The sequence below is a fragment of the Zonotrichia leucophrys genome, chromosome 4, assembly GCF_028769735.1.
Source record: "Zonotrichia leucophrys gambelii isolate GWCS_2022_RI chromosome 4, RI_Zleu_2.0, whole genome shotgun sequence".
Lineage (NCBI taxonomy): Eukaryota > Metazoa > Chordata > Aves > Passeriformes > Passerellidae > Zonotrichia > Zonotrichia leucophrys.
Genome location: NC_088173.1, coordinates 9091145 through 9163233, shown reverse-complemented (window position 1 = coordinate 9163233; position 72089 = coordinate 9091145). Strand labels below are relative to the sequence as shown.

Here is a 72089-nt window from a genome sequence, read left to right as displayed (position 1 = left end):
AACCAATTTGTATTCATCACGATTTAGTAATTCAGGACCACTGAGCACAGCTGTCCTGCTTCCAAGTCATAGCTCATTCCATATTTTTGCAGCACTGAACCTAAGCTAATAAACTCTTCAATGTGCCACTGTACATCATGCACAATCAGTACACAAAGCACCTCACTCATGTGAGAAAAACCTGAGAATTGATGGTACAGATCCAGAGATGGGCTTAATGTGATTTGTACTCCAGCCCAGCTTTAAATTCTCATTCAGAGACCACTACTGAATGCATGCTAATACACACAGTAAACACAAACACCAGCTTATCCCTTCCTCACAAATTTGTGTTGGAGTGAAAGTGGGGACCATTTGAAATCCATGAGCACTCTCTCATGAAAACATCTACAGTGCTACCCCTTATCATAATTACATATACCACTGTTATTTTCTAAAGCATAAATAGCATGTATGCAATAACTTTCTAACTAAATAAAAGGATTTTCAAATTTGCTGAAAACGGTGTGTCATACAAAAATTTGCTGAATACTTTCAGATTAATATACTATGTGCAGATGTGAGTTCACTGAATTCTTTAACAAAACCTTTCTGACAGACTTTTAAAACAGGAAATGAAATTTCTTTAGTCAAGAAACACTGCCATGAAAAACAGAAAGGCAAGTTCCATTGATTGATTTTATATCTATAAGGATTTTTTGAAGAGCTAGAAGTTTTGTGGGTTTTTTTAGATGGCTACATTTTTAGGTTTAACTAAACAACTGTAATAAGTGAATTACCTGTATATTCAAGTGGGAAATAAGCTTCTCATTACTTTTAGTTCTTGATTCCAGAGAGAGAACCTCATGAGAACGCCCTCCATCCAATGCCAGCATCAAGCGCTCGATTTCTTTGTCTCTTATCTCAACCTTTGAGAGACAAAAAAAATGCTCCAGTATCCTCATACACCATTAATAAACTCCTCATTCAAATAAACCCACACATAACATTCAGTAAAGAGGTACACAACTAAAAATACAATTTCTATCTTGTATTTTTTGTTGTTTTTCAAATTTTTGGTTCTTCTGAAAAAAAAGTTGTATCATTGAAAGAGAAACAAATTAATCAAACACAATTTGTAAGGAAAAACTGAAACAGTTCCTACTAGATTACATTCTTGAAGAAAACCAAACAATTTTGATTTAAAGTGACTGACTAATTCAGTCACTGGAAAAAAGGAAACATTGGAAGAGGAAAACCAAGATGTGAATAAAACAGAAAGACAACAGTGTCCACCAATCCCTAGATTTTGAAAGATGTAACATATGAACATTTGATGTAACTCCATTACTTAAAGACTGTACATATGTTATCAATCCACTCTCATTAAAACATTGTAAAAATTTTTCATAAAAATTTAAAAAATATAACCAGCCCAAGCAGTGAAAAAATTATCCTAAGATATATGCAGATCAAATTGCTATTTTGGACAAGTTAACACTTACGCACTAAAAAATGCAAACAAATTCTACTTATATATTTCAGAAGCCCTACAATGCATTCCCAAGAAGGTTTTTAAGACACCAAGGCCATTGCCATGGGTATGACACCCAAATAATAACAAGAATATTAACATTAATAATAAAACAACAATGCCACTACTACTGATGATATAAACATACCTGCTTGCTATAATTTTTCATTCCACTTTCAGATATCTCCAGTTTTTCCTGTAGCTCTGTTACTTCTGACTGCAGTTCTTGAATTCTGAAATGTAGTACTATACTTTTTATGTGATTTCATGAAAGAACTGTATGTACACAATTCAATACTAGCATTTTCTCATTGCTCCTGAACCCAAATATTTCACAGAGAAATAGTTTTACTCATGCAAACTATTAATGCAGAAGTTTGAGATATTGTAGCAGGTTGACTGTATCTGGCTGCCAGTCCCTCACACAGATGCTCTCTTACTTCCTTTCCTCAACAGGATGGGGGAGAAAAGAAGAAAAAGCTCACAGGCCAAGATAAAGACAGGGACACCGTCTACCAACTCCTGCCACCAGTGACAGACTCAAGTGGGGGAAGATTAATTTAACTAATCAATGGAAAGGAGTAGGACAGTGAGACTCAAAGACACTCCTACACTTCAAAGCTAAAAAGCTCTCTGGCTCACCGATTATCAGCCACCTGGAGCAGGTCTGCAACGTAAGGGTCCTCTGGCTGAGGCACTGGGTAGGCACTGACACCTGATGGGGGCACAAGCTGGTCTATCTGCATGCGCTGCCGCCTGAAGGGAATGCTCTTCCTCCTGCCACCTGAAAGCCCAAACCAGAGACACTTTACTTGGAGTTAAACCAAGTTAAAGTTGCCTTCTTTAATACAATTTTTTTTAAATATAGTATTCTTTAATACAAATAGTATTTAAAATAGTATTCTTTAATACAAAATTAATTTTCGTATTTATTCCGCTGCTTCTGAATTAGCATGTTTCACCATTTTAATCCTTCTGCAATAAGCTGATAAAATTCACATATTCTAGACAACACCACTCTTGCAAGTTAGTAACAGTTTTGCTAAAGTTCACTATTATAATAAGGAAACACACAAAGCTTTTATAAATAATTTTCCCCAGTGTTTAAGATCCCAAATACTCTACAGTTCAGACTTGTTGAAGCTGTTAGTGATTCAGCTTACTAAAACAGCTAAATCAAAACATCACAAAAGGCATTTGGTTTTCACATTTAAGAACTATTTTATGACCAAACCAACCTTTGAATTGTTTAGCAATATTTTTATTCATTCTATTCTGTGTTCATTTCAGTGAATATCATATCCTACTGCTTATCAAGCAGTGTAGGCTATTAGCTTGAATGATAACATATTTAGAAAAAAGCAAAACACAGTATTTTTTCTAGATAGAACATTTTCTCTTCATCATATGCTTAAATAAGAACATGCAATATTGGATGACGTAGTATAGAAAAATCCTAGAAGACTGGTGACCAAGGGGCAAGCATGCAGAAGGACAGAAAAAAGCCTAACATGTCATCTTTGAAGCAAAGGACATGAAGCGCAAAAAGATATGCAAAAATAAAGAGGAAATTTAATTTTTCCTAGCAATCTAGGAAAAATAGCTATTGATAAAAATCCATATATAATTCAATGACTTGGAAAGAAAAAGACAATCTCAAAATTTCACAAAATAATCTATATTACTTAGCTTCAAAAAATTAAGAAAAAGGAAATCCTGGAGAAAGGCATTAACCTGAAACTAACATCTAGAATATTTTAAGTTATCAAAAAACCCTTTAAATATTGTAAGTTTACAGAAGACTGGAATACTTGTAGACATATTTTACATCTTGCTATGTTTAGATCTTGCTTCCAAAAATCTGAATTTGTCACTTACACATCAATTACCTGTCAAAAATATGCAAGTGACAAACAATATGCCTCTTAATTAGGTGCAGCAATAAAAGAAATAGCTGTTGATTAACAGTACTATCTAGTCACATTTAACTTAGAAGTCTCCAGTTGAATCTAAGTTTGCATTCAAATTTCTCCCTTACATAAGTGATGACCTAATGAAATTTCAGACAGAGAAATGACAGAATTCAGAGCCCAAAGTTTCAATGGGTGATGTTATCCTACTGGATATTTCACTACAGTAACTTCTCTTATGAGAGGAAAAGAAATTATGTTCTGAAGATCCAAAAAAGCCCAGAAAAAAGTTGAAATATCTGTGATTATTCACACGCACCAGGTGTTTGCACCACTGCTTGCAGATTCTTCTCCTGAAGCTGCTGAATTTTTTCAGTCTTGGCTTTGGTCTCTTTTTCCAGCACTTTAATTTTATGCATATACTGGTTATTCAAAAATTTCAAGTCAGTTGTTTCGTGTTCAACCTTCCTTAAGCAAGCTTTCAAATCTTCAAGGTAGAGAAAAGCAGTATTATTTCTCTTATTCACTATTATTTTTCCTAGCAGCACCAAAATAAGCATAAAGAAAATCCAATATTCTTTTTCCATAGCACAAAATTATCAAATACACATACATACGTGCATACTTTTACAAACACACACAAAAATATATTTTTATACATGTTTTACAAATAAACACCCTGTGGAAATAAACAAATAAACTGTGGAACAAAGGCCCATTTAACAGCAGTATTTAATTTTCAATTAAAAAACACCATTTCAAGGTACAAAAGTATACATTAGACTTCTAACAGTCTCATATTTTATGGAAAAAAAAAATCTGCAGAACTTCCAAAGCTTTTTGACTGCAAAAGAAATGTCTGAAAATGAACCTTAATTCATTAAAGGCACCAAACTCCATGACCACTCACACTCACTTAAAAGCATAGATAGAAGAATCTGCAGATGAAGGACTTAGCCACAATTTTATTTTGGCATGGAAGGATTAAAGTAATAAAATCTTAATTTGTATATTACCTTTAACATGGCGATCAGACTTCTCTTTCAGTTTTAATATTTCTAAGTGTAGATCATTATTTTCCCTGGTAAGTCTAGCATTCTCTGTTTTATAAGGTTCCAAAACAGTATCATAATTGCTGCACTCTTTCTCCGTTTTCCCAGAAGAAAACTTTGCCTTGCGCAAGCTCTCAGTTGTATGAACTAAGTCACTAGGATAGAGGAGCACCACATGTGTTAGCAACGTTATCAGCCTTCACACTGCAGATGCAGATATTTATTATGACCTGAGAAACAAAACCCTTTCCCCAAGAGGGGAACAAATGAGTTCAAACAAAAGCAACAAAAATTCATGTCATGAAAGATAGGAACCATCTGTTTTAAAAAAACAGTAAATAGAAAAGAACAGGACAAAATAAAAATGAAAACAAAATAGTTACAAATCATATCAGGAGTTTAAATCTGGTAAGTATCAAAGCTAGTGATGGAGAGAGTAAATGTACCTGGTGGACACATGAATGAGACTCAGTGTTGAAGACAGATGACTCCTTATTTGCCTACCTGTGTTCTTCCATCTGTATTACATACTAGGGAGCAACAGAACCAGAATAGCTACATTTCTGTGCTTGGTCAAATGTAACTGGACTACTATGGAAATTACTGTGTTCTTAATAATGTCAAAGGCAAAAATTAGCAGATCTAATGAGAAGGAAATCTGAAAATTTTTGCCTTTTTTCCCATTATGTCTTGTTAAAAGGGCAGAGATAACAAATTTAAAATTCTCTAAATGAGGTCATAAAAAATGGAGATGTGAACGGTTTATTTTAAGTCACAGGACAGGCAATAGGGATTATTTTTCATACAACCATTATGAAAATGTGTCCTTTTAAGCAAATATCAATAGCAACTATTCTTGGCTCTCTTATTAGGTTAGAAAAGTTGAATTTTCCTATGCCATAGATCCTTAGAAGCAATTCTACTGAATTAAAGTAAATCTTAAGATGTTCCCATAATTTAAACAAACCCATTTGACTACATCAGACACTGGAACTTAATGTTAGCTCTAAAATAACACTGCTAGAAAATAATCATCATATTAAACCTTCTTTTTAACCAGTCAAAAATCAAACAATACCTACTGTATGATTACTGTTTTTTAAATGAATCCCCTCTGAATACCTGAAAAGCTTTTCCACCAAAGGTAAGCTGTCCACTCCCAGGGGGTGCCGATAGCCCAGCTGATTCAGACGTTTCCTGAGATTAACAAACCTTCTCTCTGCATTCGCACTCATTGTAAACGCACCTCCAAAGCTGCTCAGGTCACAGGCAACAAAAACAGGACACCTGCAAAAGATTGCTGGTTACAGCATCTGTCCTTTAGAGAAGGAAAAATACAGGATAAAATAATGGAAAAAACTTTTTTATTCTGTAGAAAATACAGTGCAGAAGCATGTCCTTAAATTTTAAGTAAATTAAAATAAGATAACTGCAACTAAAAATAAACATATTTAGATATTCCTTTAAAAATAAGTATTTGCCTTGGCAGTTAGTTTTCTCATTATATTCTGATTTTTTTGAGTCATGGTCATCCCTGTATCTTACACAATACAAATTGACAGATTACTCTGAAAAACTCATACTTTTTTCTTTCATATATAAATCTTACTTTCAAAGTTTACAAGCCAGTACTTAATATATGTTATGCCAACCATTTCTAAAATTGCATAAAATATGTAAAATGTTAGACAGATTAACTTTCAACATCTACATTCTATGACAGAAAATAAGAATGACAAAAAATAATGGTGTACTGTAGTCATACTTGCATCATTTTCTGGAAAATACAGTTTAAGGATCAGAGAGCTGGGATTTTCTCAATTGACTGATTAGTTATCTTTTTATTACTAAGCAAATCTAAAGGGGTCTGGATCAGCATTACTGTTTCTGAATCCAAATGATAATTTTGATTTTCCCTAGTACATCTGAAGGAAGAAGAATTTTTACATCATTATGTCCTTCTGAATTTAGACATAGGATGAGAAGACAAATCAAGTACTAAAGCTTATGTTTCTTAATCTGTAAAAACATCTGTTCAATAGTTAGAAATATTTTTGAAAAGTAGTTATTTGTCTACAACACCTTCCCTCACATTTCTTCAGAAGTGTCAGTATTAACCTATTGGCTGCAAAGACCTGAGCAGCCAAACTACCAATTCAAGGTGGTAGTGTTTAAATCTCATATAAAAGGAACAGAATTCAGGGATGACCCAAATTATCATCACAATCCTCCATATTTAATAAATACATGAAGATATTTGAAAACAAAATTAATCACTATTAATAACATGAGGAAAATGTGCATGTCTCTCATATCTAATGCTGGAAAGTTAAGATTTCATCTCATTTTATTAAAATGCTACAAAGAAGTCTAGCAACAGACCTGTGGCTGCTGGGCACTGCTCTGTAGATGAGAATCACCAGTCTAACAAGCACGGCATCTGCTCTGGGTACTACCAAAAATGCTTGCTTGAAGAGGTTTGGGTTGTTGGGACATTAACTAAGCAATGGCATTGCCAACAATCCCTCACATACTGTGCTGGTGTGGCTGAAGGAGGCAGTGGTGCACTCTGGTTCCACCAGTGCACTCAGTGGCACAAAGTCAATGTCCTGATGTGTGGGAAATGCTCTTCATACTCCTCTGGCAGCCAAAGACTAAAGTAACGAGTTCTTGGTACTTCTACATTAAAGTTGAAGATTCTGTGTTGAATTCAGGAAAAGTGTGATTGTGTTACAGTCTCTAGATTGAGACTCAGGAATATATTTTATATTACTACAGAAGAAAACTGGTAACTCCTGAGCTCATCTTCTCCTTAAGAAGACTTGTATCAGTTAAAAAGATTAAATTACTTCAAAATAGATAATCAGATTTGTTTAAAAGCTTGTGTTTTAGAAAGAGCAAAGATTTTTTACTAATTGAATTGAGAAAGTTTTACAGAAGAAGTATCATGAACCAATCCGTGTCACAGCTTGTTCAGGAAGTAACTGCAAAGAAAAATAAATGGACATATGTTAGCACTTCAGTTACTGTGGCCATGAAGTACATATATAATCACACTAAATCCCTGCAATGGGCATTTAAGATATTGTAACCTAAACATAATCCAATAATTGGGGAAGAACAGACAAATTGCTGGTTGAATCACTCTCCTTCCTAAAAACTGAAATTTTAAATTTAATTCATTATTACCACTGGAATCAATGCAAAAAGGGTATTATATTTCCTAGAGCCACATTGGATCCACAATAAGACCAGGAAATGAATAGCTGTAGTATAGGTCCAAAAGGCATCCTGGAATGAATACAAGAATTGGGGTTGTTATTTCAGAGAGCTTAATATAGACATAAAAGTCTTCAAAGATAATAATTGTCATACATCCTTTGCTAGAAAGAAATTATTTGTCAGTAATTCCAGACCTCTGCCATTACAGATTACCATAATTTAGATCTTATATCCTAAACTTAGTCTATCAGTAGTCTTACCATGACATGAAAAAGTATCTAGTAACTTCTACATGAGGAAAGTTTGTTTTTCTGGAAATATAAAATCAATACATGAAATGCACTGATTCAGTTGAATCCAAGACCTGTCTGACACAATGCCCTGTGGCTTTTGACAGTTGCCACAGGAAGAGTACAAAAACCTAAAAAACATGAGTCAAATCTCACTCCTACATACATTTTTTCATAGAAGCCTATAATGCAGGGCCTTGAAGGGCTTCAAGTTGGACCAAAATAATTATAATAGCATCTGATAGACCTTTCTCTGAGCAGCCAGAGATACTTGGCTATAGCCTTCACTATTCATATTGACTCCTAACTTACCATCTGCCTTTTTCATCGATTAGATGCATTCACTGTGACATCTCACTGAGTGGTTGCTACCACTTTAGAGACCACAGCATGTATCACTTTGCCTTTACTAACACTGTTCCTTAACTCTGGCATCATTACTCAGTCCAGTGAAATCCTTCTGACACCCTTGGACTGCACTTAGCGTGTCAACATAATGAGCAAATTCCATCCCCTGCTGTTTAGCCCACTCTTTCACATTACTGATCAGTGTTTGCCATGGCTTAACCCCAGCTCGCAACCAAGCACCACACAGCTGGCGTGCTTACTCCCCACCACCACAGGGGTGGAGAGGAGAATCAGGGGGAAAATGGGCAAAACTTGTGGATTGCCATAGGAACAGTTTAATACTTGAAACAAGTAATAATAATAACAATAACAATAACAGTAATAATAAGAGAGATTGGTAAAACCAAGAGACGCACAATGCAATTGCTCACCACTTGCTGACAGATGCCCAGCGTCTTCCCCAACCACAATCAGCCCTGCTCTGGGTAACTCCCCAGTTTATATTTTTAAGGAGTGGAATACCCCTTTGGCCAGCTCAGATCATCTGTCCTGGCTTTTCCATGCAGCTCCTCACTGGCACTGAGAAGTCCTCTGCTGGGAGCAAGCACTACTTAGCAACAAGCACAACACCAGTGTGTTATCAACATTATTCTCATGCTGAATCCAAAACACAACACTGCACCAGCTACTAGGAAGGAAACTAACTTTATTCCAGCTGAAACCAGGGAACTTGGTCTTTGTTTGCTCTAAAGCATAGATTAAATGCACTCACAGTGACACATCTTTCTGAGAAGTTACTGCCATTCTAAAGACCACAGTATGTATTGTATCACTTTGCCTTTATTAACACTATTCTTCAATTCCCACTTTATTACTCAGTCCAGTGAAACTCTTCTGCAATCTTTGAGATTGCACTGAACGTGTCTATAAAAGGAACAAATTTTGTCCCTTGCTGTTTAACCCATTATTTCAGATCAGTCTTAAGCAGCAGACAATCTTTTGCACATTCACTGCAATAATGTACTTTCTACTCTCTCTTTTAACTACCAGCTCCTTTTCTCCATTTCTGACAGACACCTGCTTTCTTAAAAGCATTTGGTAAACAACCTTCTCAAAAAGCTTTTTCGTAAACCCAAGTTTTCTACATTATTTGCACTCAGTCAATTCAATCCAGAATATACTTTTCTTTAAAGAAGCTTAATAGCCTTGTGAATCACAACCCAGTCCTGATGAAAGGTATGTCACACCTACTAGATGTCAGTAAATTTGCAGAGTACTGGAAAACACTCTTAACAGCTTTGGTATTTCCCATGAGACAGGCTACATTAGCTCCATAAATAGTTCACATAATTTATCATCTAAATATTTCTTGCAATTTAGTGCTGCTGTGAAGAAAATCAAATTTCCATTTTCGATGAAAAATAGAAAAGAGAAAATTGAACAGCACTTTAATTAAGCCATTTCTTAAACAGGAAATGTTTAAGAAATTACATCTCTAGTACTTTAAATCAGCCATTTGCTAAACAGGATTTATTAATATGCTTAAATGATTACATCTCAGTTGCTTGCTGAAGAGTATTCAGAGCCAATTAGCCTAATTTTTTGTTCCCCCTTTGCTCATGGAGACGGCTGAAAGTGACAACATTCACGTGCTTCATTTTATGACATGCCTGGATGGCTGTGAGCAGTCTTTTGAACATATAAATGTTTATGTAATAGATATATGTAGCACCTAAAACTGTTCCCCCTAAAACTGTTCCCTACTGTTTTAGACCAATGTCTAAAATTGAACATTCACGTGAAAGATGGGTAATAGTGGAACCCTATGTCCGGCTGCTCCAGGGGCTAAGTAGAGAATCAACTGGCATAAAATTGTGTGGAAGAAGCAATGTTTATAGGTATTAGATCAGCAGATTGGAGTCCTCCTTCTATTCAGAGAACAACGCAGCAGAATTGATGGTGAGCTCACGTTCAGAACTGTTGCAGATGCAGTATTTGTGTTATCAATCAGAAAATGTAACAAAAAAGCAGAGCAAAGGTGGATCCTGGCCGTGGAAGAAATAATGCAGTCATTGAGCCATGTGGACAACAAAACTACAGTTGAACACAAAGAAATTGCTAACAGTTGAACACAAAGAAATTACTATGGACAAATGCATATGCTATGAAACATTTTTTTTTTAATTGAGTCTGTAACATTAACATCAAAGACAATCGTGAAATGCAGTTTCAGTCTCAGTTTTGGGAAATACCAAAATGCATTTTTCATTCAACAGAACTTACACGTTAAAGGGTTTTTTCCTTTTTGTTCCTTTTACATCATTACTGTTTGCCCAGGTCCCAAAGGCACTCAGTGGACCTGCTATTTGACCACTGCGGTGTTTCAGGGCTGTGCCCTAACAAGCAGCTGCTGCAGCATCACGTTACATACACCCAGAGAGCCAGCATTGCTTTAGGAAAGCCTGCTTCCAAGGGGATTTGCTGGGAACTCACTCCTGACTAAGACATTCATACAACACGCTTGCTAGGAAGTCTCAGCACTTTGCCAATGGAAAGACACCACTTGTTCCGAAGAATTTTTTTTTTTCAAAAGTGTAATGGAATGCCCGAATAGTTAGGGTTGGAAGGCAGCTCCGGACCTCATCCAGCCGGGCAGGCTCACCCGGAGCAGGTGACAGGAACGCGTCCAGGTGGGTTCAGAATGTCTCCAGAGAGGAAGACCCCACGTCCTCCCTGGGCAGGCTGTCACCGCACCCTGCTCGTTCCCACTACAGAACAAGAAAACTCTTTCAATTATGAGCCTGCTCATCACCCGTCTCCCTAAACTGCAAGCTTTGCAGACCTTCCAGCAATCCCGATCCGTACCTACAGAGGGGCGGTCGGTGGCTTTGCCAACAGGTTTACGCCACTTTTACCCCACACTTACCGCTAAAAGCAGGCGCCGGCAAGCGGGGCCGCCGCGGAGTCCCAGCGCCTGAAATCCTTTGAAAATGGCGCGCGGAGCAGCGGCCGCTTCCGGCCCGTCACCGCAGCAACGGGGGGACGCGCCCGCCGCCACGGGGCCCGGCCCTTCCGTCCCGCCCCTTCCCGGCCCGACAGCCCCCGCGCCGCGGGCGGAACGCTTCCTGCGGCCTGGGAGATCCGGGACAGGCGGCTTCACCCGTGCCCACAGCCCGGCCCCGAGAGCCTGCTAGCAGGACGGAGCGGCGGGTTCCATGGGCCTGGAGTGACAGGAGAAGGGGCCAAGGGTTCCCAGTGAAAGGGAAGTAGGTTTAGACTGTGTAGGGGGAGGAAGCTGTTTACTGTAAGGGCGGTCAGACGCTGAACAGGTTGCCCAGAGAAGCTGTGGAATCCCCACTCCTGGAAGTGTTCAGGGCCAGGCTGGATGGGCTTTTCAGCAACCTGGTGTACAGGGAGGTGTCCCTGCCCGTGGAAGGGTTGGAACTAGAGGATTTTTAAGATCATCTCCAACACAATTCTGTGGATCTGTGAAATCTGTTTCATCTAGCAGGTTGGTTACAAAACTTAGAAGGAAAAACTTACATTCATACTGTTGGGTGTTTTTTGTTTTTTTTTTTTTTTTTTTTTATTCTTGCATCTGCATCTCAAAAAACATTCTACCTCGGCATGTTTATTGCACTTGTTTCTACCTTGTGTACACCCCACCTCTATCCAACAACCTGGCCATTTCACCAAGCTGTACAGAAAACCTAGGGCCTGAATCCCTGGCAGCTGAAGCTCCAGGAAGAGGAAGGATTTACATGAGGTTTAGAGTACACTGATACTACATCATATTTACTAAAAGGAAGAAGAACAACATGGGTGCAGAAATGCAACAACTTCTCAATAGCCAGCAGCAAAACAATGGTATTTTCACCTTTTTGAAATAACTCTCCACAGAAATAAAGAATATGATGAACATAGTTTAATTAAGAATTACAGCCATAGTCACATTACATTTCAGAGCATGAACTCAGTCTTCCCACTGCATAAAGTTCTACATCCATACTTGGAAGGGAAGGGAAAATACGAAGGGAAAATATCTGATAGTCTTCAATATTTACATAATTTCTAAGATGAAAAATACTAGTGAAAACAGTAGTATTCTTTTGGCATACTATGAAGGTAGTGCTTACTGCTTTTGGCAAGAGAAGGAATTATAAATAAAAATATTTTAATATTAGGGAAAGGGAAAAACTGTATCCAAAGTGATTCACTGAATTAATGCTTTCAAACAGTACTTCAGCCCAATAGAAGCACAAAAAATTCCCCAAAGGTCTTATTTTGCCCTGAAAGGCATTGGAAGCAGGAGTGTTACTCAACATACATGGCAGTTAACTACACACACATGGAAATCCACCTTTTAAAAACCCAATAACATTTATAGTGTTTGATTCCCTTATACACAGGCACACACTTTGCTAGCTTCTGTTTCCCTTTGTAGAACTTAATGAGACTGTGCAATACTGGAGCAGTAGTCCAAAATGTCCTGTATAGTGAATTCCATAGTAATTCCTGATCCAGGGTAGCAGCGAGCTATCAGCCCTTCAAAGTGCTTGTACTGTCGTATGAATTCATCTTGCATGGAATGCCACACAACCTGCCAAAGAAAGCCAACTTTAGGAAAAGTCAACTGGCACAACACACTGCATAGGTTAACTAGAAAACACTGGCTCATTAATCAATCCTCACTTCAGGTGTCATTTTACAGTTAAAGATTACTAATAAAGTTCAACAGCTTGAGTTACTGCATTAAAAAGAAGATTGATAGTTTTTACCCATCAAGATCTGTAATGTTGACATGACTTGTAATAAATGTGCAAAGCAGAAAATAGTAAAGAAGATGGGTAAGTTTACCTAACAGAGGTACTGCTTTTGTCTTTCAGAAAAACACACTGAACCAGGAGAGTGCTATAATTGTGCCACGTTTCAGACTTTAAAAAGCTGTTTAAACAAGCTTAACTCAAGTCTACTTATTATTTAAAGTTTACAGAGTTTAAGAAAAACATTAGATATTAAACTATCAGAAAAGTACTGATAGATGTAACTGAAAGTACTCTGCTATAGTGCACCAATTAAGATTCACACCATGTTACCCACTCATTTAAATCTATTCTCTACTTCCAATGTATTTTGCAGACCAGACATCACCCATTAATGGTCTGCTAGGGAATCATAAAGGAAGTTTCTTTCTGAAATTTTTTCTACCCCTCTGGTCCAAATCAGTGTTAAACAAATAGAAATAGAGTAGGATTATTAAAAAACCCAAAAGCTGTACTCAAAATTTATGTTTTTAGAGTTATGCTGAACATTGCCACAGAATACAAATGCAAAAGCAGTAATAAAAAGCCTCTGTGCAACATTATAAGGTTTTCAAGAAACAGTTTACCTGAAGTAAGTTTTCTTCTTCACAGAGATGCTTATCTACCTTCTTGTAGAGATTATCCAATCCCTTCTTCACTTCTTTACCGGGATATTCCTTTATAACTTTACGAAGCTCTTGTTTATTAAAAGCCAGCTGATAGCTTACTTCCTCTTCCCGTATACCCTGTGCCACACGAGCTTCAACACCTTCAAAAAAATGCTAACAACAAGTAATAGCATTACTCACTAGCACAAATCTGAGCTAATTAATTTAATTTGACAAGGATATGTGTGGTTAAATCTTGATTCTGTTTCATGACTGCTGTGTTTTCCCAGTTTTTGTTTTTCAAGCAGGCATGAAGTACTGCTCAGCCATAAACATTAAAACACAGCCCAACAATGCAGTCCAGTACTAGCATAAAATTGAAAGCAATTATTTCTAGAAGCAATTGAGCTTTTCTTTGCAACCTCGTAACTAATAACCAGTTAGCCTCAAAATCCTCGATTCATGAGCTCATAACCAGGGATCCAAATACTGGATCTTTTGGATGAACTCCCTAAGCACCTGAGCATCTTTTAAACCATAATTACACAACAGCATATTTGACCATATCACTGTCATTGACCAGTTTCCTCAACACAGGAAATACAAAAGTTTCAGTAAATAGAGGAAAGTATTTCCACGAACATGCAGGTTGAGGTCAACAGTACATCAGGTCTGGGTAGGACAGAGGTAACTCCCTAGTTAACTTGCTTCACAGCAGCCTACATGGTGCTGTGTTTTGGATTTGTGGCTAAAACTGGGCTGATAACACAACAATGTTTTGGTTACATCTGAACAGCTCAAACCTGACCAAATCATAGCACATAGCATCATGCTATAAAAATTAGAGTTGGAGGGGGGGGTTTGGTGTTTGGCTTTGAGTTGCCTGTTGGTCAGAAACTGCCTGGGCATCAGTCTGCTTGTGAGAGGTAATAATTGACTGCTTTTGCATCACTTACTTGATTTTTTTCCCCTCTTTCTCTCTCCCCTTCTCTGATTAAACTGTCTTTATCTCCACCCCCAAGTTTTTTCACTTTTGCTCTTCCTATTGTCTCCCCTGGAGAGGGGGGACTGAGCAGGAGTTAGCTACATGGCAGCTTAGATGTTGGTCAGAGTTAATCCACAAGTGGGAAACAGCAATAAAGCATTTTAATTTTCAAAAAGATAATATATCTTAAATGTCTCTGAAAATGGATGCCTGAAATTTTGTTTATAGAAAAAGCCATGAGACATTCAAGTGGTCAGAACTGAGTTTGAACCTAAGTCACCACTCACTTTAACATTTAGCTCCACTTCAGACATTCATAATTTTCCTGTAACTTTTCTTCTTGTTGAACAGCTCAAAAACTACAGCAATTTTCTCTGCACTTGAGGTGATAAAGATGATCCCAAAAATCCTGGTGACTTTTCCCCTCACATTCTTCTTCCTCAAAACCATTTTCTTAAGACACTGATGTTTAGTTAGTACCATTAATTGCCATGAAAAACTTGGTTATTTTCATCCAAGAGTGTTACCCTCATGAGTACTCTTGCCAGACATGCTCCAGTCCAAAATAATAAGAGATAATGATAGATGCAGTGATAAAGAGATCAAATAGTGGAAATAATACATTCAAAAACTATCGTGTACCATTTAAATGAATACTCAAACACACTCACATTTAATTTCTCAAGAGGCTGTCCAAGTGAGTAGATTACATAAGACTGAAGATGATCAGTGTATTTCTGTTTGGCTTCTTTTTTCTCAGCCTCCAGACAAGAAATTTTCAAGCGAGAAAGTGTTGCAAAAATATGATGGAAGTTCTCCATCATGACGACATCCCTGGGTGTCTTCTGGCTTTCATTAGCTACTTTCTCAACTGAAAGAAATGAGAAGCAAAATACTTAGAATACCAAAAGGACACAAATTCAGAAAAACATAACCAATAACCATAGTACTATCAAAAAAGGAATTTTGAATTTCATGTAACTGATTACCATTTGTATGAGTCAGAACTACAAAATTACCACTAAATCAAATGCTTCAAAAGAAGCAACAGATACATGCAGGCTCTAAGATGATGAAACTTGTGTGGCAAAAAGGTCACTTATAAAAAGATACAAAATAATGAGTATGTATGATCTCATTACGGGTGTGAGGAACAAGTCACATTCTGAGGAAGCTCACAAGCATGCTTTCAGTAACCCTAATAAACAACATATGATAGAACAATTTAAGAGAAGTCACAGCAAAATCAATTCCCATTTTCACCAGGACAAAAATCTTCAGTAAGGTAGCAGCGTTTTTTTTAAATCTACTTCTTAATCTCAGTTTTTGCTTATTAGCTTTATGGTCAAAATTACCTTCAGTCCCTAAATGTAATAATAAAAATAGATAATACTGCACATAGATCTTTTACTTCCCTCTTCCTCTGCCAAAAAAAAGTCCTAAACCCCAAAAAACAACAAGCAGGCAAAAAAAAATACTTCTACCCATCCCTCCCTTACTGCACCTAAAAGCAGGCTGAAAGAGGATGGCTTCAACCAAGAGCAGTTAATTTTCCATGTCCGTTCATCCATTAATCATTTTGCTGAGACTATCAGGATGCCCATCGTGAAAGCGATCCAGAGCACCAGAGTATCAGTAATGAGCACAGATTCATTCCAGTCAAAACACTGAACTGCTAACTAGGAAAAATCTGCTACTGCCAATTTTTTTCTTCCTATATGATTTTTTACAGGAGGAAACAGACAAGAAACCACTTCAGACTGAGCATGCCAGGTTGCTGCTATCTCCCTCTTCAGTGTCTTAACCACTTTCCTCTGTCACAACTCAGAGTTACTTTCCTTTGTACATAGCTGTAAAATATCTAAAAGCATATTACAATCAAAAGGATTACACTTGCTCACTTACAATAACAGAGACAACCAAAATTTCACCATAGCTTTTATTAAAAAAAACCCACCTGTTAAATGGGGCAAAATTATATATAAACAGGTGGAACCAATTATTTAAGTAAACTATGACAGCCTTGGAAGACCTACCACTGTCAAAGACAGCTCTAATAAGTTTTATGTAGGCTTTATCTAGATCTCCTCGTCGTTCTGCATTTTTGAAAATTGATTCAGCAAGGGCTGCAAACTCTTCAAATTCAGCAACAAATGGAAGGATCCCAACTTTACTCTTCTTTGAGATTTTTACTTCATCCATCTGCTTCATCTGATTACTCTTTAATTTAAAACAAGAACAAGTGTTAGGCTCTAGATCATGTAAAAGCTATTAAAAGAAAAATGCAGATGTACTGAAAAAACTGACATATATAAAAGACAGAAATAAATTCCTTCAATTAGTACATCTATTTAGTCTTTCACCATTTTTATCATTAAACTTTTTTAAGTAAAATAATTGGAAAGAAAAAGGAAAGATGGTATTTTATTCCCCTTTATTTACTTAGTATTACGAAAATGAACACCCAGTGAAAAAAACCCCAGGTTTATGCACCAGAAGCAGTTAACAATTTTCACTTTGTAATCTAACAAGGAATTTCACTTTTCTGGTTCAGCCAAGCTAACAATTCCTTTTGCTGCACAAAATTTCTTTAGTCTTCTTTTGAAGAAATTTTATTTCTGAGTGTAATAAAAAAATCAGTTTCAAATATTTTAAGTATTAAACTGATCAAGAATGGTCAGTTTTATGATGTTTGCCTAGAGTGAAATTACATTTATGACAATAAAACAAAGTTATAGCAACAATTCTGTTTTCATGTGTCATATTTAATATACTGGTCATAACTGTGTTAGCAACAGAAAGTTTCAGACAGCAGGGGCTGCTTCTGCTACTGCCAAAACACCTCATACCTTGTACATCCACAAGGTTTGGTTTTGGCAAGTAAAAAAGGCAGAGAGCTGTATTTTACTTAATGAATTTCAGTAATCTCAGAAGGAGTACAAATTTAAACAAAGAATGAAGAATGTCAGATGGCTCAGAACCCTGAGCGAGTGGTACAAAAAGCTACTTATTGAGGAAAACTGGAATGGAGAGGAAAAAAGAAACACAACCACCATTTATTTGAAGGCTTGGCCAGTAGAAAAGCAATAAATTACTAATTTTCACTTCAAATTTAAAGAATTTAGGTATACAGAAATGTAAAATCAAACTGGGTAGGAGTGGGCTTCCTATAACATTACAGTTAGCTTAATCAGAATAACTAAAGAACTTACAATGCACTTATCAAAGTTCCTTTTGACAGTCACCAAAACATTTCCAAGTGTTGTGCTGAGAAAGGACGCAGGGTCCACATTTTGTGCTGTCCATACATGATGGCTCATCTTAACTAACATATAAAGGGAATTAAAGCTATCAATCTTGTCTCCCAGTGCTATAAGGTTATTCAGCTCAGGTTCAATACAACGAAATATTTTTGTCATCATTTGTCGGATCATGTCCTTCCTATTAAAAATGCATAAGAGGAAAATATTACTCTGACAGTTTATTAGGCTATTTTACATGCTTTTTGATATATTTATTTGATATAGTAGTCTCATGTGCATTCAACAAGTCTCACGACTTTCAGAAAGTCAGTACCCCACAGTAAAAATCAACAGTCACAGGTATAAAATATTCCAAAAAGTATTTTCTCTGTGGAAGCTGCCACACACTCTCAGAACTTTGCTAAGCATATTTTCTGTATTATACTGCCAGACTTCAATTTGCAAGCTATTAAGAGAATTAAACAACTATATACAGGAGCACCCATTCTATATACAAAAATTATTCTTTTTACTGACACACTCAGTGTCTAGGTAAAAATTTAAAGTTCACTATTCACTTTCACTGAAAGGGAATAATTTCTGACTTTAGAGAAAAGAAGTTCTATATGCCAAATAAACTCAAACATAGGCTTAGGAATCAGTAACAAAAAATAGCAGCACGTACTCAGATGATACTGTTTGTGGAACACCAGAAGTGTGCGAACGAGATAAAGCTCCTCCATCCATTTCCTCCACTTCATTCTGTGAGAACAAGGAATGTATGCAAAGATAAGGTTTGTCTCCAATTCTTTATCAAAGTAGTTACTACATCTTACAAAACCAATATAAGTAGCAGTTCCATACCCCCAGTACCCCCTGCCTCCAGAGCAGAAAACAGAACAGTTTTAAAGTTTCTGGTAATTTTCCAGTCACATTCTACTGAATTCAATATTATCCACAATTACTCCCCACTGTCTTCCTATATAGCATGATGGAGTGTTTGTTGTCATCTTATGAGGAAACAAAGCCATGGATAAGGAAACATGTCAGTCCTTCTTTCATAAATTTTGTTTTGGTTTGCCAAAATAAAGATCCTTCCAGTTCATGAAGAAAAACAAATTACTCATCACCTGGATCACATAATCACCAATAAATTCCCAAGTTCTCTTTTAAACAGGTCTCTTTTGAGGCCTGGTCAATACTTTTTTACTACAGTGACAGAGAATCTAAGTCATACCATTGTTGTTCCAGAGGTGCTCTGATGTTGTTGCAGTTTGAAAAATTTACTGATGAAGTCCTGTTCCGCCAGACACAGAGGTTCTAGTTCACTTAATACTTGCTCAAAAATCTAAAGAAAGATAAAATATTTTCTCAACACACCAAATACTATGAACAGTTAACAATACTAATTTTAATTGTTTGTTACATATACTTTTTATCTTCACTGAGCTTTAGAAGGCTTACTACTACTTAACAGAAATGGAAACAGATTGTAAGTAGACGTCTAAAAGTAACAGCTGCCTCTTCAACACAGTCCTTTCTTATCCATGTAATACTGTGAAGGAAAGAACAATCTGTGTTTTTCCACAACTAGAAGTTTTCTAGTTGCACTGAGGAAGCACTTTTGTGCTATAATGGAAACATTTGCATTTTAATACCAAGTCTTGGGTTCTGCCACCATCTTTTCTGCCTGGGTTGCTGAGCAGAGGAAGACAAAATTAAAAGCTTCAGGGAAGAAAAACAGGTCAACTGTGTATGTTGAAGTTAACTGTTCTGTAGAAAAAGCAGAAGTTTCTACACAGCTGCTAGAGAAACAAATGAGTAGGTTTTGTACTGAAGTATGCAACACAATTTTTAGATTTAAACTAAAACAAAACATTATTTTGGCAATAAGTAATTACAATGATTTAATTTCATTAATAGAAAGCAAGGAAATTCTAAGGCAGATGTTAAACATATTTCTCTTAGGATCTTCTCTGCAAGTATTTAAAAATAAAGCCATGCAATAATTTACATAAATTAAACCAATCTAGCCACACAGGAAATCCACACTGATGAAAATTCCCATAGGAAAAAAACCCAACAACTTAGTAGGTCAGCTCAATAGCTTATAACTCTGTATATTAAATCACATTCACATACCCCCAGTGGCTGTGAGGTACAAGTGAGAAATTGAAAATAATAGCACAATAATTGCATAAACCTGTTTTAAAAAGTTAGCCTTTTAATTCTAGACAAGTTGCTGCTACAAGTTTGTAATAACTTAACAGTTAATATTGTTTCAGGCATCTATTTCCTCCCAGGAAAAGACTAAGCAATGATTTGAAGAGGTCAGAAGAAAAACATTAATCTCCATCAAGTAATTCAATAGAGAACAACAAAATTATTTTTATGTCTGACTGATAACTGCTTGTTTTCCTTCCACAGCAGTGAGGAGTTGATTCTGCAAGAAATGGTGAGCATTGTCACTTTTAATGGTTCAGGAATAAAAGTCAACAGATGCTGAGGACAGCAGGTTTTAAAACAGGATGAGGCCACTCCACTAACAACTTAGTGCTATTGGTTAAAGTTAAAACTGGTGATTACTAATGTGAAACCAGTATAAGTAAAATTTTAGGGTCATGCTCAAGTCCTGGCTAAAATTCATATCTTCCTTATCTTTTGCTTTTGCTTACATACTGGCAAAATGTCGTAGAACATTGAATAAATTGAAAAAAATAAAACCAGTGGACAATCCATCAGTTTCATTCCTATTTGCTTAAATACCCATGTTTGGCTTAAACTTAGAAGATATTTTTTTATGCTTGATATTCTTTAAAGATTCCACGCAGCCTATTAAGGATTTAAATAGAATCTTATATTCTGAGATTAATACTGTGATCTACATATTTCTTAGGAACTGACTTTATTAGATATACAGTACATAAAAACTTCGAAATTGGCATGTTTTAGGATTTAAAAAGTAGATATTTTTGAGCTATGGAAGAAGGATATGTAAGATACCTCTAATACAAAACTAAGCAAAAATCCTATGGGGTATTTTGGCTTTACCTTATCAAATTTTGTTCTGTCAGCCACATCCAGGTCAGAGGCAGACATGTTTCCCATGTCTAACAGTGAGGATGACTGAGATCTGCGGTTTCCTGAACTCTGAACAGAGAGTTTATTTAGACTAGAAGTAGACCCAGTTAATTTTCCAGAACTTCCATGAAGACCTGTGAAATAAAGACACTATGAAGGATTAAAGTGAAGGCAGAAGAAAATACTGAAAAATAGGTTTTGTTAGAGAATATATGACATCAAGAGTTGCTAGTAGTCCTATATTAAAATCAAACAACTTTTGTCTAAGTTATAAATGCTTTTGCTGTAACTGTACTCTTTCCTCATTATAAAGCAACTCAGATTCTTCAGCAATTTTCAAAGTACAATATAACTATTTAAATTCTCATTGTAAAGTAGGGCAAAAAGGTATAAAAGGAACAAAACTCTACAATACAGTAATACAGGGATTAAAGACTTGAAAGCTAAGACCAGTTATCACATTTGTGGATGTATTTTGGGCAAAGGCTGCCACAAGCAGAACTGAACCACAGGAAGGAAAAAAATTAAAATGTTTTATATACACACAGGCACTTTTTAATCTTGCACTTGATCTTTCTGCTGTTAACATCCTTTTAACTACAGTTTGTTCCAGCTATTTTGCTGGATCTACAATCCTACAGTAACTCTGCTGCTAATACTCTCCCCTCCCTTTGATCATAATTAAGATTCAGTAATTTTTCATTATATTGCTGGGCCTTCTCCTAGGAGTATGTTTTTTCTTTTTTATTTCCTTTCCTTTCCCCCTAATTTTTTAAGAAATGTTGGACTAGGACAGAGAAAGCTAATAACAAAAAAGACCAAAACATTATAATTTTTTGGATCTCCAAGTAAACTTTTCACATCTAAGCCACATAGAAACTTAAAAGCAATCCTGCAAGCTTCACTTAACTGCTCTGTTGGTACACAAGACAAACTCTACAGATCTAATCTAAACTCAATGTACTGGAGGAATGGAAAACTATGACAAGGTCTCAGGCACAAATACATTTTTACTATTAACTAGTAGCATGGGAAAACCTAAAGATATTGCCTTTATGTGGAAATCTTCTCAAATTCTATGTTTGGACTTAGAGCTGTGCTTCCTTTTTGGCTTGCCAGCCCAATGGTTCTGCTCACATTTATTTCATTCTGAACAGTGCTTCAGTGTGAGGTAGATTCTTCCTGATGCAGCACTACATTGTAACATTGACACACATGCATTGACAACACCAACTAATGCAACTAGTTATACTCACTCTCAGTTTCCTGTTTGACAGCACTTTCTTTTCGAGGCAGTGTAGCTGGGATGGATTAGGTTGCAAGCATCAAAGACAAAGACAAGTTAAAATGCAGTTTGCACAAACCATGCACAAGATGCAAGTTAAGCTCTAACTGGAAAGAAACATGCAGAGAACTATAAGCAGCAAGTAACTACATTGCAAACACATTTAGTTGGAGAGGTACTATTCCAGAAATTCAGTATCTAAACTACATGGAAAACAGAATAAGTTTCTAGGTATTAAAGCTTGATTTTTCTTATATAGTATGTTCAAAGAACACTTTTGGTAACATGTACTTAAGTTCTCCCAAATTGAGAAGTCCATTAAATTATTTGTCAGACTCAGTTTCCATGATAAATCATATCAACAATAGACATGAAGAAATTAAAATGTACTTATGGAATTTTTTTACTGAGTCAGAGATATTGTCCACCTTTCGAATTTAAAATACACACAATTACTGCAAAATAATTAACATCAACAGTAAGACTGGCTAACCTTTCTTAGTTGTTGCAAATCAGGATATTTACATAGAGATTACATATTTTGCATTCATGCTGCACAAAAACAGATGACTGCAAATTTGGAGAGGATAAAAATAACAAACATATAGTTAAAAAATTTACAAAGAGGTTTTTATATTTTTCCTGGCTCTTTTCAGAATTGAAGTTTCCTCTAGTGGACTTCAATATGAAATTTAAAGTAAATGGGCATTTGTAGAAAATATAGAATCCCTAGAGTAAAGGCATTTGCATACGTACACTAAAAGCAATATGAGGTTTTAAAGAGATCTTGATGAGGATGGATGCTACAAGCCCCCCAAAATGGAGCAGGCAAGCAGAACCTACTGTAATAGAATGAGTATATATTTCTAAACGCCACAAACATGTCTTAAATACCAGATGTTCTCAAGCAGGCAACACTTCTGATAATTGTAACACCAAATTCAAATTTAATTCCAGCCTGTTTTTTAGATCTTGGGGGTTTGGCTGATTTTGAATAAAAAAGTTTAGGCATGATATATTTGGCATTTGCAACTATCATGCATTGGTCCCACTTCTTCATGGTCCTCAATTTCTAAACACATGGGATTTATTACAGAATGTAAAGAACTACACGATCAGGCCCTGGACAATCAGGGGAGCCTTGGTGCCTTTTAACAAGCTACATCATATAAACATATGACAATAGTAGCACTCTTTCCAACACTGACTTTATGGTATTTAAGTATCAAAGTCTTGGCTTCCTCAGAAAAGAAAAAAAAAAGAAAAAAAAGAAAAAGGACTACTTAAGACAAGAGTGAATGCTCATGACCCAGGCTGGTTTTTTGGCCATAAAAATGCAGACAAAGAACCTTGCGCTAGCACAGAATGCCAGAATTCTCCCAGCATCCCCTCTGCATTTGAGGCACTCAAATAGCAGTGCTATTCCCAAAGCACAAAAAAAAAGGCAAGAACACACACCAACACAACTTGGAAACAGGTCATCTTTAGTATTTGAGTACAACTGGAGCATTATGTACCTACACTACTCCTTAAACAAGTTTATTATTAAGAAGTGATATATTTTGAATGAATGTGCAATTAGTAATAGTACAATCACTACAATGAACACAGAAGCCTTTGGAATTACACACCCTTATGAGGCATTGCAACATAAATAAATTTGCACAAATACATGACAGAAGTCTTCTCAAGGTGCAGCTTTTACTCTGGTGACTGGAAGGATCTCTTTCTCCAAAATGCCTGATTGCTCCATAACATTAACACAAGTTAGGGAACTGCTACAAAAGCTGTCTCTTCACAAGTACAAATCACAAAACAAGTGTCAAGACAAAGTGTTTAGAAAGTTTCAGAGATCAATTTGTATTAGACTAATGGTATTTTTTGTCTTGCAGTAAGATTGCTTTTCAAGAATTAAGAATTCAAATGTTCTGACAGTGACATCTTATCGCAGCTCTGCTTTCCATGTCCAACAGCTTGCCAAGACCTATCTTTGCAGTTTTCCATCTCTCAAACAAGCCTTATTACCTTCCTGCTTTCTTCCTTTCATTACATTTTTCTGGTTTCTACCACCAAACTTCAAATCATAAACTCAGGACCCAAAACAGGCTGATAGAACTTACTACTTACAGCTGCACATAATTTTGGAATTCAGAATTTGCAAACGGGTAAACTGTGGCAAATATTTATATTTTCCAACAAGCTTTGAAACACTGCACCTCAAAATACAGAACTGACAATACATAAATACGCCTTTAGCACTGTTGATTTTTAAGTATCCAGGTTTTTTTTTAAGCTTTACTTTCATATTCACACTAGACTAAACCAGGTAGAAATAATCTCAAATATAAATACCTACACATTAACAAATTATGATTTCTAGTCTCAGGCTACATAGGTAAACCCCCCTGAAAAACACATTTAAATAAGTAAGTTTTACTAGGCAGGATTAGCATTATAAAACTAGCTTCTTAAAAATCCACCCAAGATTTATTAAAAGTAGCAATAACAGCAGAAGGAACACAAAACAATGCTGCCCAAACTCCCTTTCATTACAAGAGTTGATTTTTCAAATTTGTTCAGGTAACAAAGTGAAATAATTCAAGTAATAAAAAGTGAGTGTAGATTTGAAAACAGAGAAATATTGTATTTTATACTTCTATTTTCACCAACTTCACAAGATTTCAGTTGTGCTACTTTGGCCTTGTGGAAGTCAGAAGTTTTACCAGTCATATTTTTCATCCAACTTCTTCCATCTTGCCCAAAGTAAAGAATTTTACACCATTAAAAAATTAGCCCTAGGTGTCATAATGAGTCTTTTATATGCAAAGAGTAAGATTCAAAGCAAGATATGTGCCTTCTGGAAGCTTACCAAACTTTTTTCCTTCTCTGGTTGTGCCTGTCATCTTGATCTTGGCAACTTCAAAGAAATCTTTTATTTCCCTTTCATAAAGTCGTGACAAATAATCCATATAATTCTTAAAAGAAAAATGTAAATTCAGTTAATAGGTATTCATACTGATTTTCTTCTTTTATAGGAAAATAACTTAAAACCTGTGCATTTTCAAACCCTACTAAATAACAAACTGGTTTGGATTACATGACAAATATATTAATGCAGCATGCACAAAAATATATTTGTGATATTTAAACATATTTATATTCATTTTCACAGTGAGCATTAATCAGAAAATTCTACTTTTCCTTCATAAGGAAAAATATGCAATGCAGTACATACAGACAGGATTACTGGTGGTAGAGTATCACAGAATTCATTTCAAGAGTAGATGAGAACGAATTCAGCACCATTCTCCCTTTTCTATAAGACTCTTGCTGTTCCCTCAAAAGCACACATAAATATGTAATTCTCCTATTTTTTTATTAGAAGATCACAAAGATGCCAGTCATTCACTATGTGCTTTACACTGAAGGCAAATGAATAACTATTCAAAAGCTATTGTCAAAGTCTAATTTAAATCTTACATTTAAGAATGACAGAATTTTAATTTAAAATACTTGTTTTGTAAGGACTAACTTTTCCTTGACTTCTACCTGAACATTTTCTATACTTCTGTAGTAATCTTTTACTCCATGTTAGTTTTAAACAAGGAAGTTAAAAGTTATATGCATACAAGGGAAAAGCATTTCTATTTAATCTACTGTACAAGAGACCTCTGAAGTTTTTGACACTTCCAAGTGAAATGAAGGTCTGTTGAAACAGAGATGTTACACAGGCAATAAGCACAATTGAACCAATCTGAAAGTAGCTTAATAATTTTTTCTTACTCAGCTGTTTAATGGCAAACTTATTCATCTTAATATTTATGTAAAACATCTTGTGATACCTCAGCACAGACTGTTTGAGGAAAAAAACCAACAAACAGAGCAGGAGATCACAAATACTAAAAAATGAAGTTTCCTATTCTAAAAAGGAATAAAAAAAGAGGAGTAGTGAGTTATACTTAATATATAGCAATATTAAAATGACATGTACATGCACAGAGGCAATTCTTTTGACTCTCAAGCCCAGTCTATTATGTACATTCTCTAGCATCATTTGATCACTTCACATACCTTTGTTAGCCCTTCATATTTTCCATAATCTGTGTTCTTGAGCCACTCCATCAGTTTAGCATATCGAAGCAAATCTCTGTGAAATGGATGATGATTGGGTAATGTCAATTCAGCAGAGTGCTGGGCAAGAGTGGAGCTCTGATCGTGACCCTGGATAAGAAAAATATTAAAGTAAATCTGGAAGCACTACACAGATGCATTAGAAGTTTCCTGGAAAATTTAATATGAAGCATCTCATTCAGACAAACTGAAAGGCCTCAAATTACCTTGCACAGAAGCAAGGTCTACAGATGCAGGCTGAAAAGACACCTGACCTAATACAGACAGCAAGTTATTACAGCCAAGGCAGGCAGTGCATCTTAATAAGCTTGTTCATTTTAAGGCTTTTTGGCTTCTAGGTGAGTCACTTTGGCACTTTTTGTAAAAGAATGCAATGTACACCTGAATGAAAATTTAATGACAAGTGTTCAACTGCTCCTGAAAATTTTTAAGAGATTATCACATTATTCCTCTAAAAAAAAGAAAATAGCTACTTCTGTTTAAAGATGTTTTTCAACATACTTTAGTCCACTTTGGCCAAGCCTTCCTTGATCAAGTCTTTAAAACATCAGTGCACACACATTCCCTCTCCCTCCACACAAACACACACAACACACTGTCAGTGAATGTTTACAGCCAGCAGCATGAACCAATCCGCTCCTCCTTTACACAAAGATCCCATCATATTGCTAGAACAACACATGATTTAGCTTTTCAAGCTTTCACTTGCTTGAACAAGCTTCCAGAGTAATTCAGGAAGAGCAAGCAAGGTAACACCTCTGTGCAGCCACACAGCAGAACACACAGCCACTATCCCTGGGTTAAAAGAATGGAGGATAATTTATTTAATTAATTTCCAAATGGCTTTAATATTTTCTGTAAAGTCTTTTTTTACTGGGCTTGCTGTAAATACAGCAACAGAACTTATAGTCTGTGCCATGGAAGCACACAAATATTGTACCAATTGGTCAAAAATTCCTGCATCACATGCAGGTGCTCTATAGAGGTCAGTCAATGTCCATCCCTGAGAGAGGAAGCACTCCTGACAGTTCTGTCTTGGACATGACAAATCAGCAGTAAGAATAAGCTATACTGTTTAAAAACTGCCTTTGCCTGTTTCTAAGTTGGAACAGAAGCCAGTTTGGAACAAAACTAAAGCAACTTTGTCTTACCATTTTTCTGTTGTACTGGATACTAATCAGTTCAAGACTTTTGTTAGAGAAAGCTCTTCCACTATACATTCACAGATTTGTTTAAAAAAAACAACTAAGATTTAATTTGTAAAATACCAACTTTTACTAAGTTGGCAACATGAAAACTGCCAGCTTCTGGATTAAGCTGAACTACTACATAACAATCATAGAATGGTTTGAGTTGGAAGAGTGTACAAAATAAAGACCATCTAGCTTCAGCTCCCTTGCCATGGGCAGGGACACCTTCATTAGAACAGGCTGCCCAAAGCCCTATTCTTGAACAACTGGACTTGGACACTTCCAGTGATGGGGCATCCTCAAGCTCTTTGTGACCTGTTTCAGTACATTTTTGTATCCAACATGAGCGTGAACTTACTCTGAGCCCTGCTCTTTTAACTATATAAACTGACATACATAGACTCAAAGAAATAAGTCCTGGCCAACTTCATTAATTTATGCTCACAGAAAATGCGGAAGGATAACACTATAATTTTTCTTATAAAAACAATCCTGTAGTCTGACTTCAACAAAAAGCTAGTGTAATTATTGGAACATATAATTTGGAATTGGAATCCAGTCAGCACTAGCAACACAGCTGTTCTTGTGATTACTGAGGTCATACTCAATACTGTGGGCATACAGATAGGAAAACTTCTCAACAAATCTTTGATATGCTTTTGTGAAAAAAAAAAGATTAGAGAAACTCCCTCCAACCCCTCATTTGTCACATTTGCATTTTTAATGTTCAAGTTCATTATAGTTTAACGTAATTTATCTGGTGGCTGTCACAGCTTTTATCAACTACATCAGTCCAAATGCTCATTCGCATTACTGCTAGGAAATACTCAGCTATCCAAATGTTTATGTCTTCTTCCATGGAACAATTTTATTCATGTCTTTTTATTACACAGAACTTCTCTGGTTAGTATTTGCATTCTTCATAAAGCTAGATGACAAATTCCCTGACAAGGTAAATTTCTCTTTCCAGGCCAACTTTTCCACAGGACTAATCATTCTAGTTACAGTAAAGCATGTTCTGTTCAAGACTGCTCTAAAACATTACAGAGCTTCTAGAGCTACCTTTCCCATCTCATTTAGGGGCGTTCTCTTATTGCACATAAATTTATATCGTTACCAAATGACACCGCGAATGTCATTCAACTATTTCATCATTTCAAAGCTTCAACCTGCTTCATATCTCAAAGGCAGAAAGCCTGGAGTTGCCTTTGAGTGCTGAAGCTGGCTGTTAAAAAATCTTTAAAGTAATAGGTTAATTAATTATTAGTATTACACAAAAAAGACAACTACATTAACTGTTAGTAAATAGTTTTTAACACTGCAGCAAATGGCAATCTGAAGTTGCATTTCTGTTTAAAAATTTTAACATTTATTCTCCTTTTGATGTAAAGGAGGTGAAGCACTTTAGTATCTTACAACCATAGTTTGAATCAAGCATTGATTATTTTGCTTTTCAAAAAATAAGAAGCAATTTCACACTTTCAAGGAAATATATTTAGGCTCAAATGCCAATGTAACTATGTTTTTCCATCTAATAACTTCCAAATCAGAATGTCTTGCTTATATTAACAGCTTCCTATACATTATAATGTATAGGAAGCTGTTAATATAGGCAAGACATTTTCATTTGTCTTTTTAATTTAGAATTCTTTACCTTTATCTTAGTTTCTTCTGAAGTGCTTTAAATTACTTTTTAAAGAAACATTCTAAACAAATAATGCAACTCTTCAGATGTTAAGGGTAACAAAGTATTGCAGATTAGGTTTTCAACATCAGACTAAGAAATTGCAATTTTCCTCAAACTACCAAAACAAGTTCATTTTGGTAAGATGACACAAAAATCTGCTATACCTCCAGCACCTGAATCTGTACCTCAAAATGAAGTACAAACCCTCTTTTTTTCTCTTTTCCAACAATGAAAACCTTTGCAGAGTCTCATCTCTTGCAGGTAATGAACTCTTCCTGCTTAAACTTAACAGCAAAATCAAAATTTTTTTATCTGTTGATTAATACCTCACAGCTAACAGCAGGCCAAAACTTTTCAGAGGGCAAATTTGTATGAAAAATAACATGAGGCCACTAGTAGTATACAATTTTAAAAAATGTAAACTGCCAGTTGGTAATAGCATTCTCAACAGCACTGAAAAGTGTCATAAGAATAATAATTTCATCTCATACACATAATATTTCACAGTAATAATAATCTCTTGCCATTTTTAAAAAAATCAAGTCCTCAGAAAGACATTCTATTAAACAGCCACTTCCATACACAAGTCCAATACTCAAAGTCTGTGGATATATTTACACAGGACTTACACAACATAGTTTCTACTTGCTCATTTAAGGGCTGGGACACATAGTCTATAGCCAGGTTTTCAAAATATGGAAAGTGACAGAGGAAAAATACCACCTTAAGAACAGAAGCTAAAGGCAAAAAAATATTATGCTATGGAGCTGGAATTCTTCTGCAAAGTGAAGAAAATGTAGGAAGCACTTATCGTTGCCATAAAAAGCCAGGCTCTAAATACAGTTTTCTATACAATTATCCAGTGTTACTCTATTCTATTTCTGCACACAGTCTAATACATAAAATTTAGAACTGTAAAACTTTTATTGAGCTAATATGTATAAAACCAGAATTATTATTTTTTATTTACAAATACTGCAATTTCACACATTTGCAATACCTGCACTGTTGCACATTTATTACTATTTCCTGGAAATATTTTTTCTCCATGCATGTCAATCTGTCTCTCAGCAACTTTTGGGAATGAGATCAGAGGAATGTTAGCTCATAAACATATAAACAAAGCTTGAGGGCTGACAAAAATAATAGAAGTGAAAAGGGACGTAAGTCTGATGCTCTGTAATCAGTAAGGACAAATTTCTTTTTGCAGAGTCAAAAATGCAGCTGCTGGTTAGATAATTTCAAGCTCAGGAAAAAAATTGGTTATAAGATCTTGTATCAAACTCAATGTACTCACTGGAACTGAATGATAGGAGGACCTGTTATAGAGCTGAAGGAGGGTCTGAGTAAACTGATTGAAGATAAAAAACACATAAATTAAAAAGATGAGGCTAAAAAAACCACCCAGACTTTAGGAAACATGTGTCAGGACAGTGTTTTATGAATAATTCAAGTTAAGAAACAAAACCAATGTTCAGACATTTTATTTTGTATGTTTGGTTTTGGTTTGGGGGTTTTTTCATGGTCTTTGAGGTTCAGACAGCAAGACCTGTATTCTCAGCCACTTATATCCTTAAAACAGGTCACTGCTTTTTCTCCTCAATAATCAAGCTCTACAATTAAAATAAATCCTTATATATCACATAATGCATTTAATTCTGACAGCAAGCTGTAGTGGTTTTGGTTTGTCAATTTGAGATTTTGGGGGTTTTTAAAAAGAGATGTTTGGTTGTAAGAGATTCCTGCAGGCAGTTATTGTTTGGTATGCTTAGCAATATCTGTGCCTGAAGACCTTCTAGCATTTCCTGATTACAGCACAGAATATGTCCAATTTTAGATAGAGTGTTTTCCTTCTCCAGAAAAGTCTGCGACCAAAAATTGCATATTCAATAGTAAGAAATAGTACCTGCTGAACAAATACACTGTTCAAATGACTGGCAAGTCTCCGTGCAAACTGCTCCCGCAGGTCACTGAACCGCTGCTGCTGCTGCTTCACGGCATGAAGCATGTCGTGTCCTACAAACAAAAAGGACTTTAGAGTGTACAAAATACAGAGTAAGATATTGAATAGGGGAACCAAGAGGACCAGAGGTCACAATTCCTTCAAATCAACAGAACAAAATCTGAGACTAGTTGGCAAGGCACTAGTATATTTTGTTAAGACAGCAGTCTGACAAAAATGTTACCTGGACGAAGAGCTACATTCATACACTGCAGAAGGGCATCTGCTGCATTAGTGCAGGCCTCAATGCCTCGAGAAGATGTCAGATCTCCCTCCTGAAGGGCCTTTATATGGCCCTTAGCCAGATCCATGTGATTCTACAAAATAATGGATAGTATTGTCCATAAGCTGAAAGCAAATTAGTTCGCTATGCTAGTGAACCAAGAAGGATAAATACAATTTTGTCATTATAATTTACTGAAAATAGTACAACAATTAAAGAGGGTAACAACCTAAAAGAATTTTATACCTGACATTAGCAACCACAGTAAACATAACAAAAATGCTTACCACTAAGAACTCTATCTCTGACAGTAGTTTAACATTATTTGTGTTGCTGAGATGAATTAGGTGGTTGCTTTCTGAAATTTGATCCATTTGCTCCTTTACACTCTGAAGCATCTCTTCATAACTGCTCAGCTTTAGCTCAATTTGGTCAACTTCCTTTAGAGCTTCATCCAACAACTTCATCAAGATATTCACCTGTTTCTCTGAGGCCATAATGGACTGAATATTTGCCTGTAAAGAAAATAGTCACATTTTAGAAGACATTTTCATATCTCAAAAGCATTCTGATATCTCCTTCTGCCTCTATTACTGTCAAATAGTTTCCAAAATTCTTGATGCAATCGATGAAACAAAATAATATAAACCATAGTGTAACTGAACACACAAATTCATCAATCTATGACACATTCAAAAAGATAAGATATAAAGCCAAAATTTTGCTCAAGTTCTTGGAACTGAAGTATTGGTCTGCAGGAAAACAAAAAGCCAAACAGTAATCTCTACTACACCAGAATATTTTTAGTTCCAAAGAAAAAAAGAAGCATAGGTGATAGGGTCAGATTTTCTGTTACAAGATCAGCCATCGCCATGACAGCAGCCATTTTCAAAATATACAAGAAACACACAGCTTGACAGTTTGTGGAGGTTGTTGATGGTTCCCTCAAGTCTGTATCCTCTGCATATCCTAAGTTTTCCAAGTGACCTCTAGGATGCTGGGCTGTCTAAAAACCATCAACATTTCAGTATGTGACAGGTCACGTTAACTATCTTTTCAGAGAATGCACTTTGGGGAGCATCAAAGAGAACAGTTCAACGTGCTGGCATGCGATACTGTGCATCAGAAGCAATGCTTACCCCATCCAGCATCACCACTGTGCATCAGAAACAATGCTTACCCCATCCAGCATCACCACTGTGCATCAGATGCAATGCTTACCCCATCCAGCATCACCACTGTGCATCAGAAGCAATGCTTACCCCATCCAGCACTTGCAGCTCTCTTGACAACTTCTCTGCAAAGGCTTCAGCATTAGCAATAGCGTATTCACACCCTTCCATCATTATTTCAATATCCTGTTCCTCTCTTGCATTTAACTCCTGGTATTCATCCACAGCTTCTTCATCACCTCCTGCTACACTTTGATTCTCTCCACTTGGAACAGATTCTTAGGCAGAGAATAAGGAAAATAAAACACGTTATCAAGTCCAGAAAGTCACAAGTATTTTAAGAGTACCAAAGTATGTTTAAACTACCTGTAAGTAAATCAATCCATTAAACAACTCTCCTAAAAAGCACCTGCTGCCTATGAACACATTCTGTCAAGTCAGTCTCCCACATGCTTCATTACAATTTCCAGGACTGATTCCTAACAGTGATGTTCTCCAAATTATGCAACATAAGCAAAATACAAATATCCACCTTCCTTTATTCCAAGGAAAAACCTAGTCTCAGTTTATTTACCTCTTACACTGGTAATCAGCATCAGAATATATTACAGTATGACACTCAATTTGTTAGTGGAATATCAGTACAAGTTAGATTCTCTCTTTTGGAAGACAGAGCATAAGGGAAACATACCAAAGTTGATTAATACATATACTACTGATTAAATAAAAGTTATCTTGACACTCGAGATGACTTTCACAGTAAAATCAGTACCGAGATAAGTGAAAATCAAATAAACAATGGTCTCATTAACTACAATTTCTCACAACAGTGTTTAACAAATTTAACAAGCCACTCAAAGGCTGACAAATGAGTATAAACACAGTCCAGCCAGAAAGTGTTTGGGACATTTGAAACATCTCTCTTATCTCTAGCAACTTGATAAGCTAACCAAAACACTAAAAAAACAACCAAACAAACAAAAGTTGTATTATTTAACAAAATTGCTTACAAGGCAAAATAAAGGAAAAAGGTGTTACGCACCTTCTGCAACTTTAGGAAGTTCTGAAGAATTAAAAGGTATGGAAAAGCAGAGGAAAGGAAGCAGAGAATGTTAGCTAGACAAAGCACGAACAGCGTGTATACATTTAAGTGGCAGTAAGTTCGAATGTTTTATTATTGCACAAACTTGAACTGTTAGATGTTTAAAACAAATTCTGGTCAACACCAAAACACAGAAATGCTATCCCTTCCTGTTTCACATTTCCAATTCAAATTTTTCTGCACACACCAGTGTAGTATTTAATACCAGTAGTTTCACCACCTCTGATAGACTCTATGCGATATACTCCTACTTGCTAAGCTTTACTATAAAATGTTAACTATTAAAAGATAATGTGACCATAAAGTATTTACTACAGGATAAGCAAACAAGATACAAAGCCATCCTAGCCACCAATCAGTCACATAAATTGTAATACAGTCCAGCAGAATTTAGCACGTGCCTCACAGTCGATGAACTAGAAATCTCATATAAAACTCCCTTACCTTCTAGAATGCTACAGACTCTTGCTTTTTAAAGTATTTTTCTAATTCAGGGGAAATGCAAATGAGAACAAAAGCAGTTGTGTTACACATTTAGACCTACCAGTTCTTGGAGGTAGATTTTATTTTGTTCAAGAAACAGAATGTCTTAGAAATACAGAAAGCTTATCAGTATTTAGAACTTCATTAATGAAGTATTTTGTCTTGGTTCTCAGTTTTCTAACAAAAAATCTGCTATATAGTCATCTCGCTTATCTGAAGACTTAGAAAATATAAAGTTGAAAAGAAATAAGAATAAGAAAACAAGAAAACACATCAGGATTAAGAGTATTTTTTTAGCGTATCTGTTTTAAATCAGTAATTACTAAACTTTATACTTCAAATACAATTGTAGAAATTTACCTTCCAGCAGCTGTGAACTAACATTAATAAAGTCAATTTTCTTTCTAAGGTATCTCTGATTGAGTTTCCAGATACATGAAATGAAGGTGTTCTTTTCCACTGTGCTGCTTGCAACCCATTTGTACACTTTGTCAAAATGCAAATCAAATTCAGGACTCTCCTGCAAAAGATGAAATATGTTACATACTCCACAGTCGAATAATTCTCTAAGTAGCAGAGACTGTCCACACATTTAATAATGGAGATGACAGGATAAAAAATTGAATTACACACACATGTCAACCTGAAGCTCACACAGCAACTTTAGGGCCCTCATGGACCTTAATAAAGGTGCTAAAATAGTGATAGTGAAGAACCAGAATCCATGCTATGACAGTAGTATTTTGTCAAGGCAAGTAAGACAAAAATAACACAATACACAGATGCGTAAGATTTTTCATGAAGTTTATGACAGCAAATTAATGTAAGAGGGCAAAAATAGGTTGCTCCTGTTCTGTGGAAAAGTCCACCATACCAGGACTGTATGCTTGCAGCTCACCCTCAAGCTTATTAACTGCTCATTAAGAACATTGTAAGTGTCCCAGGAAAAAAACATTACATATAGCAGAACATTTTGGATATTTTAACAACTTATTACTGTAAATAGTAGAACAATCATAAACTCTATTACTGGAAATTAAGCTTGGGTGAAAAAATTTACATAAGACTTAAAAAAGTACTACTGGTCCTTAACAGATGCTCTCTATAGTCACTGAGAGATCACTACAACTAACAGGGCAGATATTGAGACTATTGCTATTCAAGCATATCTAGCCTACTGTTACTCAATTAACCAGGGTCATATTCTTGCAAAGGCTGAAAGAAAATGCAGGCACAGGCAGCACAGGAATGCATCACCTTAATTAGCCTGTTACCAATCTAATTGTTAAAGCAGCCAGCAACAAGGAAGTTAAGTCTGACTTGGAATGAAGAGGATGTTGTGAGCAGAGGACTAAACCTTTAACATACTTTAACAGCATCTTTGGCATCAACAACAGCAAGGTCCCGAAGTGCCCACGCAGTCTGCCTTTTGTAAAAATCTCCCTTGTCAGATTTTTTCACTTTGACCACATTTACTTGCACTGGTCGTTCCGTTGTCACTATTAAATGAAGTAAGAGAGTCATTTCAAAACACATATACTGCTTTCACATTTGTTTCTGCTGCACTTCAACTTCTCAAATAAATAATCTGTGGGGGAGATTTCATACTATTTATCTGATGAAAAGGAACATTTTGAAACATTTTCATCCACAATAACCACAGCTCAATTTAAGCTGATATCTCTATACAGCTCGTGAGGTTATGACCCCAATTTTCAGCTATTTCTTTGATACAGCAGATTTTGGACCATGATCATGTAACTGACAAAGCACAGACAAAACTGGAGAGTACAGTCAGAATAAAAACACTTTCAGACATTTTTCAGTCAAAAAATATTCTAGCAAGCTAATTTCTTGACAGATCAACCCAAAGCATCTAATTTTTTAAGAGATATAATGTAATAACAGGCACTTAAAGGAACATTAGAACTCAATTCAGTTGCTATGCCCTTCCTTGGACTCTAACAAATATTCTTTAAAGCATTTTATTTAGGCTTATCAGTTTAGATGATTACTAAACCCTGTTTTAAGCACTACATAAGGCCTGCTTCAAAAGCCCACCAGTACCAAAAGAATAATTTTTGACTCCTTCCTTTCAAATTACAATGAGATCTGTGAATCAAAGTAGTGGGCTTTGCTTCTTTTTTTAGTAGAAGCAATAATGAAAGTACAAGCTAAAACTAATTTTCTCCATTAGGAATGGAAAGCACCTGCTTTACACAAGTCAAGAATAAGGATTGTACATTAAGCTAAAACAAATGCAACCAAGAAAAAAGAAAGCTGAAGACAACAGTGTGGTATTCCTATGTACCTGTGGCACACAAAAAACAGTTCCTCTTCTTTTTGCCTGCTTTGCACACATTCACAATGCTCAATAAACGTTCATCATTGGGAGTGAAAATATCCCTCTGCAAAGCATGCTTGATTGCAGTCATTTTCTCTCAGCTGAAAGATTTTAGGAGGTAAAAATAAACTCAAGCACATTTAACTGACACACATAAAAAAAGAACCAGCCCTGTACTTACAGTAACTACAGGATTTTAAAATTCAATTTTACAGATAACTTAATGACTTGTAATCTAGACAGGTATGACCTGGGTAGAAGACCAGACCACTTTAGGAAAAAAATACTAAAAAAAAAAGCATACTCACTTATTTCAATTAGAAAACTGTAATTTATTAATACCTGGACGATCCTTCAGCCTAAACTAATGGAATACAAAAAGCTTCTTTGTAGTAGAGGGAAATACTAGGCACTAACATAAAAAAGTGTAAACTGGAACCAAGCAAAAAAGACCATCTAATGCTCAAGCTTGTAGAACTCAATCTCATAAGCACAAAAAATAACACACAAAACATCCCACCAAGCCCCAGAAAATCAAGGAATTAGTAATATTCACTTGATTCAGAACAGTTTTTCACACTACATAGAGATTTCATCTAGACTGAACAGATAAACACATTAGACATTACATTCCAGAGTTCTTATTTAAATACAGGAGTTTCAATATTATCTGTGCCTTAAAATTCTACAGTCCATTAAAAGCATGATTAGTATACACAACATGCTACACTGCTTGATGCTGAGACAATTTATGGAGTTGAATTCCAGGCTGGCTTGTTCTCTTGAAGATGCCCGAGTTGCTTTCTCTGATAAACTCACAGAAAAGACAAAGTCTTGGGCACTACAGTAATTTTGAAGATTATTATCTCAAGAACTTTGTGAGAAGAAGGGAAAGTGGAAACAGTACTGTCAACAGAGCTCAGGGCATGCTGTTTACATGACAATGTACCACTCCATAGCTGCTAATAACTTTCCTTCTGTTCACTAAATGCTGGGCCCACCTTTTGTTTCCCAAATTGTACGAGGTCACCATTCCTGTTACTCTTCAACAGATGCAAAAGATGAACACACAAAATTCTGATAATCTGCTGCATTTCAGATTCAGAAGCCTCTCTCCTTCCTTATTTAGAATTTTATTTTCTGCTCTAAGTCACAATCAAACTGCAACAAATTGCTAACTCTCCCATGCCAGTGCTAACACAAGTTGTCTAGCTTAGACAGAATACCTTTCCCATAAGGTACAGCATGATAAATCCAAGATCCCAGGCTGGCTCTCACATAGAGTTCAACTTCTGAGTTACAAACTCAGTCCCTTTGGTCACAGTCACCAAAACCTTCACACTGTGCCAGGACTAAGCACAAAATTCGGCTTGTCACACTTGAATCCTGCTGTCTCAAAGGAACATAGAATTTAGCCTAAGGAGCTGGAAACAAAGCTCCTTCCTCAGAAAAAAAAAAGCTTCAAGAAAGCAGAGACCACACCAGACTCAGATAAATCCTTTAGACACTGCTGCGTTTGTAATATTCCAGACAAAGGCTACGTGAAATCTGTCAGAGACACGGCACCCCAGCCGGGCCTGCCCTGGAGCACAGGCCAGCCGGGGCTCGGCAGTGCGGGGCGGCTGCCAGCGCTGCCCGGCCCCTGCCAGGCTGCAAACAGCAACAGCCGCCGCTCCCGCACCCCAGCGGCTCACAGCGCACCGCAAGGGCGCAGCGCAACCACAGCACCGCCGGAAACCGATAACACGGTAACAACTGAACAGAAACCCTCAGAACTGCTACCTAGAGCAACGGCGGCCTCCCGAGGGCCCGTCCGACACGGCTGCACCGCCTCCCGCCTGCGAGTCCCGCACAAGCGGCCCCCGACCCGCCCAGAGCCCGGCGGCACCGCCACGGCCGAACCGGCCCGCGCAGCACCGCGCCAGCCCCACGCCTGGGCGGGGGAAGGGACGGCAGGGCGCCGGGGCTGCCTCGCTCTCACCGCGGCGCCGGGACACGGCCGGGAAGTGCCGGGACAGGGCAGGAAAGCGCCGGGCAGGGCAGCGCCGGGATAGGGCAGGAAAGCGCCGGGCAGGGACACGGCTCCTCCCGCCGCGGCTTCCGCCCACGTGACGGCGGCGCGCCGCTCGGGCCGGGCCGCCCGGCAGCGCCCCCTAGCGGGGAGGAGCGGGCGCGGCGGGCGCGGGGCACAGCGGCCGAACCGAAAGTGACGTCACGACAGAGGCACTGAGGGGTTCAGGACTGCTAAGGGACAAATGAGTCCACAAAAGAAATGCAGGTAAACCTGGTGTTGAAAGAAGCATACAGTGCATTACAGTGTCGCACAATCAATTTCGAATTACAGTGTCCAGCTCTGACTGCGTGCTGTAACTCCATTTGGCCACAGCATCAGGACTAATGTCACTTCACAGAATCAGCAAGGTTGGAAGAGACCCTTAAGATCATCCACCCAGTCCAACCATGTACCAAGCACTATCACTGCAACCTCTAAACCAGTATCAACCAGTACCAGATCCAGACACCTTTTGACCACCTCCAGGGACTGGTGACTCCACCACCCCAGGCAACCTAGTCCAGTGCCTGACAACACTGAGAGTGAAAAGAAATTCTAATATTTAATGTGAATCTGCCCTGTCTGAGCTTTAGGCCATCTCCTCTTGTCCTCTCACTGCAGGCACAGCAGGAGAGACGAACCCCTCCCCACTGAGCCTGAGCCGCCCTTCAGGGAGCTGTGGAGGGCACTGAGGCCCCTCCTGAGCCCTCTCCAGGCTAAACACACCCAGCTCCCTCAGCTGTTCCTCACAGGACGTGTTTTCTGGAGCCTTCATGAGCCTTGTTGCCCTTCACGGGACTCACTCCAGCACCTCAATTTTCCTCTGAAAGTGAGGGGCCCAAAACTGAGCACAGTGCTGGAGGTGAGGCTTCACCAGTGCTGAGCACAGGGGAAAATCCCTGCCCTGCTCCTGCTGGCCACACTACTGGTGGTACAGGCCAGGGTGCCATTGGCCTTTTTGGCTACCTGGGCACATCTGGCTCATGTTCAGCTCATATTCATAATCTGTGAACTGCATTCAGATTTTTGCTTTGCTCCTAGGTAGAAGAATCTGGACTAATTGACAGTCTTTGGTGTCAGTGATAATCCATATGGGAAAATTACGCTGAAACTAGATTTAGGATTTGGCATTTAACCATGAGAACTGGTGTCCAAATTGGCTATAGGTACTTGTAGTCACTGATGAATTCTGTGAAAACTGGAACATTCTCCACATGATCAATACATTTACCTAATTTTAGCATTGTTAATATAATGGAGTGCAGAGTTAAGGATAGACTGAAATCATTCCAGATTAAATTGTATATGATTTATTCATTCTAGTGTGTAGCTGATAAAATGTATTTGTGAGGCCATGACCAATAAAGAACAGAAAACATCCTTTCCAAGGAATTGTTCTAAATTGCCAGTATGTGGATTTCTAATGTGTAGAACTGTGTTTCTATAATTCCTGTGTCATATTTCCACTTAATCAAAAGCATTAATTGAGACGATCTCAGCTGATTACAGCATGGTGCTAACATCACCAATGTTGTAGGTTTGAGCCCCATATGGGCAATTCACTTAAGAGCTGGATTTGATAATCCTTGCGTGTCCCTTCCCCAAATATTCTGTGATTAAATATGACTGACCAATTAAATCTTGCTGAATGTACTTTTGTTTTCTGACTTACAAAAACCATGCTGTATAATTCTATAATATATCATTCATGAGGGCCATGGTTAAAATAGAAGTTATAGTTTGGTAATTTCTCAATTCAGCCACAAAATGTAACTGTCTCTGTCTAGCTCTATAAAGACCGGACAAGGCAGCCATAAAATACTGGACAAAGTTTCATAAAGCTGTTGTTATTAGGCAGAACACTCTAATTTCCTATCTTTTAGCTTTAATTATGTTAAAGAAAAAGGAAACCACACTAAAATGCACTTTTTACTGCTAAAATGGGTTTACACATTAAAACTGACAAGAGATCATCTACCAAGATGCACAGTGCCGTCCTGTCCCCTCCTACTTCAGCTTTCCACAGATGCTCTTTAGAAAGGGTGTTTGATCTCCCAATAGTGACTTTAAGTCATGAAAAAATATCCTTAAATTATATATTAAAAACTAAAAAATACAATCACTCACTTTACTAGAGAAAAGATTTACATGCTGAAAGTGACTGAAAGCATTGGGAAATGGATAGATGGCAGGGAAAGCAATATAGGCTTGTGTTGGAAAGAGGTATGTTAGCATATCTATGACCTCAAAACAAAAAGAAGTATGAGAAATAACCTAGAAGGCACAGTCCAGAACATGCTCCCTGTTTCACTACCAAAATGTTTTTTTTAAAATTCTGCACTGATCTGTATTTGCTTAATTTAGGATGCAAGAAAATACTAGTTATCCATGAAAAATAAACTCACAAGAGAGGAGTATTTCTGCAATAAATAAATAAAATTTAAATAAATTCTATTGTCAGAGGTTTCCCTGTATTCTTAATTCTGAAGTTGGTTTAAGTGTTTAAAAATATACATAAAGAAATCACCTGTCTTCCATGACAGCCTCTGTTCTCTTTCTGCCTGTTATGTGAGCATGAATTTCTGTTTGGTTATGATCACTCTTCTTCATTTTCAGGCTACCATGTATTTTCTTCTCTCTGGAGCAGATTTGGCTAAGAGCTACTCCTGTCTTCTGAAGAAAATCTGCATTATATCCCCAATCTCATGCAATCATTCAATCACATAGTGAAACATTTTATAGGAATGCTACAGATGCATTTGTGTTAATCCTTTCCTCCTGTAAGTTTCTTCCTAGTCAATTTTGGAGAATTCTTCCAGGAGAACTAGATGAACCCACAGATACTTTATTTCAAACTACATTCCATTTATCTAAGGTCAGGAAATGTGATGTAGGAAATAATTCCACATTAACTGAAAGATGGGCTATTTAGCCTGTTGGGTCTTTCCTATTCATAATTCAGCATATTCTCTGTGTCCTGTGGTGCAGCTGTGCTATGCTCACCACAAAGTGACAGTGTCCCTCAGACTTCCCACAGCACAGACAGGTAATTACAGAGTCTTGGTAGCTGATAGCTCATAGAGAGCTGTGTGAAAGTAAGGAGTGCCTAGATTAGATCCACATAGATCTTTTAAAGTACTCTTCTTTTTGATAGTAACTGAAATATTTGACATGGACAATGTCCCTGGTTTTTGCATTCTTTTTGTTCAGTCAGACTGCTCAGTTAAGAATCTCTGAAATACTACATTATCAGACAGAAGACATGCCAGAGAGATTCTAAGTGCATATTCTTCCATGTAAAATGCAGGTTTGTGTCTTCCAATATAGCCCATTACATGTTTATATAATACAAGAACAAAAATGTATAAACTACCAATGAAAGTCCATTAAATATGGTTGAGCATTATAGCAACTGTTTATCTATTATCAGTTTCTAAAATGATGCAGACAATTACTGGGCAAGAATTAAGTACACATGTACTTTATTTCAAAAGAATGCTCTGAAGTGCTCATTTTTAGAGTTCTATGTTTTTTATTACAATTACAAGATGAATGATGAAAGCTTTTCCACCCAGAAAACACTTCCTTGTGCCTATTAAGCAAAGAATTTGTAAATATTGTGGAAAACATTGTGATCTCAACAGTCAATACACAATACTAACAAGACAACGTATCATAGGTAGCAGTAGCATGAATTATACTTTCTATATAAGGTGGTTTTGTGGAACCTGGATGTTGGGCAAATACTTCTTGTAGCTAATAATCAAATGTCACAATACATTTACTTGCACTGGATTATCCCAAAGACATTATCAAAAGACCAACTGTATTGTGCAAACAAACACTAAAATTACATTCCTTCTCTCTAACAGTATTTAGGTGGCAAATTTAAGACCTAAGTCCTTACAAATGCCAGAGGATTTATGTTACCCATGTAAACTGCCCTCACAGCTGTCTTCCTGTACAGTAATAATTACTAAGATCTGTGTTAGAACCAATGTAATTTGCAATATATGCCTAGAATAAATATCTAACATCCAAATATTAACTAATCAAAGGTATGGGCTTTCCTATGTACACACAATTGGACAACATGGCAAAAATAGAAAGCTGTACCTTTTACAGGTTTTCAAATATATTCTCACTTACTTGATGCTATTTCAATTTTGAATCCAAAGTACATTTACATAGATGTTTTCAAAGATGGGAGTTCCCATGAAAGACAAAGTCCAAGCCCCAGTACAGCAGAGTAGCCTTGCACAGCTCTCCCAGGTTAGAGGCGGCAGGTGCTGAGAGAGGACATGAGCCAGCCTCTGATCTGCTGGGAGCCAACATCACCCAGCTCCAGCTCCATACCCAGCTTAGTCCACAGCCTGCCTTCCTGGCCTTCCTTGGCTGCCAAAGGAAAAAGCTAATTCTCTTCTGCAGGACATTCTGACCAGAAGCTTCTCTGAATGGAGCTTACTTTGGGTTGGCGTTTTTTTATTTACTATGGGATGGACAGCCAGCTAACTCAGCTGACAGACAATGGGCAGGAACACCATGCTTGTTATCATTAACATTGCTCCTCTTCAGCTTCTGCTCAACACTGCTGCCACTTATCCTCTGTTTCTACCATAGTAAACTGCTATCACAAGCTGTTTAATTTTGAGAGATGCTCCAAACCCCTCAAATGGACTCCATCCCATGGTAACTGTAGCTCTAAGTACTAACGTGCCTTTAAGTAGTGCACTGAATATGCTTACACTCAGCTAGAAACTGGTGAAAATAATTCTCATAATTCTATTTTGAAAACTCTATCACTTGCCTACAAAGTAACTCTAGTAGCCAACAACTACTGTTTACACAGCATTTTCTATCCTTTGGTTTAGAGATAGAGACGATTTCTGTTCCCTAACCACAGCTGCTCATAAGTAATGAAGGGCAAGAAATGATACATTAATGTTACAGAAGTTCTCAAAGATCTGACAAATAAAGCAATTATGCTTAACAACATTTATTTTCTAAGTCAGTATCACAAATAACCAGAGGGAATACTAAATGTTCTGTGGGAAAAGCAATATAGCTGCATAGGTGAAAAGTTGGTCCCATGGTACCCGAATGCAGTACTCCTGTTCATCAGGATGAGAACTGGATTCTTGTAGGGATGTAGGTATGATCACTTTAAGGGAGTTCTGTGTTTCAGCACAGTTGGAAATGGAAATGTGCATCATTCTCATACAGAACTCAACTGATTACTTATTTTTTCCTGCTTCCAAGATATTAACTAACTGTCAATGCTCTTAATGCTGTGAAAGTATTTCAAGCTATTAATGAAAGATAATTTATACCTCCATCAGCATATAAGCAAATGCTGAGCTCTGCTTACGTAAGCAATCCCCACTGACCATGATAATTAGTGGTTCTATATTTCCAGTCTCTTGTATGTATATTTGCTAGAATGAGGACCTCTTAATATGTATAAATGAATTGTCAACTATTCATGTAAAAAGTATGCTCCACTTTTTACTTACACGTAAAATTAAAAGGAGACACTACATATCACCTACTAACTTTTTGATCAGGTGGTTTATGAAATGCTGGTCAGTGAAAGTCAACCAGTCACCTTTATGCTAGAAAATACATCTTTAGGAGAAACGACAGAGGGAGAGACATAAAAGGTTGAAAGCATAGAAGCAAACCCTCATAACTACTATGAAATCTCTATTGCTGGATGACCAGATTGAATCATCATTTAGGTAGGTGTCATCAAAGTTCACAATCTTGAAGTCCTTCTTAAGGTACGTGGCATTCAGTTTGTTCAGTGTTCGAGCAAAGGTATATTTAGATGCACAACTATATGCTTCCATATTGTAGACTTTGTGGAAATGCATATCAAAATATGGATTATCCTAAAAAAAAAATAATTTGAGAGAGAATGAAATTACTACACACGTTACTGAGTTAGAATTGCAATCTGTTGTTCTCTGCCTAGCTACCTACAGGGCTTTTTCTCAGTATGATGGGCTCTAAAGGACTTCACATACTTCTGCTATTCATCTTAAATGGTATTTTAAAACTTTAAAAAGTAGCAGCTGTATTTCTTTGTCATTGGGAATTTTTTTTGAGTAAAACTTTTTAAGTTTTTGCAAGCAGTACATTCTACTTTATTGGTCCAGTGTTGTTTTGAACTGAATCAGTTTGTTATGTTCCCTAAAACACAGTATATGAAAAGCACTTGCCTGGGGCTGTAACCGTCTGCGTCTGTGGGAGAAGAAGAATATTGATTGCTCTTCCTGCCTGACTTGTACTTCCTTGTGCTTTCTGGCTCTTTGACACAATTAATTCTAGCAGCAGACAAATTCTTTTAAATTCTATGGATATGAATACCTATTATGAATATTTATAGCAGTGTTAATTACCCCATGAGTTTGAGGTTCAATTAGGCTTTTCTTTAATCAAAAATGAGACAGATTTTGATCATCCCAGCTGTAAAAGGCTGAATCATTTCTGAAGAATACTTTAGCACAACACTTCAGAAGAAAGTCTCCATTAAAATTTTTAATGAAATTTTGTTTTCAAATATACCCTATAATCTATTACATTAACTGCAATTTACACTGGAAGCTGCAGATGGAGAACTTTTATTACCAGTTATGATGACCAAATTAGAAAACACCCAGCTTCTGCCTGAGGTTTGAACCAGAGATGAAGGCTATTATAATAAACTAACAAACAAAAAAATTTCACCTTCCTCTTCCTCTCCAACAGTGCAAATGTGATGTGGAGCCTCTCACATGCAATAAAGCCAAAATTCCTTGGTAACTTAATTTTATTTTTTAGATAATGCATTTTAATTGCATTTTAATACTTGTATTCTAAATTGCAAAACAAGAAAATTATTTTCTATGTATATAATACAAAATGTGACACTTACTGTATCTGCTTCTTTTCCATCAATCATCTCCAGATCTTTCAGAAACCACTTTTCAACTATTTCATATTTCTCCTCTCGGTCCACTCGCCAGTGTTTAACCATACATATTTCTACTTCTTTACTTTTAGTTACTAGAAGAAAAAAAGAGTTTAGATATGCAAGCAAGTCTTTCCCAAAGTTAAACCCTGACAGCAGGGCTGTATGGGGTTATACTGGACTTGACAGCTTTATTTTGCCCAGGTAGTAGGAACAGTGCCATGTTGTTAGTCTAAGAAACCTGTCGGATTTTAGCAGATTTAGGATTTACCTTACCCATCCTTTGTTCAAAAGCCTTTCATGTGAATTCACTGCAATGAAATCCTCATTCTGGCACTGGGTCTGCATTATCCTTCTTACTTCAATAGGGAGACTTTTTTGGGGTGCTGCAGTTAGGAAATTGCAAAACCTGTTTTACCAAGGTTCTGCATTTACATGACTTCTGCCACACTTTCCATTCTGTGAAGGATGTGCTCTTATGACGCCATTACTTTTTTAAAAAACTCTTATTTCCCTATCTAGTATGTAAATGAAATCAACATTGAATTTTTTTTCTTAAAGCTTCCACTTGTCCAGTGCCAAATTAATAGAAATTACTGTTTTCCAACTTAGGCAGGAAATGAGATTAAAAAGAGCACGAAGATGCTCTTTGCAATAACTACCATTATTAATTGATTGCCTTGAGTGCTGACTAGGAGACTGGATTTCTGTAACAGACCATTACGAGTGTGAAAAGTACCAGAGCCTGAACAATCTCCTGCACATCCAGCTGCTGATGCCTGCAGGCCAGGCCACACTCCCAAGCTATCTGGTAGCCCAAGTTATGGTCAAGAAGTCACCTACATCTGGCAGGAACATTTCAACTTCACAGCACAAGGCTAGGAACACAGGAGCAAAATGCTTTTATTTCCAAATACTGCCTGAATTTTTGAAACCCCATTTTGAAACTTCATTAGTTTTACCTTTCTCCTGTTAAAACATCTCTCATTCTCACCTGCTTATAAGAAAATGATTATTAAATAACAGCAAAGTACATATGTTAGAGATATTCCTTCTTTCCATTGTAAAGAAAAACAGTGGAAAATACATATATTTATCATAATTTCTCTCAACCTATAGCTTCCCTGCCTGGGAAATACAAATAATTTTTTTCCTTGGTCCTATCAATCACAGTTACTCAATCATTTTTACCAAAAGACCACCACTGTGTTATCTTCCATGGAGAAATGACAATGGTTTTCATTTGCAAGCAAATCTAGCACATTATTCCTAGGAAGTTCTCTTCATGCTTTCAGTTTCACCCATTTTGTTTGCTGGTTTGCTAGCTTGTAAGGGAATATGTTGTCTCCCTCAGAGTTAAAACTAAAGGAAGCAAGCCTAGAACCCAAATCCTCTCAAAAATACAAAGGGATGTCCTAGGGCCCCCCCAGATCCCCACATTGCCACTGCTGCACCCCTCTGACAACAGAAATCCTATGACATAAGGACAGAGCACAGATCTTATGCCCAGTGAACACAGTGGTGAAACTTGGGTGTGCTATTTTCACTTAAGAGAAAAAAAAAATTTCCTGCATTTTACATACTGCTTGATCTTGCACTCAATTAAAAGAGTCAAAGAATTTTCTTTTCATGGAGAGCATGAGCTCAGATCTACCATGTCACTCTATTAAGCTCTAAAAGCTTGGCTTGAGGTGGGCACAGCAATACCTTCATAGAGGACAAAGTATTTCTTAAAGCCTTTCATGGACTAAACACCTTTTCCAGTATCTCTGTAGGACAAAAATGTTATCTCCACCATTCCATCTTGGGTACACCAATACTGGGTTGTGAAAACCCCTGAATGGGGCTGCATTTCAGCTCTATGTTTTTCTGGGGTTTATAAATTGTTTTGTGAAAGGACACTGTCACCAGCATGCAAGAACTGGGACTTGCTGTTGGGAAAGGAAAGGAAATAGTGTTGGCCATACGGCACCAAAAAAAGATTGTTCAGTTACCTACACCAGGATTCTGTTGTTACACACATTTCAAAAGGCGTAGACTGAAGTTTTGACTGTAGTTTGACTGATTTTTTTTTTATGGTAATTTGAAATCAACAGAAACACACACAGGTTGCATTGCAGGGATAAGATTTTAGATAATGTGTTTTGCTCCTACAGAATCACAGCAGAACACAGTAGTGGCTGGCAGCTGGATGCAATCCATCTTTCGAATCAGATTTCCACTCTACTCACCACTTACTCAACCGTGCCTGAATATATTAAGAGAGTGTAATATTGGATAGTGGAGAGATCCTACTCTTAATACTCTACATGAGTTTTCCTTTATGTCTTTAGAGACTTCCAATCTGTAAATCTGATTAGAGGCTTTCTTTGATGGTTTGTTCTCCTCTACCTAAAAAAGAAGTTTTTAGGAAAGATTTTAAAGATGCATAATGTTAATTCTCCTTTTTGGAAGTTTCACAACAATGAACTGCTTATAGAACTCAACATGAAACTAATCATACTTCTACTGATAGTTTATGAAACTCATCTTATGAATGAGATTTATATTTGTGTATGTTTAGAAGTCCTATGATATTCAGGAATTAATGCCTTAAAACTGCTTTTATAGTTCTAACATACAAAGCCTGTTCTACCAAAATTAAAGGAATACAGGGAACATAGCTGGCTCAGGTATCCAATAATCAGTAAAAGAGCTCATGTGTTCTAAGGACTTTAGGTTTTTAGAAAGATAATGAACACAGAATACTGGATGCCGACCCCATATATGTCTCAAGCACACATTATTTCTACCTATTACATGTGTTTGGAACCTGAAGAGGAAACAGACAAATAATCACCCACTTCAACCTAACTACTTACAGATAACATATCTCTTCTTATTATTTTTCAGTGGTTTGAAATAATAATTTAAAAAACCCAACCAGCTTTTCTGAAACCTCTATGAAATAGACTATTCACTTGAAAAGAAATTTAGGAAGTAGCTAATTACCACTTAAAACCTTGTTTTACTCAAAGTAAAAATCTTGTTTTACTCGAAGTTTGTGCTAATTACTAACTCCAGTGTGTATTTATTTAAACCAGAAGTCTAATTTGCTCAAAGTGGAAAAGGGACAATATGTGGGACATTAGACCAAGCCGAGGGGTAGTACAGAAAATTTACAAATGTTTCCTGCAATGTTAATGCAGGAAAAAACCTGTAGAATTTGGAAAGAATCTGTAGAATCTAGCAAAGAATCTGTAGAAAAAGTGACTAGAACTATTGCAAGGGTTTGCTCTTTCCAGAGCAGTTCGGGCGCTCACAGCGCTGCCCGGCCAGAGCACGGCTCTCAGCCGCGGGGCAGATGCGGCGTTTCCGCGCTGGTGTCAAGCCTGGAGCCGGCGTGCCTCACACCGGGACAGAACGCCGTGTTTCCGCGCAGGTGTCAAGCCTGGAGCCGGCGTGCCTCACACCGCGACACAACGCCGTGCTCGGGGGCTGCGGGAGCAGCGAGCCGGGCTCCGCGCTGTGCCGGGGAGCGGCTCGGCGGGACGAGGCTCTGCCCGCTCCGGCCCGGGGGCGCTGAGCGCCGGCCCCGCTCCCTCGCCTTCCCCGCTCCCTCCCGCTCCCGCGTCCCCCACACAGCCCCGGAGCCCGGCCCGCCCGGCGGCTGCCCCGTACCTGCGGCGCACAGGTAATAGCGCTGCGCGCCCGCGCCCTCCACTTCGATGAACTCGTGCAGCCTCTGCCGCCGGGGCCCGAACAGCCTCTTGGCCAGGTCCTCCTTCACCAGCGAGGACATGGCACCCGCGGAGCTGCTCAGCGCCGGGCGCCGGCCCCCCGCGCCCCGCGGCCGCCACGGGGCACCACGGCGGGGGCTGCGCTCCGCCCGCGCCGGGCCGCGGGGCGCGGGGCAGCACGCATGGCCGGCACCGGCACCGGACCTGCCCCCCGCCCCCCAGCAGCGCCGATAAAACTTCGGGCCAGCGCCGGGAGAGGCCGGGCCGCGGATTCCCCGCCCCGTGTGCCAGCGGCGCGCTCCGGGCGCAGGGGCCGGTACCGGCTGCGCCGCCCCGCGGCTGAACGAGCCAAGGGCCGGGGGTGCCGCGGGTCCCCCGCCAGAGCTGTCACCCGGCCGGGGGAGGACGCAAAACAATCACACTAGAGGCGATTTACCAAAAAAAAAAAAAAAAGGCTGTTAACGCAATTCTTTTTATCAGTAGTTGAAAGCCCTGAGAATTTATAAAGGAATTAGATGGCATTACGGCTGTCACCAGTGTTCCTCCAGTAATAGCTTTTTGGCTATTAATAGCGTTATGGACAAAATTGTCTTGTGCCACTCCTTGTAAACAGAAAGTGAACTCACGTCCAGAGGAGTCGTCAAAGGCAGCCTGGGCACTACCCCAGAATGTTTGCACGTCTGAGAGGTCTTTCATATCAGACATAAATGTATTTGCAGAAATTTTGGTTGTTTCCGCCATTCTGCAGGTGTGTGGGTGAAGTTCCTGGAGCTGGGTGCTCTTCTAATTCCAGTATCCATGGTAGTCTGTGCTAGAGTTTTGCCCTTTGGACTAGTTTCTAGCTGCTTATAAAAGTTTGGATATTCTCTTCTTATTCTTATCTTCAAGCTTAGCAAATCTGGATACCTTACTGAGTTTTTCATTTTTGTGATCTCAATGCAACATAGAAGGAAATGTTACCTTGGAATGAAACTGAGTGCTAAAGTGAAGGCAAGATTTAGAATCTGAGGATATTTTAAAAATCGGCAATATTAGAAATAATTAGTGACTTAGGTCTACATGGTGCTGATGATGTGAAGCAAAATGGAATCAAGTTAAAATGATGTAAAATTAGGGGAAATCATCCTCTGCTATAGATGCTAAGCATATTGGGTTATGTGGAAAAGGATTGAAAAGAAACTAGGTTTTGATTTATTATGCTCTCTTTTGATTGCAAACTGTGTTTGTAAATGCAGCTATGATTTTTAGATATATAGAGTAATTTCCTTCTTTGATTTGGGAGAGTAAAGTTACTCTAAGCCTTAGGATTCATAAGTACGGTGCTTAGGGATAAATTTAATCTCCTAGCTTTAAAGTGTTATTTTAGGAAAAGAGCAGGACGCTCACTTCCAAACCAAGACATCCGCATATCAGGAAAATGCCTTCTTATGGAGACTTCCCAGAGGATATCTGAGGCACAGGATGCCCAGGTTCCTGCCCACAATTTTGATGACTTGGCCACGCCTTGAATATGAGACTGCTGTACAAATTGGCTTGCAGTTCACTGTCCCTCTCTGTGGGCCAGACATTGGCAGAATTGGCAAGGCTGATACCCCAGGCTTCAGTTCATCATCACCAGTGTTAATCGTGCCATGGCTGGAGGTTTCAATGCTCATACTCAGTGCCAGACTCCTCATTAGGAAGCAGATTTTGGCTCTGCCAGCCTCTAGCTCATGTTGTATCTCAGATACCTCAGTATTTTTTTCAGTTCTGAAGAAACAAAAGTACAGACAAAAATAGCTTTAAAAAAATACTTGCAGCTCTGGAATAATTTTCAATCAGTTTTCCCCTTGTTAAAGATTCAGATGGTATCAGAGTAACTACCTAGAGGGCAAGTGAGGCATCACTGGCATCCTGGACGCGATGGAGCTAAGGCAAAAATGGTGCATAAATCTGATTTCTCTTGAATCAGATTTTCATTTTCACTGTTTGATCATAATGTGAGTTTCCACAAGAGTGTTTTGAGATTTGATATATTAATATTCCTCTGCAATATCCTTTATTGTATTCTGAAACACTGCATTAAAAAACCCTCTGAGAATATGGGTCGAAAGGTGCAGTGATGATTTTAATGGGTAATGTTTTAATAAGAAACATAAAAATTTGTAATTCACTCTTGCTTTTGATTCTTTTGATTCTTTATTCACTCATCCTCTGTTCCAACATCGCAGATTTCAGATGCACCTTAGCTGTGATAGTATAAGCCCAAATCCTCACAGTCTGAAAGGCAACAGCTGAGCTATAACTCACACAGCCAGCAAGGATACACTAAATGTGGACTGGGAACAACTTATCTGACACCCAACATCCCAGCCAGCCATCCCTACCTCAGATAGTACCACTCCTGAATGAGGATCTTATAGACATAAATCAGAAAAAAACTAAACTAATTGTTACAAGGATCACAAAGAAATTTACATCCAAATTTAACTGGGATTTACATGTAACTGTCCAAATAGATGAATTACAGATGATTGCGAAAGCCACACAACCCCGAACCCAGGCTCACAGTGTTATACAAAGGGAGAAGCAGTCACCAGGGAAGTGTCTTAGACCCTTCTGCTAGATATTAATTACTTATGTACATTTTTTCCCCCCTGTTTTTCCCTTGAAATTTTTTCCTATGTCCAAATACAGTTTTCTTTACCCAGGATATTAACTTTAACAGATGTAGCAGCAGATCCAAAAAGGATACATCTCTTTAAACTTCATAGTTTCTCGATCACAGTGTTACGGTAAAAATCTATTCACTACCTTTAGGAAAAATATTTGTGATGGGTCCCTCTACTTCTTTGAGTCTACCATTGGACATTAGGATATGCATGCAATGTGATTACTTGAGGCTTGATCCGAAATGCATTCATTTAATAACAAAATTGTCTTTGATTCTGGTGAGCTTCAGAGCAGTCAGTACAGGCACAGTACAATAGCTACCATATTTAGGGGGGACCTCACCGTGCCTGCATGTTGGAGCCTTCCAGAAGATGTACATTTGATCTTTCTCTCAGTTCCTGGCACACCTTACAAAGCAGTGTTTGCTGGAAGCACCTTCCCCATTGCTCCTTGTTTGACAATGTCATGAACTAATGGGAAGGAAAATGCAACATGAAGAATAATTTCTCAGAGCTGCAAAGAATCCCTATAGACCGAAAAATATAATTTATAATAGGCTTTACTTTCTGATAGCAGCTGATTCTGTTTGAGGTTTCAGCCAGGTACAGTATTCTCTGTTAACAGTTACTTTGTTATCTGTAAATATTTTTCACAACTTTGAGTCCCCAGACCATTTCTTTAATATCCCAGATGACATTTTAGCATGTAAGCTAGAAATTATGAATGACATTCTACAGTGACCAAGCTGTACAGAGCAGTTTCCAAAGCTGACTTTAGAACACTAGTTCTGAACAATCATCATTTTTTCCCTGTGATTTACTAATGATTTTTTCTCAGGTCTCTTGCCCCACTGGCATTTATAGAGGATCTGACTCCTAATTATGGCTAGTAATTCCCATGTTTTTGTAGGTATGCCAATAGATCTCTGTGCAGCGAAGCATAAACCTAGCTGTGTTGTCCTGAAAACTTTTTGAAGCAGCAGCAATAGCAGGGTTTCATGCAGAAATGCTCTTCAGTAAGCAACAGCTTGAGACACTCAGTTTTAAAGTAGGAGCATAGAAATACATGAAGTAGAAGATGTCATTTGGTTAAAATGTTCTTGCAGAGCTGCCTTTCTCCTGATTGTTTTGGGGAGCCCATTAAAGGAGTGTTGTACCAATGCCAGGATATTTGGGTGCTCAAACAGACAATGATTCAAGATTTCATCAGTTCTGGTAAAGAAAATTAAATCCCACATGTGGCTGGTGTCTCTAATGATATGATGTAATTACTTGGTTTTAAAAACCAGTACTTTACTCTTTTCTTGAAGAAAAGAGGTAAAAGAGTTTATTCTGGATTTTATTTAACTGATGCTCAAATTCCTCTAGTTCATATTGACTTTTTACTGGTTAATAATTTTCAAAATGTAATCATGAGTGTCACTGGTATAAATGGTCCCACACAATGCCAACATCCTATCCAAAATTTTCCTTTCAATAGCAAATAGACACATCCTTCATATAATAGTAACCAGATGCTGTTTTATGGATGGAGTTTGAAAGCATATTTTGAAACATAACACAAAAGTATGCAGTATCCAACACTTCTATGAAGAATTTACACATTGAATTTTACACATATATGAACTAAAAATTAGGGCTGTAAGCAAATTAACTTAAATAATAAGACTTTCATTTCCTGTTCAGCAGAGCTCCTAAAAGCACTTTGATAAATTGCAGCCACATTTAATTAATGGTGTGAAATCCTGGCATGATGGATTCATCATTGTGTTATTCAAATCTAACACATTCAATATCATACAGTTCTCTTTGTGGAGGTAAAACCAGAAAGTTAAGAACAAAGAAAAAAAAAGGAAAAAAGTTAAAACAAATCCTATGAGATTTTATGCATACAAATGACCATTAATCTTCTGACAGCTGGAAGCTTTTGAAATTTTAGCTCAGGAGTTTGACATCTGTGGCACATTTTACAAAAAATACAAAGGAGAGCACATAGTAGAGAGTAACATTGATCAAGAAGTGAAGAAGTATCTTGATAATACATTAGAAGTAAATTAGGTTGTTACACAAATCAAAGTGCCCTTTTATGTTCTCATTTTCTTGTAAATTTTTTAATAAATGGATTTTTTCTTCCACAGTTACCCAGAACAACTTTAACAGATATTCTGTCAAAAGCCTCTTTATACTTTTTAATAATGATTTTCATCTCTATCTCTGTAGTTGCAAGTAATAAATTTAATTTGTCTTGGCACAAGAGCCACTCTCTTCTCTCATGAAAATTGAACATTATTATTAATGTAGATAGTCAATTACTTCAGATTAATGTGGATTTATATTTTAAATCAATACATCACCGTGATGCAAAGCACTCTTAAAACACTGTAAACTTCTGATGGATATCTAATACATTTTTTAAAAATTCATAAAGTCGGGAATCTATACAAGTGCGTAATTTGTGTGGATGTTGTATTTAGGCCATGAGCGCATAGTTGACAGTTGTGTGGCTTAAAGTATATCTTACTCTATATAGATCTTTGTAAGTTCTTATCCGGTCAGTCACTCAGAAATGTTAACGTCAAACACATCAAGAGAAGAAATAAAACACATAATTTTGAGAGTAACTTTAATTCATTGTGGGAAAATACTGATAAGAGCGTGGTGGACACATCTCCAAATGCTTTCAGAGGTGGCTGCTGTCACCAAAGAGATCAATTAGTCAATTACAAAGTACAGAGATCAGTACAAGGATCATTAATGCAGATATAATGACATTAACACAAATGTACGAGCATTTGCAAATTGCATGATCTGACTTTAAACAAGTTTCTAGCATTCTCTTCCTGGAGTGTTGAAATGAAGACAAATGGCTGTTCTGCATTGTCCACTTAATGGAGTGCTGCACATGCAAGAAACTACTCAAAGATGGGAGTATTCACAGGACTAGCAGATCAGTAGATATGCTTTTGTCATAGCAGGATCAACTTGATCTAGCTCATTTATCTGGTCTGTTCCTAATCAGAGCCACAACTTCTGTAGTGGTCATAAAGTCTACTTTTGCACATACCAAACTGCAGCACTTAAAGATTTCTAACCCTCTCTTTGCTTTACCCAGTGGATATTCTTGGAACTCTCTGGGTGCATAAACTGAGGAAGATTTGATGCAGGGTATTTGAAAAACAGAGTAGGTGTGCAGGCCACACTTCTGCTTTTTATGACTTGAGAACTGCTTCAAATTTGGTGCTGAAAACTTGGATTCATTATGGTTTTTTTCTTGGTCTTCATTCAATTCTTATATTTCACTCCAGAACCGGAAATCAAAAACTAAAATTGTATATTAGTGTAAGATCAATAAAATAAAACTACAGGATGTTTCATAACTTTTTTTTGTCTGAAATTTGAGCTAGAACTAGAGAATATTGCGTAATGAGAAGATTCATTCAATTGCATCGTTTAGTGAATCCAGGCTAGAGGCTGCTGATTTTGTTTCCATATTTTGGTAATTTTTTTTAATAGCCTGGAAAGAATACTGAATGAAAGTATCAGATATATCTGTCCTTCCACCCCAATGATTCAAGCATATTGCAACAGGTTAATGAATTTTCATTATGCCTGCCAAACATCATGACAGAATCAAGCCCTTTTACTGAACTAATTAAATAATTAATTTATTCTGCGACTAATTAAACCTGGTTTCCAAAGAATTCCTGGCTGCTGGGTGGTTGAGTTTGTAGCAGAGCTGCATTACGGCTATGGGGGACCTACTCCCTGCTTGGACATCAGACAAAGCTGGTGAGGGCTGCTGTGAGTCCCTGACCACAGAAGAAGTTTTGGTCATAATTAATGTCTGACTGGACACCAGAGGATCCACATCAGCCCAGTTTCAGTTTCTTCTGGAGTGAGTGCCCTGGTGGAGCATGGACCCTGCTGAAGCTCGTGCTGCTCTGGTGCGCTCCTCTTGTGTGGCTTTTGGAACGTCTATCAATAACATTAACCAAGAGATGGGGAAATTTGGTGTGTGGCAATCATGACTGCATGCACCTGCATGTGTGCCGTTTGTGCAATTGCCTTTTGTAAAAATGTTTTCTAGGCTAGAATGTTGCAGATAATTATGATGGTTTAAATTATAAATGTACATTTTAAATAATGTACACATAGCAACACGTATGCTACTGTGTTCCTTGATGCATTTTGTTTTTCATTGCTTTGCTTTGCTCCTCTTCTCTCCAGCTGCTTACCCTTGAAGCAAATGAATAATCCCATTGGATTAACTGTTCTCATTTAAAACAAAGTGCATACATAAATATGTTTTGAAGTATTTTTCTTTCATTCAAATAATAACTTTTTGTACTGCTTTTCTTTTTACTAGACACATTGACAGGAGTGCCCTGGGCAATGTTCAGTTCAGGCTGTCTCATGTTGGAAGAGCTCTGTTACTCAAAGCCAGTGATTATTTTACAAATAACCTGGTTAACCTTGTTGTCTAGTTATTCTCCACAGTGAGAGTACAGACAAGAGTAGCTCTGATACAAAGAAGGTAAAGTAGCTCTGATATCAAGAAGATAAAAGGAGTCATAATTAGCCAAAATAGAGAATTTTCCCTGCTTCTCAATATCCTGCCTTGACTCTGGAGTAGTGGCAAAGAAAGTGGAATATCAGTACAGAAAGAATCCATGTTGGGCCCATGCAAGTGGCCTTGCCTAAAATCAGCTGGATCCTGGTAATCAATGCTTTAGAGACATTGTAACCCTGAGATTGTGTTCAGTCTGTTATGTTTAGTAACCACCAGTAGACCTATCTTCTATGAAATTATCTAATTTAATTTTAAAATAATTTATGCTTTTGTCCTCCTTACCATCCTTTGGCAGTGAGTTCCATAATTCTGTTAATCTGTTGGATTAAAAACGTATTCATTTTTTTTTCATTTCAAACCTGCTATCTGAAAATATCTTTAGACATTTCCTCATGTTTTTGTTGTAAGAAGAAATGGAGGGCTTCTTTCTGTTTTCAAATGGTTTGTGATTTTGCAGCTTGTACTATATCCTTGTCCTTGGTTATTTAATGTGCAAAATGAAAGATCGTAACCTTTTTGCAGTCTCCTTATATCTCTGATCAATCTTTCTACATTTGCCTCAAGATTTTTCTTGTTCTATTGTTGGAGAGTACTTCTCAGCTGAATGTAGCAGCCCATCAAATGCCAGCTATTTGTCAGCTCTAGATTTGGCCAACATGGATAAATTGTGTCACCTGATTATTTACTACCTTTTTTTCTGGTTTGCTTGTCAATATATTTTATTTAAATGGTCACTGAAAGACCCTGAAATAATTTTTTTTTTCAGTGACAACTAACCTTTTGTTTCTGCCTTTTGTTTTTCCTCTATTTTTATGGGTTCATGGGAGGACTTTCCATTTATCCCATACCAGCCTTACCTACATCAGTCTCTTCTTTTCTAGTTCTCTTCAGAGAAATGTCTCAGAAGCCTGGATATACTCCTTCAACTGGACAATGTGACCATAGGATTGTCTGCTTTTTTTGACAGTTTAAAACATGCACAGCCATGACTCATCTCTGCAAAACATTTAGTTTCTTCTGTGTTTGGTTGTTTCACAGATTATTTTTTGTCCTGTGTAATAATGTAGTTTCTACCCATTTTTGTCAGACACAAAATATTGTCAAATGTTGTCTACTCAAGGAGATTTATTTCTCATTTTACCCATCCACTCCCCACAACAAATTCTTTCCACTTTTTCCTATATTCTTGAAGCAATAGTAAACAAATAAATCATACCAGAAAGTTCAATATGTTTCAAACACAGTCTCTGTAGTGGATAGAGCAGGTAAAAAATCAGTTACAGTATAAAAGCTGAAACTCAGGAGTAGCTGTTGGTTGAGTTTTTATTTGTGTAGTAGAAAGCATTCAAATATTAAGTATTTCACAACCTGTATATTATTGTATTTTGTAAAGAATCTGTTTTATAGATTAAGATGTACCTCGGGACTTTTTCTGAAGAAACCAAAGATTTGTTTCTCAGATACTTCCCTATCACTACTGCAGAAACTTTTATAATTAAAATATATTTAGTGTCTGTGGGGAAAGTGGGATGCAACCCACATATCTGTAGGGCCCAAGGTTTGCACATTCCCCTTGTTTCAGAACACAGATTTTGAAAAGCTCAAGTATTTACTGAATAGTTGCTCCAAGCAAAGAAGCCAGCAAGACTGCAGGCAGGTAAGGAAAATAGATTTCTGCTTATAAATAATTAATCCAGTAATGCTGCTGCCCCTTATATATACCCATTGTATTTATGCAAATGTAATTTAGAAGGAGAAAGAGCATTTGCTTGGAGTGTGCTTGGAGTGCAACATTATTGATAGCTCTCATGTCTTGGGCTATTTCACCTGGAGCTGTCATTCCTGCCTGGAGCATGGGAGTGCTGATCTCTCTGCTCCCAGCTTCCCAGTCTTGAGGGAGCTGCTCTTGGCAGCCTTTGCTGTGGGACAAAGAAGAGCAGGTGACAGTATTGAGCACTGGCAGTGTGTGTACTCTGGGGAAATCTGGCCCTGCAGGATATATTATTAGACATGAATACTAGAGTACTGAAATATGCCAGTACTTTAAGAGAACTGTGACTATTTCTCATATTGAAGCAGCACTTTGCTTTGAGTCTTTGCTGTTATTTTACATTCTGCAGAGGGTAAAGAGAGAGAACAGGGGTAAAATGAGATAATTAAGAATGCATGAAAACAGTTTTTTTGATACCAGGGCAATGAATATTCAAGATGTGAGATTTATATCTGATTATGAGATTTATTTTTAGACTTTCAGACTAGTTCAAAGACATTCTCTACAGCGTTATCAAGTTTCTTTTTCTCACAATTAAGCAGGACAACAGACACAGAGGACAAGATATTTTTCTGCCCTCTAAGTTTTAATACATTTATGTAAATAGAGTAATCCTCTTTTATTAAAATAAAGAGCAAAGAAATTTTGATTCCAATTTCTTAGTGGATACAAAATAAACAGGCTTTTTAGAGCTAATAAGTTTTTGTTTAGTCATATGAAGAGGATAAACCTTTTCTGTAGGCATGAGACTTGGTCTATAGCATTTGGCAAATATTGAAAAATATTGCCTCTTTTAAAAGGCTGCAGCATCAGCTGTCTCACTTATCATGAAGGTGACTGTTCAACTAGATAGCAGTTCCTAGTGCTTACAGTTCTGTATTTTTGCAAGCTGACTGTTTTTTTTATGTCAGTTCACAGAATTGGCAGTATAATCAGTGTTCTGTTCTACCAAATATTTCTTAATATTTCTTAAGTTTCAAATAGCCTTTTTATAATAAAAACATGGATTTTTTAACAAGTAACTCCAAAGAAGAGCAGAACATTTCTGTATTTACCTAGTAAAACACACCTCCAAGCTATAATTTATTGAAAGTTAAAGGAAAGAACATTGCACCACTCTCCAAACAGGCAGTATTTTCAAATAAAGCCATACCCAAAATCTCATCAAAAAATGTTAATTATACCTCAGGCTCTTGACCTTGTGAAGTAAAATGTTGACAAGTATCTTTCTGATTTTTTGCAAATGAAGCCACAGCCCCATCAAACTGTGTCCAAAGTAGTTAAGAAACAAATATCCACTGTAGAAAAATCAATGCTATGCTGCATGGCAAAACCAGTGTGCCATATAGAACACTCTTTAAAATGTTAAAGATGATTATTTAAATTTAAAATCCTTCAGATCATATGAGAGACTTCTTAGCATCCTATCCTATCCTATCCTATCCTATCCTATCCTATCCTATCCTATCCTATCCTATCCTATCCTATCCTATCCTATCCTCTGTGATTTGGGGGACCCACTACACTGGAAAATTTCCTCCTTTGTAAACATTTCTGAAAGGATGGCCAGTGTGTTTGATATGTCTCAAGACAGCATAAGTGAATTTTTCCAATTACTTTGCTATTTCCTTTTTTTAGGTCTTTGAAAGACCTTGAAGATCAATACCTCAGTAAAAAAAAAAAAAAAAAAACCTTAAAAATCAGTCTTTTAGAATCTGTGTGCTAAGGCTGTGAAGATTGGTAGTTATGTGTTTAATACAAAAATGTGATTGATATGTTGGAGAAACAGCTGAAGTAAATGTGGCTGCAAGTTACTAGTCAAGTGTTTTGGTGTTGTTTTATTTGATAGTAATTGTCCAGGAGAGGTGCATATATCAGTGACTTTGTGGACTGTTCCCACATGGTCTTCCTTTCCATACAGCCCTTAATGCAGTCTCAGTGAGGGAATCTTATGCTTGGTTTTCTTAGAAATGTTCCAATGTCTACATTTTGCTGCCAATATTTTAACTTGTTTACTGATTATATTTCAGCATCTGTTTAGTTTTTTTGGTTTTGTGTATGTGTCCTTTATCTGTGAAGTTAGAACCACTATTATAAGACAAGGACATGCACCAGGTGAATGCTATTTAATGCTGTTCAGAAAACTCTGAAACAGCTAAAATTTCAGCTAAAAACAGCTAAAAACAGCTAAAAGCTCAGGCTTTTGCCTCTGAAAGCTGAAGAGAGGGATTTTTTGTAAGTACTTTCAAACTTTTAAAAATTAATTTAAAAGCCCTTAAAATCTTTAAGGTTTTATTTTCAAAGGCAAAGAAGGTAGGTCAGTGCTTTAACAATTACCTGCTGCACTTTTTATTAATAATAGAATAATATTAATAGTGTCAAAATAGTGACATCTGCACTTTTGCACACATAAATGTATATTGATGAGTGTTATCTGGTAATTTCGGTGAGCACAGCTTCATTTATATTGGTGAATAGGAAAACTCAAGTAAAGGACATTGAAGCCCCTTGCTGTTTGTTGTACATCTACAAAAAGAACATCTGTACAGGAAGAAATGGCAAGGGAAGACTTTACCCTACATTTAATATAGAAGTCATTTTTGATATAAGGCTGAAGATTTCTTTTCCTTTTTAAGATTACAAATAAGCAAAAGTTTTTGTTTCCCACTCCAGGATTCTTTGTTGTATTTTTAATGTATTTACCGAAGGCATTTTCAAGTGTCCTAGTTGTTATTCAAATGATGAGTCCCTGAGGTTAGAATTCTCTCTAAGTAGTTTTCTAATGCTATTTACCCAGTGTATTCCTGCTCTAATGAAAGCAGTAGGTTGTATATCAAGACATGCCAGGTTCTGGAGTTAATTGATTATGTTCTCTGTAGGAAACTTTGAAGTAAGAAACCTGATTTGTCTCCATTGAGAATGGAGAAATGGGGGAACTTACTGACACTGTTGGAACATTGCAGTGTATCTGTAGGATACTTTGTGGTCTTCAGTGATAGCCCAAAAGTGCTTTTGGTTTTTGGTGTGTTTAATGACATACACAGGAAAGCAGGAGAGACTTCGCAGAGTTATTTAATGGAATCAAATAATGGTTCTAAATGGCTATGAAAAGTTAAGTATTTTTAATCAGACTCTTTTGTCAATGCTAAACAAATAAAAGTCAATATTTAATATTCTCAGAGATAACTGAGGTTTTGAATAATGCTCAAACTACTCTACAATAATGTAACTCAATCTGAGAATGCCAATTGCAAGATTGTTTGTTGTAAGTTTTAGCAAAGTGTATTGGTTCATGATGATCATAGTTTTGTGGATTTTTTTTTTAATAATTTAACCAAAATATTGAAAACTAGTTTCTTGCTTTTCAAAAAACTGTGAAACTTGTACATGATTTATAATAATCTCCTGTGCTGCAGAATATGCTATTAAAGAAATTATACTGTTCCATGGGTAAATACTGTAGAGAGGAATGGAGAAAGAATCATAGAATATTCTGAGTTGGAAGGGACCATCAGGATCATCGAGTCCCACTCCTGGCGCTGCACAGGACACCCCAGGAATCCCACCCTGTCCCTGAGAGCATTGTCCAAACACTTCTTGAACTCTGTAAGGCTTGGTGGTGTGACCACGGCCCTGGGGAGCCTGAAGAGTAAGCTGCATCCAGGAATTGGAAGAGCTTGAGGGAAAAGAGATCAGTGGAGCCCTTGAGGCACACAACCAGCAGAATAAATATATTTTTCTTTCCACCTCTTGTTGTTTTTTTCTTTTTTAACCAAAAAAATTGTTAATTTTAAATTTGGAGAGTATCATAATTACTAAACCAGATGAACTTTTTCTGTATTTTGCTCTAAGATTCAAAGTTTTCGGATTAATTTTAGATTTAAGAGTGCTGTTGGGGACAGAGGTGCTCAAAGGAGCAGAGGATGAGAATCATCCCATTTCATCATGAGACAGGAATGAGTCTGGGAGATCATCCTCTGTCCTGAGATGAAAAGATATTACTTTTAATGATTCACCCCATTAATATTAACTGTTTCTAAGACAGACAACTTTCCTGATTCTATGAGCTGAATGCCAAAATCTTCGTGTACAGAAAGAAGCATCTCATACACCTTGGAAAATTGCGTAGTAATGGAGAAGCTAATCCAGAAGACAGGACTTGCACAGCTTTCCTTTGCAGATGAGCTAGGTCTAGTCTCAATTAATGCACCACAGTCTTGACTGAAAAAGCCTAGTGGCTCATCTTCTCCTCCAGGCAATCTCAGTCTTTCACCAGTCTTGCAATACTGTAGCTTCCAGAGGGAAGCTGCTTTGGTTGCTTTGAAAGCCTTCTAATGGCTCAAAAGCCAGGTGTTGGCCCACACAGTAGTGTAAATCACTTTCCACAAAGGACAAACTAGGTCTGTACACGTGGAACATAGGTTTGATTTCATGTCTGCATATCTCTGTTGTTCTCTTGATGTATCCAGCAGGAAAATTAATTTCTTCATCTGCTACCATCCAGCCACTAATAGGCATCTGTGCTTAGGATCATCCATACAGGGACAGTGACCAGCTGCTGAACCCTCTAGCTTCTTTGTGACTCTCTTTATGATGACAGATACATTGAAAAAGTTTAAGTGGCCTTGAGAAAAATATAACTTTTTACAATAACTCTTTTTGTTGCTTTTACAGGTATTTAAGATAGCCATATCTTAGCTAGGGAAATGTTTAGAGAAATGTTTATAGCCATTTTAGAGAAATGTTTCTAATGTTTTCCTTTGCTTCTTGTGAATTTCATTATGCATATTTTGATGGGGAAATGTCCTCTAAAGCTGAGAGAATGACTTCCACTCACATGGTAGATGTCCATCTTCATCTTTATGCATTATTAATGCCATAGAGTCAGCAAGGGCTTGTGGTTCTTTGTTTATAGGGAAAGAGATTGAAGTTTAAACTCTGTAAGAATTTGTCTACTTAAGGTGAACTAGGTAATGGAATATAGAAAAAGAGTTTGAAAGCTTGCTCAGCTCTTGGGATTTGGAGCTACAGTATGAAGGTTTCTACCTCTTGCATGAATAAACTGAGGGAGAAGAAATTTAAAGCATGGACAAGCTTCTTCAGCACTTTAGCAATGGCAATTACAGTCAGCAGATATATTAAAGAGATCTCAAAGCAGCAGCATCTGCTGTAAGCTCCCCCTTTTGCAATATTGCTACATAGTGGCCCCTGTCCAGAAACAGCTGATGCAAATTGCAATGAAGATGATGTCATATTCAGGCAAAGATCAAATTTGGTTTCTTTTATAGTAAGTCCCCATGAAGCATATCAAGATTGTTATCACAGATTCACAGCTGGGGATGGGGAGCAGCTCTGGGGGTCACCTTGTCCAACCCCTGCTCAATCACAGCCACGGAGAGCCAGCTACCCAGGCCATGCCCAGACAGCTTCTGAACAACTCCACACCACCTCTGGGCAACGCACTCCAGTGCTTGGTCAGCCTCACAGCAAAAAAGTGTTTTCTGATGTTCCGAGGGGTAGTCTTGCACTTCAGTTTGTGCCCATGGCCTCTGGTCCTGTCACTGGGACCCCTGAGAGGAGCCTGGCTCTGTCCTCTTCACAGCCTCCTTTCAGACATTTATATGTGTTGATACGATGCCCCTGAGCTTTCTCTTTGGGAGCCAAATAGTCCTTTTGTAACAGAAGTGCTCCAGTCTCTTAGTCATCTTCATGGCCCCTCATTGGACCCTCTGCAGTATGTTCATGTCCCTTTTGTCCTGAGCATCCCAGTACTGGACGCAGTACACAGGCAGCCTCCTGTGCTCAGCAGAGGGTAGGGAATTACCCCCTTGATCTGCAGGCAGTTCTTTCACTGGCACAGCCTGGGATACCCCTTACCTTCTCTGCCCCAAGGACACATTGCTGGCTCTTTTTCTGCCATAAGCACTGCAGGAACATCCTTCCCACTGTTGTGATACTCAGTCCTGAAGACATTCCTGGAGATTACTGGTGCCTGAAGCACACTATCTATTGTGAGATCCACAGGAAAGAGAAATACCTAAAGTCCAAAAACTATCATCAGAGATTTAGAAAATCAAATTGTTGAGGAGAAAATTTGCTTCACCTTCTCATCATTTTCCCTCCACAGACTAAATAAGACTATCAGTGCTTGTAGCAGCTTTCCATGAAGGCTAGGGTGGTGAAATTGTCATGTCATACCTATAACGATCAAAACAAAATGTAGAGCAAGAAGATTTCCATTAGGACTCGAAAACTCTTTATGAAGACAGTGGAGCCTAGGAACTTGATTGTAGAAAGGTTTTTAAAACCACTTTAATTGAATATTTTTCATAAGAGATAAGACAAAACAGACAGGATGGGCAGCTAATTTGTTCCTGGAGTTGTGATACTGACCACATTATGATAATGTGATAATTTTCTGGCCTTTGGGCCAAAACCCAGGAATGCTGTATCTTTCATGATTCTAGATACCAAAGTATGGTCCCTAAACCCTGATAGACCCACCCACTCCCAAAGGTAGCCCTTTTACTGCTGGACAAAGCAGTCTGTAAGAGTGCAGCAGGGTCACTTAAAGGGATTTCAAACCACATATAAAATGCATTTGAAGACAAAATAGGATATATCTTAATCCACTTTCAACTCCAAATGTTCTTTAAAGAAATTAAGGGTCTAGTATAGGCTTTTCCCTATAGTTAGTCATGTGAAGGTCAGACAGTGTTTGTTTTTAATGCTAAATGCCTATCCTCTGTAATTTTACTTGGCTTATAATTTTTACTGCATTTAAACAAATAAGGTATGCAGAATAATTAGATTTAATAAGTTAGTTGCTGCAGCAAATGTTCTAAGAGTTTACTATTAAGATGTGTAGATTGCTGATGTGAATTCTTCAGGAGTTCAAAGAAAAAAATTCAGATGTCTTATGAGATCCAGTAAAGCAAAGTCATCATGCTGAGTTAAAATGTAATTCTGTTTTACAAAAGTACTACAAGCATTGAATTTGTAACTCTCATATTTTTAATCTCATCTTTAAAGACATTTCTGGGCCCATCCAAATCCCTTTGGAATTTTTGGATTCTTTCTAGATTACCTTTTTGAAAAAGAATGATGAGTAGCTTACAACTCTGGATATTTGGCTGCAGAGCCAGAAACAGAAAGATTCAAACTCTCTTTGAAACATATGGCTCTTCTTTTGTCTGGAAAATGCTACTGACACCTCTTGCCCTGAAAAGAAAAATTCAAGTGCAGAAAGAAGCTGAAAACACTCTGTGAATCTGTGAATTTAGAAACTACAGCCAAGCCCTACCAGGGATGGAAAAAAAGCCAAAATTAATCCATCAACAAGGAATCTTACAATACCACCCTAAAAGCAAACTAAATCAAAACAGGAAAGGAATGCCATCTAGAACCTTAAACCCAAAAATTGCAGAACAAAAGTTTTCACTCTATCATGTCAGAAACGCCCAAACTTCCACAAAGTTGTTTTTATTTGTTATTGCTGTTGATTTAATGTGGAAGACACTTGAGTGCTACCACCTCTGACCTAAAGTTTTATTGTGGCACTGTGTCTATTGCTTCACCTTGGTGAGCTTTAGAAATACAAAATAGGGATGTCTTCTGTAGTGTTTAGCTTGTTTTACTTAATTTTGCCAAGCCCAGAAGGGAATTTAGCAAATGGCATTATCTAGCTCAAAAGACTTAAATGTAAGATTATAAATTTTGCTGTGAAATCTAACATTTTATAATGAGCTGGGGGAGAAGATGCCAGAGACCACTTTCTATTTCTTACTAAGTAGGATCCTTCAATAATATATTTTAAAGAGAGTAATTTGTTTAATCCTGAGAGACAGCTACGATAATCTAAGGTCACTTAAGTGAAAAGAAGCTGCAGAAAAAGTTAGAGCAGCGCCACGTGGGTCAGAGCAAACATTTAAAGAAGTAGTGTGTTAATACTTAAAGAATTTATTCATGCATTTTTTATAACTTCTAGCTTTTGTAGTTGAATGTAATGAATGGATCTCCAAGAGCTTGAGTCATCATGCCCGTAGCTGATGCCAGTTTCCAGGCATTAACTTTAATTATTGATGCTTTCCCTAATAGACCTGATGGCACATTTTTAAAGTAAAGAAGGTTCTGTCTTACTGAAGGCATGCCCTGCTGCTGGGCACGCTGGCAGAGGGGAACGTGGAGCTTCCACCTGCTCCTTCAATTAAAGCTTTGTTCCTCGGGCTTTGTTCTTTAATTACTCGGTGTGTGGCTGTCACCTCTGGGCTAGGCTGTCTTGGAAGAAGTTTATAATTGGAAGAAGTTTGTAATTGGAGGAGCAAACCAGGCATGAAGGGCTTGAGGGGTCTTTCCAAGCCCATGGAGTTCCTCTGGGAGGCAGCACAAAGCTCTGTTGTGGCTCCACCATGTTATTGAGCAGCAGCTTCCAGATCGATGGAAGCACCCCAACAATTCTCAGTGACAATGTTTTGTGCTTCATATGTTTAAAACAGTACCTTTATAGGAAGGTAGCTGGGTGTTCCTTTCATGAGATTAAAAAAAAAAAAAAGGCAGTGAAAAGTGCACTCAGGTGCTAGATTTAGAGGTAAATTTTGAGTTAAAGAACTCCTGGCAAAAGTTGAAACTGAAGTTATACTTAATTTATAATTTTACTTAAATAAGTGCAAACTCAAATCTCTTCAGCAGAGTTCATGAGGTGAGAAATAGACAAGCAGTGCTCCTTCTGAAGAAATAACTGATAAAATGACTTAACAAAATAGTTCTTTAATAAGACAGAGTAAAAAAGAAGGATTATAGATGGTGACTAAATTCCCTTCAGATTCTGAGCACACAGCATTCTGTCAGCACCAGAGAGACCCCATGGCACTCTGTATCCCCTTCATGGACAGAGGCTCCTTCTTTCTATACATATGACCTGTTATATACCTTTCTTACGAGAAAATAGGACATAAAGGATATTCAGATGAGCACTTCCTCCTGTACTTTCTGAGAAAGGCAGGGATGTGCAGGTGATGGAATTGCTGGTACTGAGTGGGTGCTGCCCACAGGCTCTGGTGTTGCAGTGGGGTGGCTGAGGTTGTCCTGCCGGACATTCCTCAAGGAATGTGGCTCAGCACAGCCCGGCATTAAGGCCATGCTGGGTGTGCAGCACCTCAGCTGCCAGCTCAGGTTAATAAATTAGTGTGGGTCACTGACTCCTCGATGTGGGGTGGTCTCCTGGTCAAGATGGACACACTGTCCTGCCTGGAATAATTTCCCTTTCATTTTGAGAATGAATGACCACACACGAGCTTTCACCAGCAAGATTCAAACTGAGTTCTGTGATTTCAGTACCCTCATGAATGAAACCTACATCTTGTGTGTGAGATGCCTCTCTCCCTTTTTTGTTAATAAAAGCTATGAAAGGAAATGGAGTTACATGTGTAATTTTTTGTGTGATATCAGTCAGACACCAGTGTAATTTTGTTTTAAAGTTAAAGCATGAAGAGAACAATAATAATGAACTAAATAAGGCAGAAGATCAGCAAAATAGATTGAAAAGGGAGGGGACATTCAAGATCTTCCAAAATTTAATCCTGGCATTATACTCTCATTTTTAAGAGGCCTTTACATACTGTTCATCTCTCTCATGTTCTATAAAATGGAGTAACTCTGTCTTTTTCTTCTGAAAACTGTTGATTTTCAAATCCTCCATGGGTACATCTGCTCTGCAGAGGGTGGCTGGTCTCTGTGATCCTGCATTGCCTGGAGGGCCAGTGACACATTGTGAGCAGCCACGTTACTCCCAGTGATGTGTTTAGGGAAATTTGAGCAGAAAGAGAGTGGTTTGTGGCGTGGGTGACTGCACAAACTATTCCCAGCCTTTCTCATTCTTCTTACCTAGCACGGATATTGGCCTCGTACAGTTCAAATCTGTCATGCTACTTTCATGTAACAATGTTATGTGATCTTGTTTCTTATAATCATCTTTGAACAAGCACCCTTTATCCCAATTGCACATCCCAGGAACTTGACACCAGCTTTTTTAGCATGAGATTTACTGATATTTTGTTTCTTACTCTTCACATTTCTCGATAGCTATCGCTTTGACATTTTTTCTTGCAGGTTCACAGCATGCACAGAATATTCTGAGTTAGAAGGGACACAAGGGTCATTGAGTCCAGCCTCCCAAATAAATGGCTTATATGGGGATTGAACCCACAAGTTGGGTGTTATTAGCACCATGCTCTCAACAACCAAGCCAATCTCAGCATACTGAACTAATTTCCCTATATCTCTCAATCATATACTTGCACAACATATAACTTTGCAAGGTAAAATTTTCTTTAAAAAGCTGCTTTCAATCAAACAATCAGACCTAAGTATAATACTTTTGGGTATTATAGGTAAGAGGATCTATTTGTCTTTCTTAGTTTTCTTTGAATTTTATTTAGCCTCATTAACAATCAGGTCTGAATCCACTGATAACAACTGGAGTCTTCTAGTTGACTATTGGGGTTTGAATCAGGTCATAATGAATAGGCAACTGCAGAGTGCTGATAACTACTCCAGTGTAGTGAGCCAAATCCATCTCTAATTTAGCCATGTCCCTTCCACAGAGATGCTGCTAATAAATTCACTTGTGGCATTAAAAACAGCATTGATTTTGTGAGAGGTGTCTGATTTGGAAACTGAAGATAAAAGGCAAAGTAGTGGAACATGCATCAATTGAAGGAGCAACATAATAGAAACATGAAAGAGAAGCGAGGAAAATAATAGATATATTTTAAAGCATCTCAATTTTGCATTGTGCTTGGTTTATGCCTATTTCTTGTATCAATCAGGGGTTTTAAAATGTCTTTGTGTTAATATCACCATAGTTACATCTCTATACAAACAAAAGCACACAATAATCATGATGAGAAGTGTAATGCATGACATCCAGACACATTTTCTTAGTAATTTATAATTATGAATTCTTTATAATAATAAGCTGCACTGCACTGCTGGCTGATTTCAAACAAATGAAAATGGGTATATTACATCCAATTTCAAATATGATACAAATATCAGTCACATCAAACAGAATTAAAATTTGGTTTAATTGCACTTTGATTAAACTGGTACAAACTATTGGAAGGGAAAATTATATTGGTATTAAAGTGTTCTTATGCCTCTTAAGTTACCAAAAGAGAAGCAGTCAGCTTTAAACAGAATGAAGGTTGCCAAGACAACACTTTTCATATTTTTGTCAGATAAAAATCCCAATTTTAGTTCTCTTTCAGCACAAAATGATAGCAGTCTGTTCTGCACTGATCTGCATGTAGAAGTCTTTAAAACTGGCTGTATTCATGTTAAGCCTGTCATTTTCTGATTTCTGACTTCTGCCACCATATAAGTCTCTGGTGTCTTCTACTGATTTTGTGAGGGACTCTCAATTAATAACAGCACATCTTATTTTTAATAATTTTATGGAAATAAATAATTTTTATGGAAATAATAATTTTCCCTGCTTTCTGGATATAGTCCACCACATGCCCCCATTCCTCTAACTAGGTCAGTGTGTTCTTTTTATCATAACATCTCAAACACTTCAAAACATCATATACAGAGCACAACTTAGGACCTCCCACTCTTTTTTGTTTGAGTGCATAAAAGATCATGCCATTTCCCAGAGCTGGCCACAAAAATTTGGTACCAATGTGTGTGGGTTTTAAACCACAAAAAATACATGGACCCCAAATCTATACAGAAAAAACAATGTCTCTCAAAATGGGATAGCATGGCTACTCTAGAGCAGCATGGCTACTCTATTTACTAATAAATTTCTTTAAATTTGCTGATGTATTTCATTATATAGTTTTGAATTTTTTTCCCATCTCTTCAATTTTTTCATTCTATGTTCTCATAGGCATCCCTGGTTTGTGTAGTAGCTGCCAGGGGTGGCAAAGGTTCTGCACACAAACCAGATTTTCTTACATTTCCCTTTGTAAAACCTGGAGTATGATGATGAGATCTCTAAAGTCTGATCAGAAACAATGAACCAAGTTAATGAATGTGAAGGGAAAGCATTTCCTGGACAGCTTCCACAGTCCAAGCTCTTGCTCCAGCCTTCAGCTTACGCAGGTGTTTGCTCTTCCTGTTTGGTCCCCAGGCATCTCCTTTCACCCACAGAGCTGCACTGTGAGGATCTTAGCATATTTCCATCTCCTAGAACATAGGTTGGAAATTAAACAAAGGGATCCAGTCTCAGAAGTTGTGAGACCATTCAAAACATTGTTCCAGAACTAATTCCTGACAATATTATTTTTTTTCTGAATCTGCCATCTCTTTTTTTACATGACCTTCTTTCAGCCTTCTTGAAGTGCAGAACACGTTCTGGGTTTACTTTTGGCAACCTCAGATAGAAACGTGTCTGGTTAGCAGCATAAATCATGTCCATCCCTAATGCTTAATGCTCCATTACCACATTTGCTGTTTAGTTTTGCTTTTAGATGTTAGCACATTACTGATGTACACTTGTAGTTTAAATCCCAGTGTGATGTAGCCTTATTTTTTACAGTAAATCAGCAAGGCTGAGGCAAGAGGATTTGTTCCCAGTATTATTTTTAGAAATGTTATGTGTTTAAACCTGGTTTTAGAATTTTTCTATTTTGTTTTGCTAAAATATTTCACTCTTTCTTAAGAAGACTGGAATATGTCAGGCATTTCTGGCAGCAATTTGCGATTTGAATTGTTAATATAATTTTTGTAAAGGCAAAAGATTTAATCAAATAATATTTTCTCAATGCATACGGTGAAATCAAAATGCACATCTTGTACTAGAAATAATATTTTGAAGTAAGAGCTTTAAACTTTCATTCTTTCTTCTTCATAAGAGCTTTAAACTTTCAGCTTGGAACAGATGTGGGGGTTTTTTGTGTAACTGATGAAGGAGACTAGGAGGGACCAGAGAGAGGGAGATGCTCCATTGCTGCCATTACTGATATCTGTCATTCTGTCCAAATTTCTCATGCTGACCTGTGTGTTACCACCATTTTATACATGTGTAGAGATTTGCTTGTCCTGTCTCTGCAACCTCCCTTGTGAGAGCACAAATTTGTGTTGGCTGTGGAGGAAAGTGCACTGAGGGCTTAATCCAAGTTGAAAACAATCCAGCAGCAGCAGGAAGCAATAATCTCCCCAGACCAGTTTGGCCTCATAATTGCTTTTGCCAGCAGGAGAGGTTGATGTAGATGTGGGAATGAGCAGCAGCAGCAGGAGGTGAAATAACTTCTGGCTTATTTGATCTTAAAGTAAACCTCTGGTGAGCAACCAAGCCCCTAGAAATGTGTGTTTGTGGACAAAATCTTCCTTGTCAATTTACATAGTACCTCAAACAGAAACACTTTTAGATCCTTCTCATAAATGCAAGCAGATTCCACGTTTTGCTGGCTTACAAATGGTTTTGACCATTTTTCCAATGCGTGCCCATGTGCCCCATGCTACTCCCCTCCAGACTACATTAGGGCTATTCTCCTTAACATTGGTGAAAGATTTAAAGGATTGTAAAGGGAGTAGGTGCACACTGAACATATTCCTTTGTGAGCTGCAAAACCACATTTAGTAGAGGCCAGGCTCTTTACTACTAAATATGTGTGGGGTTCCCAGCAGAAGAGTGGTTTCTTTCCACACAGTTGCAATTTTTAATTATGCAGCTGGTAACATCTGGTGCCAAGA

At 37.5% G+C, this 72089-nt stretch overlaps 3 protein-coding genes across 12 annotated transcripts in view; all 3 read right to left on the bottom strand.

Moving 5' to 3' along the window:
• The window catches only part of CEP135 (centrosomal protein 135), a 34760-nt gene extending 23430 nt beyond the window's left edge, over window positions 1-11330 (bottom strand). For both annotated transcript variants that reach the window (XM_064712215.1, XM_064712216.1), the window contains exons 1-8: window positions 11262-11330; window positions 6858-7459; window positions 5598-5762; window positions 4440-4630; window positions 3743-3910; window positions 2156-2297; window positions 1662-1746; window positions 780-908 (exon numbers count right to left, since the gene is read on the bottom strand). In XM_064712215.1, coding sequence (XP_064568285.1) covers window positions 780-908; window positions 1662-1746; window positions 2156-2297; window positions 3743-3910; window positions 4440-4630; window positions 5598-5710 — 828 coding nt within the window. In that variant the 5' untranslated portion in view covers window positions 5711-5762; window positions 6858-7459; window positions 11262-11330. The remainder of the gene's footprint in view (window positions 1-779; window positions 909-1661; window positions 1747-2155; window positions 2298-3742; window positions 3911-4439; window positions 4631-5597; window positions 5763-6857; window positions 7460-11261) is intronic.
• Window positions 11331-12245: 915 nt separating this feature from the next.
• Window positions 12246-38788, bottom strand: EXOC1 (exocyst complex component 1). Of its 9 annotated transcripts, none has more exons than XM_064710416.1 (21): window positions 38654-38788; window positions 36640-36773; window positions 35697-35827; window positions 34689-34848; window positions 33786-33806; window positions 32834-33021; window positions 31859-32086; window positions 31533-31665; window positions 31253-31362; window positions 30644-30697; window positions 26410-26559; window positions 25208-25313; window positions 22310-22354; window positions 21024-21187; window positions 19210-19320; window positions 18658-18734; window positions 17943-18171; window positions 16767-16950; window positions 15402-15601; window positions 13725-13919; window positions 12246-12935 (listed from the first exon to the last, which is right to left on the bottom strand). In XM_064710416.1, the coding sequence occupies exons 2-21, from the start codon at window positions 36761-36763 to the stop codon at window positions 12783-12785; spliced, it is 2763 nt and encodes a 920-aa protein (XP_064566486.1). In that variant the 5' UTR covers window positions 36764-36773; window positions 38654-38788; the 3' UTR covers window positions 12246-12782. The 9 variants fall into 9 exon arrangements, with proteins under 9 accessions (XP_064566486.1, XP_064566485.1, XP_064566487.1 ...); XM_064710415.1 differs by having other exon boundaries at window positions 38455-38779; XM_064710417.1 differs by lacking the exon at window positions 38654-38788 and adding an exon at window positions 37899-38274.
• A 3443-nt stretch (window positions 38789-42231) lies between these two features.
• EXOC1L (exocyst complex component 1 like) lies at window positions 42232-49654 on the bottom strand. The gene is made up of 3 exons (XM_064712214.1): window positions 49338-49654; window positions 45642-45772; window positions 42232-44616 (listed from the first exon to the last, which is right to left on the bottom strand). The coding sequence occupies exons 1-3, from the start codon at window positions 49456-49458 to the stop codon at window positions 44353-44355; spliced, it is 516 nt and encodes a 171-aa protein (XP_064568284.1). The 5' UTR covers window positions 49459-49654; the 3' UTR covers window positions 42232-44352.
• Window positions 49655-72089: the final 22435 nt, after the last annotated feature.

What these genes read in the sequence shown, in the direction of transcription:
- EXOC1L (XM_064712214.1), bottom strand. Translation starts at nt 49,458, where the DNA reads ATGTCCTCGCTGGTGAAGGAGGACCTGGCCAAGAGGCTGTTCGGGCCC. An exon ending in CTATTACCTGTGCGCCGCAG is followed by an intron (nt 45,773 to 49,337) that starts GTACGGGGCAGC and finishes TTTTTCTTCTAG; the next exon opens with TAACTAAAAGTAAAGAAGTA. An exon ending in ATGGAAAAGAAGCAGATACA is followed by an intron (nt 44,617 to 45,641) that starts GTAAGTGTCACA and finishes TTTTTTTTTTAG; the next exon opens with GATAATCCATATTTTGATAT.
- EXOC1 (XM_064710416.1), bottom strand. Translation starts at nt 36,763, where the DNA reads ATGACTGCAATCAAGCATGCTTTGCAGAGGGATATTTTCACTCCCAAT. An exon ending in ATGCCAAAGATGCTGTTAAA is followed by an intron (nt 34,849 to 35,696) that starts GTATGTTAAAGG and finishes CATCTTTTGCAG; the next exon opens with GAGAGTCCTGAATTTGATTT. An exon ending in AGCCTCTTGAGAAATTAAAT is followed by an intron (nt 13,920 to 15,401) that starts GTGAGTGTGTTT and finishes ACTTGTTGTTAG; the next exon opens with CATTTTTTTGAAGGTGTTGA.